General features: G+C 36.8%; 3 protein-coding genes across 3 annotated transcripts; 1 reads left to right on the top strand and 2 right to left on the bottom strand.

Annotated features, from left to right (window-relative positions):
* Nucleotides 1–8,448: 8,448 nt before the first annotated feature.
* On the top strand, nucleotides 8,449–13,144 carry CYP703A2 (cytochrome P450, family 703, subfamily A, polypeptide 2). The gene is made up of 2 exons (XM_089986899.1): nucleotides 8,449–9,375; nucleotides 12,480–13,144. Exons 1-2 carry the CDS (start codon nucleotides 8,449–8,451, stop codon nucleotides 13,119–13,121), a joined length of 1,569 nt encoding a protein of 522 aa, XP_089843025.1. The 3' UTR covers nucleotides 13,122–13,144.
* Nucleotides 13,145–38,075: 24,931 nt separating this feature from the next.
* LOC149845031 (Tetratricopeptide repeat (TPR)-like superfamily protein) lies at nucleotides 38,076–70,166 on the bottom strand. The gene is made up of 7 exons (XM_089995457.1): nucleotides 70,010–70,166; nucleotides 69,586–69,901; nucleotides 54,880–55,170; nucleotides 53,510–53,758; nucleotides 39,688–39,812; nucleotides 39,114–39,212; nucleotides 38,076–39,029 (listed from the first exon to the last, which is right to left on the bottom strand). The coding sequence occupies exons 1-7, from the start codon at nucleotides 70,057–70,059 to the stop codon at nucleotides 38,357–38,359; spliced, it is 1,803 nt and encodes a 600-aa protein (XP_089851583.1). The 5' UTR covers nucleotides 70,060–70,166; the 3' UTR covers nucleotides 38,076–38,356.
* LOC149845032 (uncharacterized) lies at nucleotides 61,732–64,872 on the bottom strand. Its single transcript, XM_089995456.1, has 2 exons — nucleotides 62,378–64,872; nucleotides 61,732–62,266 (listed from the first exon to the last, which is right to left on the bottom strand). Exons 1-2 carry the CDS (start codon nucleotides 64,140–64,142, stop codon nucleotides 61,878–61,880), a joined length of 2,154 nt encoding a protein of 717 aa, XP_089851582.1. The 5' UTR covers nucleotides 64,143–64,872; the 3' UTR covers nucleotides 61,732–61,877.
* Nucleotides 70,167–72,089: the final 1,923 nt, after the last annotated feature.

Below are 72,089 nucleotides of genomic sequence, written 5' to 3'. Positions count from 1 at the left end.
CAACCTAAATATCAATCAAATAAGTAAAGCAGAAAAGAACTAAATTACATACCAAAGTATATCCTGATGAAGTAATGGATCTTAATAATTTTCTTCTTCATCATCAAATGCACCATTAGAAGGAATACTGGGCTGAGCTAAATCCATGTTTGTTATGTTGAAATCATGCTCTCCCTCGAAGTCACACTCTTCTGGGTTTACATCCCAAAATTTGGATGTTTCTTGTCTGCGTTACAAACCCAATTTAAAAATGTTAAATACAATACAAGTATATTTAAATGAAAAACTAAGAAATAATCAAATAACTAAGAGAGCAAATTAGTACTTGTATTCATCATTGGTTCACGAAAGTAATCGAAGATTTGAATGAACATATACTAAATCCTCTGCACGCTTGCTGGTGAGTTTGTTTCTCTTCATGTTGTGGATTTGAGAATATGTGCTTCAATTTCTTTTACAACAAGATGAATTAGCAGGCTGCGATAGCAATCTTAATGCAAGACATTGGAGAAGAGGTGTTTCTGATCCAAATGTTGACCACCATGTGATAGGATCTATATTATCTTCTTCTCTTGCGGATAATGTCAGTCCATATAATCTCGAAGATGAAAATTTTTCAAACTCTTGTGTGACTTAATGTAGAAGATATGCTTCTGGTAAAAGTCTTGTCATACACATATTTTTATGTCTTGATAGCTCTGGGTCTAAATTTGGAGGGACACGACCAATACCACCAGCCCGCCACTTATTTGCATAATATTTTGGATTAAGAGAATGTGCTATGCAATGCAAATGAGTGTTGCTCTTATCCCATCTTCTGACTAAAATTGAATGAATATGATTAAAAAAATCTGAATCATCCAATGCAGGATTTTTTTCTTCATGCTTGAAAACTATAACTTGTATTTTTTCAATCATATTATCTCACATTTCACAAACTCTGTGAAGCATGGGTTCATCCTTATCAACTTCTCTTAACATTTCCCAAATAGGTTGCGTAAATTGAAGGAAGTATACCACTCTGTCCCAAAACTCATCATCAAGAATGAATTTTTTAAATTTTGAGCCTTGATATCATCAACACGATAGAATGTTCAATTTTCATCAGTCACCATGTTAATCAAAGCATTCTTCACTCTTTTAATCCTCTTTATCATCACAATGATGGACGCAAAACGTGTTTCAGCGACCTTTAACAATTTCAAATCAGAATGCCTATTAAATATAGCATTAGCACGATGGTGGTTAACAACAAAATTCCTAATGCTTTTGACATTTCTTTTTAAATCTTCAATCCATGAACATAAAGCATATGCTTGTTAATTTTCTTCTTCTTTGGGGTTGCAAATGCTCTTTAGGGTCAGATTTAAGCTGTGTGCTACACAGGGAGTCCAAAAAATATGAGGGTACTCACTCTCCAAACTCAACGCTGCACTTTTACAAATTAGAGCGTTGTCTGTAATGATTTGTACCACTTTCTGATCACTCACTTCTTTTATGACTTCTATAAACAATCCCTTCAAATACTCTGCATTTTTATATTCCTCAGATGCATCAACTGCTTTCAAGAATATTAGGCCACTAGCGAACAAGCAATGAAATTGATCAATGGACGCCTTTGAATATCTGTTCATCCATCAGACACAATAGAAACTTCATTTTGCTCCTATGAATATTTTTTAATCTCCAGCAACCTATCCACATTTGCCCTCTCTTCTGCAAGAAGTGTGCTTCGTATTTTTTCTGAACTTGGAGACAAATAACCATTCAAATTACAATTTGCCAAGGATGTTACTAAATCCTTCCAATAAGGATTTCTAGCCGCATTAAATGGGAGTGAACCAAAATAAAAATATCTCGCAACTTTTCTATCCAATTCTTCTCTTCCATATGTATTGAATGTTGCTTGTATCGTTCCTCTACCTCATATATTGACTTTTTTTTTTCAGCATCTTATTGGTGGCTTACAAATGGCACACTAACTGCACAAGAATCGGTCATTGCCTTTCTCTTCTCATATTCGTCTTGTATTTTCTTGTATTGTCTTCGCATTGCCTCATCAACTTTTCTGCATCCTGAGATGCTATATTCTGTTATCTTTAACAAATGAGCCTTCACTCTTGTGTAAGACCCAACAAAATCTCTTTCACAGAGCTTGCATCAAAATCTCTTGTTTCCACCACCTCCTTCTCCAGTTTTTGCAAGTTTATCTACATGTACCCATAGTGGCCCCACATCATCAATCCCACTGCAACTATCAGCAAAACTAGCAGCAGAACTCACATGTTGGGATGAGGATGATGCAAGTCCTTTCTCTTTATCTGTCATTTTTATCCTAAAAATACAAAAAAAAATACATTCAAAATTTTAAATCAATTATACTCGACCCCCTCCCCTGCCGAAAACAGAGGGAGCAGGGGGGGCTCAGTCCCTCCCCTGCCGACCCAACAAGAGAGCGAGACGGGGGGGCTCGACCCCTCCCATGCCGACCCAACAAGAGAGTGAGAGGGGAGGGCTCAGCCCCTCACCTGCCGACCCAACAAGAGAGCGAGAGGGGGGGCTCGGCCCCTCCCCTGCCGACATAAGAAGAGAGCGAGAGAGGGTACGCACCTGTGAAAGGAGAGGAGGAGCCTAGGAGGTGGCACTGGGGCGTCGGTAGGAGAGAGCTCGAGCTGAGCGGGAGAGGAGAGGAGAGATTAGGGTAATTTTTTTTTTGCCCTAATCCTCCTTTTCATCGGGGTTTTTTTTTAAGGCCGAAAAGTGGACTAAAATAACCCTGGGTGCGTTGACCGCACCCGGTGCAGCACCCGCGTCGCGTCGCGTCGATGCGGGTGCGGCACCTGTTTTGCCGAGTCCATGTGACTTAGGAGTGAACTTATCCTTTTTCATAATCAAATTGGTCTTTCTCATTCTACTCTAGTTATTCTTGTGACTTAGATGCTTTTAGTATTGTTATTTATTAGTAAATCAATTATGTGTGAAATGCAGTAGCTTTAGCCAATACAAAAAATTGAAATATGAATTTGACTCACAAGAGCTTGCAGTCTTCGATACGATCCTTTTGATTATATGCTCCACCATCCCAAGTAGTTAGCCTATTTTGGGCAGCCTTTGAACAATAGCATCTTAAGGATTTCGGTTGCATATAATAATTGGTGTGGAATTGAAAGCATTTCTGTGCCACATTATATGAGGCTTGGGCCTTGGCATAGTTTGTTCTTCATATAGTAGATTGATGAAGGGTGAAAGATGTTTCAAGACAATTGTGAAAACTTTTGCCGATTGCTTGTTTGAGAGAAGGATGAATACTCCATTAGAAACAATGAATGAGAATGTCCATCATGGGTACCTTTGATGGTGAGAATGCTTTTAGTCTAAACAAATTCTTGGTCATTCCAGTGTGGGCTACTGTGATGGATGAAAAAGACAATATATGCAAATTCATTTATATGCAATGCCATCTTTTTCTAGCATAAAGAAGAGCTACAATGTGCTCTGTGGAATGCCTTCTTTAAATTCAGATATAGCTAAAATTCAATTTTGTTTTCACCAGTTGCATGGATAGCTTCATGCTGCAACCATGTGGTTCATGATCTTTCTTGCCCTATGGTCAGGAGAAATGATCTTAAGCAGAACTTTTTCAAGATCTCCTAGCAAACCCCTTCTCGATGATTTTATAGATCCTGCCTGATAGTGGAATATCATAACTTAGGTGTCTGATTGGTGCCCTCTTCTTGGAGAGATTTTTTATTTCTTTGAATAAAACACATTTGATGACATCTTTTGGCCCATGAGGAGGAGGATGTCCTTGCAACTGCTACCAGGTTGGATCTTTACCAACAAATAATATTGCATTCTAATTTTGGGCTGCTGAAAACGTGCCTGTAAATCTGTACAATCTATGCTCTAATACATGGAATTTAATGATGCCAATGTGGCATCCCTCCTTGACTCACTTCCTCATTCCAGGGAAACTGCGTTATGATCAGTTATTCTTCTGGGGGGCATTGCTCCTGCATGTTACAAAGGTCCCCCACAGAATCTAGTTCTGTTGATGATTTAACTGATACATCCAAATTAAGCATAAGGAGGTTGGTTATCTGGCAAAATGAATTTTTCTTCCAAGAGTGTGAAAGGTTCTCTTTGTCCTTTCCAGGTTCATGATTGAGTTCTTCTTCATGATATGCAATGTGTTGAAGTCACCACCAATATAAAAATCAAAATAATTAGAAGCTGCAGCTGATGCAAATATGATTAGTTGTGGTTATCTCTGACATCATGATGGTTCTCCATTTTATTTCTTGACTGAAGATTTTCTTGTGATTATGATTCCTCCAGTTCTGCTTGCATGTTTGTCAATGTGATTGCCACCCCTCCAGAGTATGTTGATAGTGGCACTATAAACCATTTTCCTTTCCTCATTGAAATTTGCATCAAACAACCTTTTGTCTATGCTGTTCAGGTACAAAGGTTCGAGCACAAACCCTTCATAGTTAGCATATTTATCTTTGTTTTTTAATGAAAACAGTCTCTTATCACTTATTTGTTCCACTCTGCTCTTGGGATAATCAGTTATTAAAATTGAAGGGTAGCTAGGTGCCTTAAGTCGAATCACGGTTTGAGATAAAGGAGCTAATTGGGATATTTATGTTTTCTTGCATTGAGGAACCTTTTACTTGATAATGGAATAAAGCACATTGCATTGGGGGACCGAGCTTTTTAGTCTATTTAAAATCTTCTTGGTCTGTTCATCGGGTGCTGCTTTGCTTCTCTTCTGCACCTTTTGTCATTCCTAAGGTCGCTACAGATTCTGTTAACCATTGAGAATTTAAGCTTTTTCATGATGTGTGGTGGATGGTGCTCACCTTTTCTGCTTCATGCTTTTTATTTGCTCAAATCACTTCCTAGAACCCTCCACGTGGAAATCTTTATTTTCATTGTATAAAACAATGTAAAAATAGTGAACCCCTCATACTACATAAAAGTAGCTGGATCCCTCATTCTAGCAAATAATGACCCTTTCAAGAGTCATGACCCACTACCTCTTAAGTGTAGAGTTGTGGTGAATTTTGGTCCGAGTGTTTGGTGACAGAGTGATAAAAGACTTTTTAGCCTCCAGTTAGTGTTTCTAGGTCTACAATGGATGATCTTATCTATTGTTTATATTCATTTTGCTTAGTTCACCATCATAGTAGTGCAGTAAAACAAAAGACACAAATCCATGACCACATCCTTTCTATAAATTATGGTTGCAAATTGCTTGGATGCTGAAATTTTGAGTTTAGGGTCAACCCTCATGGCAGAACGAATCTTTGTTCAGAAAGTACAGAAATGGAGCCAAAAACATGAAACCAAGATATAGGCATCTCTAATTTTTTAGGCATTTTTTAATATAGATGAAAGGGATTTTGTAGGGAAATGGAAAAACTTGAGAGGAAGTCGGTTGCAAGAGAGGGAAGGGTGGTTAGATGAAGGTTTTGGAGGGAAGGGAAATCTCAAACAAAATTAGGAAAAACTCCTAAATTGCATGAGCCAAATCTTTAATTAGGATTTCCTAACTAGAGCCAATTCCTACTCTGGTGATCTAGAAAGGCCAAACCCAAAGAGAGTTTATTGATTGTGGCAAAAGGTACAGTGAGCTCTTGAGCCTTATTTATAGGATCTATGGGCTATGCAAAAAGACAATCATGGATCCCCTTTCAAAGTACATGATCCAACCAAGAGACTACATAGATCCAATCCAAATATCCTAGCAGATTCATGAGGTCCAACCATGGGATTTGTAACGCCAACACCTGTTGCTGTAGTGCACATGGAAAGTCTGAAGAAGAACATCTTATCCAAAGTGCAATCTATTCTAAAAGGACCACCACGCTAGGATGGGAGTTCATTGTGATGAACACATATTTGACAGCTGTATTCTACTATGACAACTCATCCCGATGGTACAAGGATTGTCAGACTTGAAATTCACTCTCTTCAAAGAGAAAAAATTCTCACATTCACATGATCTTGTGCATATTGTTTAGGATGACTGCAAATGTGAAGGCCTCTACTCTTCATTTATTCCAATGTCGACACACATAATAATAAAAGCATCCATGCTAATGCCTGTTCTCAATGAGTGAAGGTGTTTTTTTATGAAAAATTACTGTTGTTTCAGACGGATCCTTTGAAATGTGACAATTGCAGTGCAGAGTTGTACTGAGTGAAAAATGCATCGAGTGTAAGAATGAGCGGTGTACATTGGTTCGATCGATGACGTGCGGTGGTAGCATAGCACGCGGTAGGCAACGGTATCATCGTTAGTACATTGTTATATGACGACATAGACGTGGAATGTTATTTGGTTAAGCAGTACCAGCAGAACATGATCAGAGGATGTTGCCTCTGAAGATTTGGTTAAAGACCTCTCGACTTGCAGGATTATCCCACACGTAGCAGTTTGACGCATGGGGGCGCTTGTGAGTTATGACTAATTCTCCCAAGGATCACTTTAGGTGATTCAAACCGAGTATAGTGACTCAGGGTTAGGCAAGTGAATGCTTAGGTATCAACAATCGAGTTTGGGTGGTGCTCTTCGCTATAATGTTCAATCATCAACTGATCTTCAGACTGGGGGCTGCAAGGTCTTATTTTTTCAATGGAGAGGTTTTGTTGTAGCGGGCGCATAGAGTTGCAATACGCTCCATGCCATGCAAGGCTAAGGCAAGTTTGTGCCCCTTTTCGGAAAGTGATAGCTGGTATGGGATGACTATGCACTAAGTGACATAAACTAGATGAAATTCGTATTTAAAAATGTGTTTGATCAGCTTTCACTAGGCAGCTGCGCACGAGGTGGTGTGCAGGGCCAATAAAAATGATTCAGCACATGGAAAAGTGTTTGTGTGTGGCCTTTGGTTGTTAGACTGGTGAGACTCAGCAGTCTGACGTCATCGCGGGTTTGCGAAAGATTCTATGTCCGTGACAAAGTGATAGGAAGACTTACGACAGTAAGGAAGGACCGTCGCGCCACACTGACCTATTGAGAAAGTAGGCTCGTGACAAATTAGAGCAAAAAGATTTACAGAGATCTTGTTGTTTCTAGAGTGAGACATTGAAGATGACAATGATGATTTATTTTTGTTATGTAAATTTGTGCAACTAAAGTATTGTTGACTGAGTACAAAAGCAAGATGTTGACAGGGTGGTATGGGTCATTTTGTCGATAATAAGTAGAAATGTAAGATTGTTGTTCAGTTAGCTAAGGAAACGTAGATAAACCAAAAGATTCTTACTAGTTGTGTGTTAAGCTCGCAGGTGGAGTATGATGTTTGCCTTGTGCATGAAGATAATGCATGTTGAATTCGGCTGAATGAATTTGTACTTTTGGGTATGAGAGACTTAATTAATCTTTTTTATAAATTGAAAGTTGATATTTGAGTAATTCATGCATGAGCTAGGATGCATTAATTTATAATTTGATTTCTAAGATAGCTATATGAATATAATATGAACAATCATTTCTTGAAGATTAGAAATGGACATGTTAAGATTTAGCTATTTAGAATGTTTTCTTGAAGATTTTATTAAAGGGAAAAATGCTTTTGAAAACTGGATGAAAAAATTTGGGTGATTAGAATATTCTTCTTTAATATAAAATGAATTTAGAAATTTGGATAATTATGATTCACTCAATAAAAATAAATTTAAAAAATTTAGATGATTATGATTCTCTTCAAAAAAATGAAATTAAAAAATTTGGATAATTATGATCCACTCAATAAAAATGTATTTGAAAAATTCGGATAATTATGATTCACTCAAAGAAAATGTATTTAAAAAATTCGGATAATTATGAATCACTCAATGAAAATGAATTTGAAAATTCGGATGATAAACATGCTCTCAATAAAAAGCTGTGATTGGGCTCCAATCTAAACCTGGAATCAAAAGCTTATTGGATCCTTTCTCAGCTGCATCCTGTATTTATGCTAAGGTGCCATCATACAATTCCTATTTGTTTCCATGATGAATGCCAGAACACATGCTCTACCAACTCTATTGAGCAGATTGACACGATATTTTGACACACTCATCCCAAGGTGTCACAGAGATTTAACTCCAACCAGTAGACCGTTGCCAACCGAGATCACAGGCGAAGCAGATGACCATCATCCTCCAAGCTATTGATGAGATTAATTCAACAGTGTTCAAGAGGGTGGCCCACCTTTCACGGTATCCACTCCTTGAGTTATGTCATGAAAAAAGCATGCGTAGCCTACTTTAAAATCCCACACAATGTACGTTCTTCTCTTGGTGCAATTGAATAAAGAGCCCTAGGCCCATTTTAGTTTTGATCCTAAGCTAAAAGCCTAGCTTTTCTCTACTACTCAGTTAACCAAGTTGCAATCATTATAAACGTAGGGACTATTCTATCCCATTTTGATAGAAGCCATGCACTTGGAGATGGTAGTCATGCCCATGGTCACCATCGTAGTCCTGGCAGGACTTTTAGTTATGACCATAATGGCCTTGAGAAAGCCCAAAGGTCCCTTGAGGCTCCCTCCAGGTCCCCCAAGGTGGCCCATTGTAGGTAACCTTCTCCAACTTGGCTCTCTCCCACACAAGGACCTTGCATCGTTTTGCACCAAGTATGGGCCACTGGTCTACCTTAGGCTTGGCAATGTGGACGCAATTACTACCAATGACCCTGAGATAATCAAGGATATACTCTTCAAGCAGGACAACGTGTTTGCCTCCCGGCCACGCACACTCGCTGCCAAGCATCTCGCCTACAACTGCGGTGATGTTGCTCTAGCACCCATGGGGAAGCATTGGAAGCACATGAGACGTATATGCATGGAACATCTCCTTACGACGAAGCGCCTCGAATTGTTCCAGGAGCAGAGGAAACAAGAGGCCCAGTACATGGTCCATACTGTGTGGACGGAAGCCATGGCCGCCAGAAATCGGACCATAAACCTTAGGGAGGTGCTTGGTGCCTTCTCCATGAACAATGTCACCCGGATGCTGCTAGGGAAGCAGTACTTTGGTGTCAAGGCCTCTGGGCCGGAGGAAGCCTCCCAGTTCATGCACATCACTCATGAGTTGTTTTGGCTCTTGGGTGTCATCTATCTGGGGGACTACCTGCCTTTTTGGAGATGGATAGACCCTACGGGATGTGAGAAGTTGATGAGAGATGTCGAGAAAAGGATGGATGCATTCCATATGAAGATATTGGAAGAGCATAGAAGCATGAGGAAAGCGAATATTTATAAGGATGGCAATAATGAAGATGAGGAAGCCATGGATTTTGTGGACATCTTGCTGTCCTTGCCTGGTGAAGATGGGAAAGAACACATGGATGACACTGAAATCAAGGCGCTTGTTCAGGTTTAAACTCTTTAAGTCTTTGTCAATTTGACACAAGCAAACAAGTATCGTTTCGCTTTGGTCGTCACTAATGTTAGCATGATCACGGTATATATATATATATATATATATGAGTGAGTTGTAGCGACCTAATCATTTCATGCCCTAACGAAACAAAACTCACATGCACCCGTGGTGGACGCTCAAACCTTTTATTTTTTGTAAAAACAAGCTTTCAGCTGCACTTTGAAGCGCCACTAAAAGTTTTTTTTTTAAACAGGGCGGGTGGATCTCGGCCTTTTAGCTTAAAAGTGCTGCTAAAAGCCACCATTTTTTACAAAAAAAGGCACAGAGCATCCATCACGTGGGTGCGCTGAAGGCTCAACGCATGTGCATTTCATTTTCACATGAAGCAGTTACCAAATTTCATATATATATATATATATATATATATATATATATATATAAGGTTGTAATTGTTAACCGCTTTTCTAGCTAACCGAGTTTTATAAGGGCTTTTTCATGTTTTCCTTAATGTGTTCTACATGCTTAATTTTATAGGAATGCACTCTTGGATCATCCGATTCCGATAGAGAGGTAGGTTTTTATAAGGTTTCAAAAACTCTATGGTATAAGACTTTTCTAAATATTCATGGCTTAAAAAATCACATTGTTTATAAAAAAACATGATCTAAATGTTGTAAATCGGTCATGCCAAACACATTTGTACTGTCATATTTTAGCGAGAGAACCCCTTTGAAAGCTTGGTTAGTTGAGTGGTTAGCAGCTATACACACATATGTATAGTGAGAGATGGTGGTAGCTGCCTACCACTTTTCTGGCCTACCGCTAGTCTATCATGCTTTTGAAGTTTTTTTCCATATTTTCTTTAGATTTGACTATACAGCTGTGTTCTACATGTTTGATTTTATAGAAATCAACTCTTGGATTGCCTGATTTTGATATGCAATGATACTTTTATAAGATTTAAAAATTGATAGTCTAAGAATTTTATAAATATTCAAGGCTTAAGAAATCATGTTTTTTATCAAAAAAACATGAACCAAGTATCATTCCTAGCAAATCGACCATGCCAAACACATCTGCAGGGTTAGATTTGCAAAAGAATTTCTTATATATATATATAGGAAAATGGGTCTGTGCTAAACCAATTTGGTGCTAAACCGCATGCTAATGGTTTGTTTGGACTTCTTCGGTGCTTTTTTATGCAATTTCAGCCCCATAAATGTGTTGGGCATGGTCGATTTACTAAGAATCCACACTTGGATCATGTGTTTTCGATAATAAAAATGATGTTTGGAGCCTTGAAAATTTACAAAGATTTTGGACCGTTGATTTTTTGAACTTTATAAAAACCAACCAATGTGTTGGAATCAAATGCTTCAAGAGTTGATCCCTCTAAAATCAAGTACATGGATCACATCTGTACGGTCATAATTTAAAAAAAAGATAAAAAAAACCCAAAACACCCATTTAGCACGAATTTGGTTTAGCACAAACCCATTACTCTCTCTCTCTCTCTCTCTCTCTCTCTCTATATATATATATATATATATATATATATATATATATATATATATATATATATATATATATATATATATATTGTCACCAGAATATGAAAACTGAAAATATGAAAACTAATGTGTGAACCACCATTTTCATGGTTCATACTACATGCTTGGTTTTATAAGAACCTGCTATTGAATTATCCTATTTTGTTATATAAACAAGATTTTTTTAAGGCTATAAAGTCAATGACTTATCATCTTCATAAATATTTAAGCATTCAAAAATCACATTTTTTTCATCTAAAATACATGATCCAATGGTTGATTCCTAACAAATTTATCATGTCAACCACATCCACATGGTTCTATTTGCAAAAAAAAGTGATGGAAATACCCATATTTCTAGTTCTCATATTCTAAGTGACTATAGGCTAGATATTTGATACTCTGGAAGGTACTGAATTTTTTAAGTAGAAATCGCCTACTTTTCATATCTTTTAGAATTCTTTGGTATATTGAACCCTATAGATGTAATTTACCATGTTTATTCAGTGAGGAATATGTTTTGAAAAATATGATTGTGACATGTGCGCAGGTTTGTCAAAACCTTAAAAACTCAATGACTCACAATATACCGAAGTTTTCCCACTCAAAAAATCATATGTTTACCCAAAACCTAACACTAATAGCAAACCAACCTTGTCAATGCATCTATTTGGTCGGATCGAGTTGATACAACTTACAACTTTCACCAATGATTTTCAACTCCATAGTTCCTTACCTTCATTAGTACACAATATAAACTCACACACACACACACACACACACACACATATATATATATATATATATATATATATATATATATATATATATATATATATATATATATATATATATATATATATATATATATATGGTCGTCGTGTCGACCTAATCCAATCTCATGGATGGATTCAGCATAGTCCAAGGTGTCTTTTGGATCATCTGTTTTCGACAAAAAAAAAAGAAAAAAAAAATTTATGAACCGGCAAAATATCGCACATTGTGGGCTTTTGATTTTTCAAGGTTCATAAAGTTATGCTTACGTGTCATAATTGGATGATTTAATAGGCGATTCACACTAACCAAAACATGTATATAACATCTGTAAGCTTAGTTTCACTAAAAACAACACAAAAAAAGAAAAAAAACCAGGCTTGGTTTATTAAATGCATGTACACTGGAATCCATGTTAAGACTATTTTTACGTTTTTAGGAGTCAACAGGGGATCCATCATGAGCGTTTGTGGATCTGCTTATACTTTCGTTAAACCGCATGCACCTCACAAAATCTTGATCCAACACTAGAAAGAAAATGGTCAGATCAGATCCCACTGGAGGCATGTTCCAGTGATCACTTGGGCCATAGAAACCACAGAAAATTGTTGCACATGTTATTGTGAAGCCCGATTACTTTGTCAAGTACACATGCATTCATAGTCATTATCTGTATTGTATATATATGTGTGTCTATGCATGTAGGATTGTGTATGTGTATACGTATATGAATTGATAATGATCGACTATGTATTTTTATTTGTTCTTTTCTAGGATATGATTGCAGCAGCGACGGACACATCTGCAGTGACCAATGAGTGGGCCATGGCAGAGGTGATCAAGCACCCAAGGATCCTTTACAAGGTCCAAAATGAGCTTGACACAGTGGTTGGGCAGGACCGAATGGTAATGGAGACGGACCTGCCACACTTACAGTACCTCCGTTGCATAGTCCGTGAGAGCTTTCGTATGCACCCGGCTGGGCCCTTCTTGATCCCACATGAGTCAGTCAAACCAACTACGCTAGCAGGCTACGACATCCCAGCCAAGACTCGAGTCTTCATTAACACATATGCGCTAGGAAGGAACACAAATCTATGGGATGACGTCGAAGACTTTCGGCCGGAGCGGCACCTTCCAGCTGACGGCAGCCGTGTGGAGATCAGTCATGGTCTGGACTTCAAGATCTTGCCTTTCAGTGCCGGCAAGAGGAAGTGTCCCGGTGCACCACTGGGTGTGTGCTTGGTCCTGCTGGCATTGGCCCGACTGTTTCATGCCTTTGACTGGTACCCACCGGAGGGCTTGAGCGTTGACGACATAGACACTAAGGAGGTGTATGGCATGACCATGCCCAAGGCAAAGCCCTTACTGGCATGTGCCAAACCACGTCTCCCATCCCACCTATACACTTGTTAACATATATATATATATATATCCATGCATGCAGTGGCACACATATATACTCTTTCAAGGTTAATTCCCTTTAAAAATCTTGTGGCACAAATTTGGGAAAGAAAATGCTCAATTTCTGTTTCCCTAAAGGTATGTGTGTCATGGTTTTTTTTTTTTTTATTGAGAGGAAAAGTAGAACATTTTATTAATTAATAATTAAGAAGGTACAGTTAGCCGGAGGCATCGGCCTTTAACATCGAAAACAGCTTGGAACACACACACACACACAAATAATGAGCTAAGCCAGTACACCTCCCTCGGCAGACCATTTAGAAACAGCCATGAAGAAGACATCGGTCAACAAGTGCCTCGAAATTGCGCACTTGCCATACTGACAACCAGGCCATCAACAACCAACACTTCCATATGAAACACCACCGCTTGGACACCCTAAAACAATGAGCCCCAAATGGTCATGCACAAATGAGATTTCCCGTACATGCAAGCCATATAGACGCCAAGAGAAATGGAATAGTGGCAGGAAAAAAGGACCAAACCACAATAAATGGGGAGTGGACTCCTCAGCCGAACCGCATAGAGGGAGCTTGGCAGGTTATTTGGGTCATTCAGCATCCAGGTTGCTTATGTAAGCCTTGCGAAAGTGTATTTGAAGCCGTGCATATCCCATGCACATTTAGTACAGCGGAACATCTTGAAGCAGCAGAGTCGAACGGGTCGATAGTATGGGACAATACCAAAGTCTTTGGTGTATAACCGTCTATGCCAACAAGGGATGGGTGCATCGCCTTCCGGTGATGAGTGCACAAGGGTCATAGAGCCAGTTACGTGTCCTTACGAGCATCACTAATATTAGAGTGAGCATCGAGTTCTTGAGATACACCGAACGACGGGCATATTAATTTTTTACACCTGAAGGCCCTGCGGAGAATATAACCTACTCTTAAGAGCCTCCCATCAAGGTGGAGAAAACATTTTGCTCTTCAGCCAAAGCTAGTTACTAGTATAACATAGTGAAACTCCCTAGCCAAGAGGAATCACCATCACTCGACATGCACTCATCGAGCCCCTCGCAAGGGTACAAGGTTGTGCTACAAGACAGACAACAAGAGTAGACCCCATGCATACCTTAGATGCCCAAGTGAAGAATTCATAATCCTGAGTACCCCCGTATACTCCGATGTACTACTCACGAGATATAGGGGTTGTCCACTCAAGACCGCACAGTGGTGAACCAATACAAGTCAACCCTAATACCACTTGAGAATGCAATGCTTTTGTCCTCAATGGTATTCTCGAATGTATTTGCCAAAATGATCGCATCGTAGTCTTCCTCACATATGAATGTGTCAGCGAGATTTCGATCTTCACTCGGTAATTTTCAATGTGCATAGAGATATGTTATAAAATCCATAATTTTTCAGTAAACTTTTAAATAAAAATATGAGATATTTTTCCGTAATTTCATCGTATTGACCTGGAATGTGAAACAAAGAAATTTCGCAGAGCCAATTATACTTAGGATGCATGTATCATCATGGATATACACTCAAAACATTTAAAAAGCCATATCACACTCATTTGGCAAAATGAGAAAATTTTGCAGAGACAATCTTCTTAGAATTGCGTACTCACTTTTTTTCTCAAAAAATATCAACGAAACCCCAAAAATGTGCAAACTTCACATAAATATCTCACAAAAATATCTTGTGAGCCCCACACAAATATCTCACATAAATATCTCATGAAAATATCTAGATAGGTTCCATAGGAGATATATTTGTCCTTATCCCAAAAAAGGTAAGAAGAAATTGAAAAGGACATGCTTATCCCTTGGGGTGGGGTCCACACCCAATCTCTATAAATAGGCCTCCCTTTAGAAAATCATCACCCCCTCTCTCCTCTCTTTCTAGCTTTCTCTCTCTAATTTTGTTCTCTCTCCAAAAAATGACTCCCAAAAAGAGCCCTCTTTCTAGATTTTTACTCTCTCTCTAGAAGTGCTTTCTCTCTAAAAGCGCTCTTTTTTTCTATATTTTTTCATGTTTCTTCATGCCGATAAGTTCTACATACAATGCTTGTAGTTGTGACCATATCAAACGTAAGGATGTGTCGGCCATGACCTAAAAGCACCTTTATACTTGCACTAAGCCACCTCTATTAGATTTTTGGTAGGTTTGCACACCACTCTCTATTTCAAATTATATTTATTGAAATAACTATTGTGTACGGTGGGATTTTCCTTACCGTACACCTTTCTCAAACGATATCGGGTCTTAGTCCTTGGTTCACACCCTCTAGGCTACTGCAAGCTAGATTCAATGTTATGCACGTATCTTTATGACTATTTCTTAATATTTATGATGAATTATGTGCTATAGGGTCCTAGTCCTTGGTTCACGCCTTCTAGCGTAAGCTTGATTCGGTGTTCACATGCGTATGTTTACGATTACTTTTCTATTTACTATATATATATATATACATTCTTTTATACAAGTTACTTAGCCTGATGCATGATTTCATTCACCAAGCCATGCTTTACGTACTTTACTTTGTCATTGTGCTATTATGTGCAAAAACTCTCGCCTTATACTATTTACTTTACTATCGCATTGTTATATGCATAGGCTTCTGCTTTTAAAAAATATAACTACGTTGTAGTAAGCATATAAATGGTGATTGATGCCTATCGCTCAAAGTGATTCAAAAGCCTTATCACATTCAAAACATTGATTGGCGAAGAAACCACTATTGAAAATGTTAAACCTGTAATTTTTTAATATTTTTATGAAAAATAAAGGTGAATTTAAGACTAAAATATTATTTAAAATTAAGATAAGAATTAAATTATAATTCAAGCATTAATTAGGATTCAGAATAAATTTCAAGTTAAGAGTTTGTTCTAAATTAGGGTTTTGATTTTAATCAGATTTAATATGAATTTAAGTTGAACTTAAAAGACATTTGAATTTCAATATTAGCCCAATTTTAAATTAAGTGTGTATTTAAATTAGGAGTCTCATTGAATAACAATTTAAATTTTTAGAGTTTATCGAATTTGGATTTCGATTTATATTTAAATTCATAATTAGTAAATATGTCTTGAATATTATAATTAGATTTGAGTTTGATTTGAATCTAAATCAAGACTTAATTGAATGTTAATTCAAGTTTGAAATATACAATAATTTTAATTTTTGTTGAAATTGAATTTAAAATTTTAAATTGAATTTAGAGGTAATACTTGTGATTCTTTAGGATATTTTTAATGAATAAAATAATATTAATAATGAATTTTACAAGAAAGAAGTGTAAAAATATAAATTAGCCTGAGATGAATTATAAGAAATATCTTCTAAAAATTTAAAGTTGATTCGAGTTGATTTTTAACAAAATTCGTATTGAAAATTGAATTTATGAAAAAGATAGAATTTCATAAAATAATTGGTAAATTTCATCAAAATAGAGTCGACTAGAATTTTAGATGAATTTATGATAATTCGATATGTATGTAATGTAAATTCAATAAATTTGAATTTAGTTTTATGAGTTTGAAATCTAATTTATAAAAAGTAAAATAAAATATATTTAAAATGACAATGGCTCTTGTTTGAAATGCATTTTTGAGAAAATAATATTTTTAGAAAAGAATTTAAATAAGCTAGACAAAACATGATTTAAAAGATATTCACATACATTTGAATATAATTTGAGTTGCATTTAAAGACATTCAATTTAAAACTTAAATTATAGTTTTGAAAGAATTGAAATTCAAAATATCAAATTTAATTAATTAGAAAATAATTAAATAGAATGGAAAATACAATTCAATTAAATTGAATAAAGATGTAGGAGTCCATAGGTGAGCCATCCCATCCTATGTGGCACCTCCTTTTCAACTTTAAAAAGTGAAAATGAAATTTAAAGCTTTAAAACTTTAAGGTTTTAAAAGTTACCAAAAATCAAAACCAAAAGGGTAGAAGTCAAACTTACCTAAATGTGTAGGAGCCTCCCAAGAGGCAGGGGGGGGGGGGGGGAAGAGGTGGGTCCCATCCTAGAGGCTTCTAGGATGGAAAGGCTTAAACAAATAAGAAGAATGGAAGGTGACAATGAAAAAAAAAAAGAAAGAAAGAAATAATAATATTAAATAAATAAATAAAACTTGAGCTAGTCAAACTTGCTTGCCAAGCAAGCAAGTTTGACAACCTATGCAATATGGAAAGGTTGAAAACCCCCAAGGGGGGGGGGGGGGGGGGGGGGGGGGTCGACCAGCCCATATACTATACTAAAATATAATATATCATATATATAGTATAGGTTATAAAGGTAATAGATAATAAACAAAGTTATGTAATAAAAAAAACATAACAAGTCAATGGCTTGTCAAACAAGCAAGCCATGTTTTGAAAATTAGTAAGCCAAGGGGGGACACCCCATACTTATGGGCCCCATAGGCTTACTTGACCTCATACAACATATACATATACTATGTTATACATATAGTTAATGTAACTATATAATATAAGCTATAAAGTATCATATATATATATAAGCATTAGAGAAAAAAAATAAAGAGAAAGGTTATATAAAAATGGAAACTTGGGCTGGAAGTTAGGAGATTTGGAAATATTTAATAGAGCAGAAAAAGACATATTAAAGGGGCTGGGAGGGACGCATGCACCCCCCCCCCCTCTCCCCAGTTGATTTTTTTGGGTCTCTTCTCTCTCTCTCTCTTTCTCTCTCTATTTTTACTATTTTCCCCTCTTCTTCCTATTTGAGTTTTTTTTTTCTCTTTCACTAAGTAAGAGGATTCAGACCTCGTGTTCAACCTAGGCTGATCATAGGGCTGCATCCACTATACAAAAAGAGAAGAGGAGAATCGAGTATAGAAAATCTGGGTTTTTCGATTAGAAGAGACGTTTTCGTAAAAGAGGTAGGAGTTTTTATTCTCTACACATAAATCGAAACTTGTAGGCATGAGTTATTCTAATTTTTTATTATAAAAAACTCTATACCAAACCCCCCATACGAGGGATTGGCATTGGGTTTGTCAAAAAATTTAATAGAGGGTTTTCGAAAGAAAACCCCTCTCAAAAAATTAATTTTATCAAAAATCAAAAATTGAAATTGATTCCGAAAACCCCCCTCAAAAAATCATTTTTTTATCAAAAATCAGTTTTTGAACTCAATTCAATCTTTTGCTAAAGAAAGTTTTTTGTAAAAATCCAAGTTTAATTTAATTAAGGGAGTTGATTCTGATTTTTCCTAGAAGAAATCAATTTCACCCCTAAAGTAGTTGAATTACTGAAATTAAAAATGAATAGATACTATGGAATGCATGTTGTGGTTTGTCAGAAATAAAAACTGTGTTTTTTAGAAATTAGGGTAATGTTTATTGAATTCTTTTAAAGTTTTTAGTTAGAAATTGTAGTTAATGTTCATGTACATGTACTATAGTGCTTAACATGTTTTTCGTTACTTTTATCATGAAAAAATATGCATTACTATGTGTGATATTGCAAAAGTACCAAAACTATTTATGAGAAAATAGGGTTCAGAGAGACGGGTTGATTTTCTGGCCTAATAGTTGCAAAAATGAGATTTTTCTATGATAAATTATTTAAAATTAATGTGATATTATTTTTGAAGCTCTATTTGATATGTTCATGTGAAAAAAAATCAAAAATATGAATTTGAGTGACCAGTTTTGGCTCACCCGAATGCATATTTTCTATTAATGTGTATTTCTGGCCTGACACTTGACTGATAAATCATTCATATCTCCCTTGTTTGAAGAAGTTTTATGAATGATTTATTGCATTGAAAAGCTAACAAAATTTTATAACTTCTGTAAAATGTTGAGCTACATTCTGGGAATAAAGCACTGAACCATGATAGTTGAAAAAGAAAAGTACATGCGTGTACTAAACCAATCGTATCTCCCTCATCTAGAGAATTTTTTTTCAAATGGTTTGAAGCATCACAAAGCTGACAAAATTATCTGCAAACTGTGAAAATTTAAGCTCTGTTCGATGACTGTATATTTTTTTATAACCTCTATAATAGTCAGATAGAATTGAATTTTTATAATCCTAAACTAGTTCAAGACCCAATTAACACGTACTTGTGAATATCATGTGTTTTTGTGTGCTTTTGCAAGTGAACATCGTAATACATATGAACTATTAAAGATAAGTTTTCTGCAATAAATTAAATGTCAAATGTAAGGTATGTATTGAATAATGTGTTGATGCACTAGCTTGCCTTTGTGGCCTTTCGCTAATGAACGGGACAAATCGAGTCTGCCTTGTGAATGAATGCAATCGTTAATGATTCATACATGCTGATTTGATATGAATGACATGTACATGATTGATCATGCATATATTTTAATTCATGATCCATCAAAAAATTTCATTAAAAACTCATTCTTATTAGTGTTTTTTGAGAAACTGCTTGAAATTAAAAATAAAGGTAAAATCATATATTTCAAGCTCTTTCCTGCATTTTTCAGTGTTTTGTTTAGTTTAGGGCTTTTTAATTATTAGTTTAGAAATGTTTAACTAGTATTTTACTTTGTTTAGGAGTATTTTTTTATAAAACATGTTTTTAGAGGAGTATAGTTTTTAGAATTTTTAAGACTTATTTGGACTTTTTAGAAGTTTTAGTTTTAACCTAAATTGCATTATAAATAGTATTGTTTCAGCCATAGGGGGCATCTTTTCTTCTTGAGAAAATGCAGGCCTCTTTTTTCTCTTTTCTTCTCTTCCGCCTCCTCCTCGTTCTCAATCGGTTCTCCCTCATTCTCTTCCTTTCTCCCTCATTTTCTTCTTGCTTCTAACCTTTTTTTGGTGCCAGTTTTTCTTACCCTTTCTCGATGGAAGCACGTGTAGTCCAGAGAAAAGGTTGTTTCTTCTTCTCAACCCCTCCATCGGAGGCGAATTACGAGGTTTACTTCTTCTCCCTCGTTTCTTTGTAGTTTTGCATACAGTTTTTTTTTAGAATACTAAAGAACGCGATTATTGTCAGTATTATGTCTAGAATAGAATAGAGATTATTTTGTTTTTCCATAGTTAGCAGATCATTATTTGTTGTTTGCTTCATAGTTTTAATGATTTGTCACTCTAGTTTCAATCACGCTTGGCATAGAAACATCGACAGAAAAATACAATATGTGTGTTTTGTGAATCACACAGTCTGTATGTTTTCTGAATCTTGATAAGAACATCCACCATATATTGTGTGACCCGTGCATCATGGCCTTCAACTAGTAATCAATCAGAGTCGTGTTGATCAAATTGATAACTCAGGTTTTAGTGGTTTTCTTGATCACGTAATTCGGTGTGAAGTTCTAATCTAGCATCATTGCCGACCTACGCTAAATAGCACCTTTCCAAATTTAACATTTAGTGTTGTTCCCACAATCAGCAGATTTTTTATTAGATTGGTAATTCACAACCTGCTAGAACAACCTGTACTCGCAGAAAAAATAAAATCTTGGACGTTCAATAGACTGTGTGGTTCACGCATATCACTTGTAGGTCAGAATAGCATGTATCGCTGTGACGTTAATTGTGGTCTGAAATTGCATTCAGTAGAATTTAGGTATTATGTGTTGCTTAGTTAATGTGATTCAGCATGTTGTGTTTCATTAGATTGTTTTAGATAAACTTTGTTTAGTAGTGATTAGTTAATTTATTCAATTAAGCACGCTATCTTATTTAATGGTTTAGTTGGAAAGTGCATTAACCTGATTTTGACATATAGGTTCGGCTATTCATTAATTAATGCATCAAGCTTTACTTAGTTGTTCATATCAAGTTTAGTTTGATTAAGTTAATATAGTCTTTCTTAAGTGGTTTTACCTTCACGTGTTTTCAAAGTTATTTACCTAGAATTTGCTTTAGTAGTTGAATTTGATTAGATTGTTAAATAATCAATTTTAGTTCATGTTTTCTTTCTTGGTTTAGCATTAATCAATTTGTTTTAGTTTAATTCATGTTTAGTTAGGTTGTTTTTAGTTAATGCAGTTCATGCACTACAAGAAAATTGTCAATTAGCGACGGATTTTTTTCGTCACAACTTTGCGGCGGATTAGCGAGAGAAACTAATCTGTCGCTAAGTCGCAACACACGCGACAGATTTGCTGACGAAAGTTTTTTTGTCGCTACGTAGCGACGACGTTAGTGATGAAAATCTTTCATTGCTAACTGGTCATGTAAATTTATGATGGTGTTGCGATGGAATTAGGTCGTCACCAAATCCATTGCTAATTTTCTCATAAATCCCTAATCAGAGCCATTTTTTCTCTTTCCTGTTTCATCTCTCCCACCCGCCCGACGCACTCCTCCGCTGCCCGTCGCTCCCCGGTCTGCCGCCCGGCCCGTCGCCCCCCCGGTCCGCCGCCCGACGTCGACCATGTAAATCCCTCTCTTTTTTTCTGGTAGGGAGGGCGCCTGACCCTTTTATTTTTTCCGGCAGGGGGTCACCCCTCCTGCCTTGTTTGTTTTTTCCAGCAGGGGGGGCGACCCCCTGCCACGTTTTGTTTGTTCTGGCAGGGGGGCGACCCCGTGCCTCATTGTTTTATTCAGGCAGGGGGTCGCCCCCCTACTTTTTTGATAGGGGGTCACCCCCCTGACACTTTTTTCCCGACAGAGGGAGGCGACTCCCCTACCTTATTGTTTTATTCGAGTAGGGGGTCGCCCCTCTGCTTTTCCAGCAGAGGGTCTCCCCCCTGCCTCGTTTGTTTTTTCCGACAAAGGGGCAACCCTCTGCCGCATGAAGAAAATGGTAATTCATTAATATATATTGTCAATTTTATAAGTATTGTTGCAAACCTATTAACTAAAACTTTTATCATTTCACTTCGCAAGAAGCAGGAAAAGGAGGCATTGTGCCATACAAGGATGTGTTTGTTGAAACACATAAACGTAAGATCACGAGAGAGTTCGTATTAGAGAAGGCGAAAATGACAACGATATGTATTTATTGTATTAATAATCATTGTAACATACAAGTTATCATAAACATTGTAATTCTTAATTATTAATGCATATTGTAAACATTATTTTGTAGGAGGCATATGAGCAACAGATGGTAGAGCGATATGGCGATGACTCTACTCAGCATCCATCATTTGATCCTGCAGCATGGGTGATTGCAGCTGGTAAACCCAAAAATGGTCGTGTATTCGGGTTTGAGAGTAATATGAACACCTCACCAGTCGTTGCTTCCTCCAGTCACTGCTCACAGACTTCTCCCATCATCATCAGCTCCAAGCATCCTATTTTTTTTTGTGATGATGTACGTCAGATCATTAAGGACACAATGCGTGACTACTTCCATGAAACAATTGTCGACGTTCTCTGAGACGAGTTCAACAGTTTTTTACAGAACAGGGGAACTTCGATTGCAGGTGCCTCTCAGGTATGAAAGTTTCATGTGATATATTGCATGTCGTTAGATTTCATATAACTTTGATTGCCTTAACTTAGGTGCATTGAATATAATTTATTTTAGTATATTTTGTTTATCAATACTGACCTTTTATATAATATTTCAGTATAATATTTTGACTGCCTTAGAACATATATGAGCATGATAGAATCACATATACAAATTTTTTTACTACCTTAGAGCACATATGAGAATGATATCATCACATATACAGTTTTTTGCCTACCTTAGAACACATATGAGCATGAGAAAATCACATATACAATTTTTTGCCTGCCTTAGAACATATATGAGCATGATAGAATCACATATACAGTTTTTTGACTACCTTAGAGCACATATGAGCACGATAAAATCACATATACAGTTTTTTTGACTGCCTTAGAGCACATATGAGCATGATATAATCACATATACAGTTTTTTGCCTGCCTTAGAACACATATGAGCATGATAGAATCACATATAAAGTTTTTTGACTGCCTTAGAGCACATATGAGCATGATAGAATCACATATAAAAAAATTTTGACTGCCTTAGAACACATATGAGCATGATATAATCACATATTCAGTTTTTTGCCTGCCTTAGAACACATATGAGCATCATAGAATCACATATACAGTGTTTTGACTGCCTTAGAGCACATATGAGCATGGTAGAATCACATATAGAGTTTTTTTTTTACTGCCTTAGAACAATATGAGCATGATATAATCACATATACAATTTTTTGTCTGCCTTACAACACATATGAGCATGATATAATCACATATACAGTTTTTTTACTGCCTTAGAACATATATGAGCATGATAGAATCACATATACAGTTTTTTGACTACCTTAGAGCACATATGAGCATGATAAAATCACATATACAGTTTTTTTGACTGCCTTAGAGCACATATGAGCATGATATAATCATATATACAGTTTTTTGCCTGCCTTAGAACACATATGAGCATGATAGAGTCACATATAAAGTTTTTTGACTACCTTAGAGCATATATGAGCATGATAGAATCACATATAAAGTTTTTTTTACTGCCTTAGAACACATATGAGCATGATATAATCACATATTCAGTTTTTTGCATGCCTTATAACATATATGAGCATGATAGAATCACATATACAGTTTTTTGACTATCTTAGAGCACATATGAGCATGGTAGAATCACATATAGAGTTTTTTTACTGCCTTAGAACACATATGAGCATGGTAGAATCACATATACATTTTTTTGACTACCTTAGAGCACATATGAGCATGATTGAATCACATATAAGTTTTTTTTACTGTCTTAAGAACACATATGAGAATAATAGAATCACATATATAGTTTTTTTACTGCCTTAGAACATATATGAGCATGATAGAATCACATATACAGTTTTTTTATTACCTTAGAACACATATGAGGATGATGGAATCACATATAGAGTATAATTTATTTCAATATATTTTGTTTGTCAATACTAACCTTTCTTTTCTTGTGTAGGTTGTTGACGATAATCAGCGTAGTGGAGCTGAAGGGACAGATCAAGACAATGAACAAGAGGACGTACAAAATCTTGGTGATGATTAGATTCATGTGTTGAATTTGTTCTACCTTCTTTTTGTTTCAAAAATGTAAATGTTGAATTGTAAATAATTAGAACTTGCGAATTTTAAAGCAGATCAATTAATTGTTTTAGTTTCCTTTTATATGTATTTTGATGTGTGCTTTGTTTTTTATTCACAGGAAATGTAAATTGTATCACGAGAATTTTTTTCTCGATATTTAATTTTCAAATATTTTTTTAAATTTTTTTTCCTTATTTACGATGGATTAGCGATGGATATATTTGTCGCTAATTAATATTAGCACTGAATGTAGCGACGACTATAAATTCGTCTTCAAACCAAAGTCGTTGTATAGTAACGACGACCTTACGATGGATGTTGGCATTCGTTATTTCGTCGCAACTTAGCGACGGAACTGGTGACAGATACAGTCCGTCGCTACTTAGCGACAGAATGGACGACAGATATATTTCGTCACGATTTAGCGTTGAAAAATTCATGATGGAAGATATCGTCGCTAAGCTGTTTAGAGACAGATTAACAACAAATTTAGGTCATCGCTAATCCACAGGTTTCTTGTAGTGATGTTTTATTTACTTCGTAATTAGCTCAGTATTTGATTGGCTCACATTATTAGATTGATTAATTTATTTTTCATGTTTTTATTGTTCAAGATTAAGTAGTTAGTTTTATATTTGTTTTAAGTAGTTAATTGTTGCATAGCTTGTTATTTAGTTTGTTAGTTAATTTATTTGTTACACGTTAGTTTCTTTCTTGATTATATATTAGCTAGTTTGTTAGAATAGTTTGTCAGAATCTTGATTCTTGTTTTGATTGACTAATCTTAGTTTTAGAAGTACCTTTTCTCTGTTTCTGCTTTGTGTTTTGTGTTTTGTGTTTTTGTTTTGTAGAAAAGTGGTTGATTGTGTGGTGAGCCCTCAAACGAGCCCTATGAGGTCTCCTTAAAATTTTCCTTTTGAGCCCTCAGAAGAAAGGAAAACAGCTAAAGCATAGAAGGGACTAGAAGCTCAAGCACTTAAGACCCTTTTTCTTTTCTTTTTAGCTTAGGATTTATTCATTTATTCATTTTGGGTTTATAATAAGACCGCTTAATTATTCTTTCATTATTTGTTTAAGCCCTCCGCAGAGGGTCATACTCTTAGTTGATTAGTTTAATTATTTTTATTTTCAAGGCAATAAAGAGTAGATTTCTCTGAAATATAAGGTTTTCTCTCGTTGCCTGAGTTCGACCCAAACTCCACCCTAGTGTGAGCTGGTTTTTATTATTTGGTGGCTGGCTTTCACAAAACCATTTTTATCAAAAATATCTTTTTAAAATATTATTTCATAAAACATACACCAATGATGATATGAATGACTAGATGCATTTAGTTGTAAAGAAACTCTTTGTTTTATTTTGCATATATGCTTAAGTTCAAAATGAAAGAAAAGCATGTGCAATTATACTTGAAACGTATGTTTAAAAAATATGCATTCATGGGCCATGAAGAGGCTAAATCCCTAAAGTGGATTCATATGTGATTGTTGCATAAAAATTAATTAATTTAAAAAGTTTAACCATGTAACATTAAAGATTAATGCTTACAAAGAGAGGGTAAGCGGTACTAGTCTGGATTTGTGGGTATCGTATTTGAGTACGGAAGGTTGCTCCTCTCCAGTCACAAAGATAGGGGAACCCTCCACATTAGACTACAATGTGGAGGCACAAAATCTCATGGGTGAAGTCTGATGTATCAGAATGATAGTGTGGGAGCGTCTCTCGCTCTCGTTGTCCCTCACCTTGTATTGGTGAATGGTGTCCAGCCAAGCCAAAGTCATCCTGTTTGAAAATATCACCTGCACCATGGCCCTGACCTACTGGATGTGTATGTACTCTTAGGGATAAGAACTATAATATAAATTGAGTGTGTGTTTAGATAGGCATGGCATACATCATCTAAAAAAGAAAACTTAATTAAAGATAATAAATGACTCATGCATACAATCGACTCTTGCAATGGTAAGTAAATGTATTTTGAATTGTTCATGCATCTTTAATTGTTTGTAGTTCAGTGGATGTTTTATTGAGATAAATTTTGTAAATGTATGCTTGAATGCCATATTAGAAATTCATCCATATAATTTTGAGGTATTTAATCTTGGTTGGATGTGTGAAAAATCAAATTAATTTTTGTCTACTTGTTTTAATTTATGTGTTTTAAATAACTCTACCCTAATAGGACTTAATTGTCTAACTCCATTAAAATTAAATATTTTCAGGTAGCAAATGATTTCACAAGCGATGGTGGGAGGTTGCGACGGGGACCAAGCCAAGCTTTTCCTACTCCTTTGACTGTTTTGGATTGCAGGCATTTTATAATGCTCGAGACTTTGATATTACTTTAAATTTGAAAGACTGACATTATTTAAATTTAAAGTGAAATAGATAATTTATTTAATTATAGATAATTGATTTTAAATTCAATGTGTATTTGAAAAAGATGTAATCGTGAAGTAATACACCCAAGGTTTTTATCTTGTTTGAATTTTCGTTGTAATTTTATAAAATCATTTCAAAAAAAATTACATGATTTTCGAGATAGAAAATTTGGTGTGTTATAGGAAAGGTTTCAAATTTATGCAAAACTGCATTTACGTAAACATCTAAGTCACTAACGTAAAGCCTAATCAAGGCATAGGTTTTTGATAAACCATGGAAGATGCAACATACATTCAATGGTGTACATCTATCCAAAAATGAACGTAGCATTTTTCCCGTTAAGTGAGAGATGTTGCCAAAATTTTTGGCAAAATACTCACCTAAGTTTGTATAGATTACACGAGGATGTCGTCATTATTGGATCCCTGCCAGGATAGCTCATTCCATTTTCACATTCAAGGGCATTGTACTCGTAAGGGCCACTACGCCAGAGTAACTATTGTGCCTTGTTAGGGCAGTGTTCATTGCAGCTAAATACGTCTGAGTAGTCGATCAAAAGTAATACTTGATTATGCATGCCTCTGTAAACTACCATCATAAGAATAATACTAGTAAGCACAATTATGCTAGAGTTGGTTATCCACCCACAATGGTGTGAATTGCTCTTGAAGGTTGTAGGCGCCAAGTGTGATGTTTGCATGTATACAAATAAACATAACGATAGTCCCTGTCTACACAGGAATTAGCCTGTGCTTCAAAAAACTGATTGGGGTTGGGTTCATATTTTCTTTTATGCAAAATGCACTAGTTGTGTATGTGGCACTCGGCGTTCTAATAATAAAGATTATATCATCAAACCCTTTAGGACTTATACTCATCGAGGTAGATCATGATGGTATCACCTCGAGTGGCATACTTTATCTTATAAACCAAAGAGTTTAGGCGTTCTACCAGTCACTCGGAGGTTAGGAGGCCAAGTTATCCCTAAGACCTAGGGGTTGACCCCGCTACTGCAGTAGTAGGATCCATCCAAACCGGCCTAGCAAAAATTATCCTGATAAAAATCTGTCACCATGGTACAGACAAGGTCTTTCAGACCTCTGGGCACACAAACATATATAGCATAAGTAACACTCAGATGGCTTCGTTTGATGGAAAAGTTAGGTTATCCTACATACAAGGGGGTGAAATTGTAATTATTGAAACAATGCATTAGTTATAAGTACACTAACTAATGAATGAATAAATAAATGAATGAATGCATGTTAGTACTACTTATGTATCACCTTATGTAATGTACTGATCTTGGTATACTGTTGGATTGATAGTGTAAGACCCATAATTTTTTAGTAAAAATTTTGAATAAATTTGTGAGGCATTTTCATGTAAAAATAGCATATGAACCTGAAATACAAATCAAATCAATTTCTACGAACCAGTTATACTTAGGATATACGTATTCTAATCATAACACTTGTTGTTCAAACATACAAATCATATTTAACAGCAATCAATGATGTTAATTGACAGATCTGATCAAACTAGAATTTTCTGAACCTCATAATAAAATAGAAAAGCGATTAACACAAATCATCTTTTGATGTTAAATAATATTATAGCTAAAATGAACATTTTCAGAAATCAGTAACATGGAAAATCAGCATCCCATGGAGCCATACTTTCACATGCATATACTTAAATCAAAGTACCTACCTTAAATGAGAAGCTTCAAATCGATATAACGTCGGTTGGACACTAGTAGTTGGCTGCGAATCTGACTGACAATCTTCACAACTACCACGGTCTAACTATATCACAAGAGAGAGAGGCACATAGGAGAGTATGGAAAAACATGTAGGCTCTCTTAGCATTTTATAGGGAGGAAAAATAGAAGTTAGAAAATTAGTTAGTGGGGGTTTTAATTCTCAAAAGTCACCTTAGAGTAGTGGGGAGGCTGCCATTCACGCATGGCTTAACGAGAGAGAAATGGGTGGGAGTTTCAAGAAACTCCAAAAGCCTTATTTGATTGATTTTTTTCTCTCTGTTTTTTTTTCACATGTTTTATAACTCCCCCCATTCACATGAATGAGGTGTTACAGCCCACCCTTGTTAGCTATTGTAACTCTTTCATTACCCCAGCCCACCATCTGGACAAAAAAACATTTTTTTGGCTTGATTGAATTTATTATCTTTTTCTTATCTTTTTTTTTCTAACTTATTTTGAAATAACTAGTGTTACTCCCCCATTCACGTGAATGGGAGAGTGGGTTCAGCCCACCACTTCACTTAAGTGCAACCTCTAAAAAAATGTGTTTTATTATTCATTATTTATTTATTTTTTCTTTTTGGTTCAAGTGGGGTCCACTAGAGATGACGCCCCTCTTTAATGTATTAACCCTTCAATGTTGGGTGATGGGTGGTTTTTACTAACATACTTTATGTCTCTAAGTATACTCTATGTAATTATTTCATAACTATTTAATCCATTTAATTTATGTAATAATTTTATTTCTAACACTACTTTCACTTTATGTTATATCATTAAATTATGGATCCAGTTTTATATACATCGATCCACACTCATATCTAAAAACCATTTTGGATTTTGGATCTTGGGATCTAGATTCAATTTGGATCCTTTCGAGATCTAAAACCAATTACCAAAATTTGGCCCATATATATATATATATATATATATATATATATATATATATATATATATATATATATATATATATATATATATATATATATATATATATATATATATATATATTCTACTTTTGAATCTCAAAATTACCTATGAACTAGATCCAAGTACTGAATCCATTTTCCATAGATAGTGGATTTTGGATGTTTTTGATATTTGATCAAGATCCAAATCCCAGTAGTTTTGAATCCATGAAATTACATTTTTAAATTTCTTATAAACCTTTAGTTTATATTAACTTTTTATAAATTATTTTTAAATTACTTAAAATTTTCTTCAAAAATTTGTGGGTCTTACAATAACACACTATCCATAATGTATAAATAAGATATTTAACCTTGAATGTGTTACAAAAATGATAGCACATTATCCATAATGCATAAACAAGATATTTAACCATGACTGTGTTTAAAAAATGATAACACATTATCCATAATGCATAAATAAGATATTTAATATGAATGCATTTTAAAATGATAACACGCCATACGTTATGCATAAATAAGATATTTGACCATGAATGCGTTTAAAAAATGATAACACATTATCCATAATGCATAAACAAGATATTTAACCATAAATATGTTTAAAAAAAGATAACACATTATCCATAACGCATAAACAAGATATTTAACCATGAATGTGTTTCAAAATGATAACACACCATACATTATTCATATACAAGATATTTGATCATGAATGTGTTTTAAAAATGATGACACATTATCCATAATGCATAAATAAGATATTTAACCATGAACATGTTTCAATAATGATAACACACCATACGTTTTGCATAAACAAGATATTTGACTATGAATGTGTTTAAAAAATGATAACACATTATCCATAATGCATAAACAAGATGTTTTAACCATGAATGTGTTTAAAAAATGATAGCACTGTCCATAATGCATAAACAAGTTATTTAACCATGAATGTGTTTCAAAAATGATAGCACACCATACGTTATGCATAAACAAGATATTTAACCTTGAATCTGTTTAAAAAATGATAACACACTATCCATAATTTATAAATTAGCTATTTAACTATGAATGTGTTTCAAAAATGATAACACACTATACATTATACATAAACAAGTTTTTTTTAACTTGATAAAACAACATGAGCCACATATAAACCATGTTTCTAACATAATTTATGGGTCGAAATGATGAAACACCATTAGTATTGATGTACATCTCCATCGACCATGTATTTATATCAAACATAAGAGAAATCATATAGAATATATATATATATATATATATATATATATATATATATATATATATATATTTGTGGTTTCATCCATGATAATCCTTGTTCATACCCACATGCATTACAAGAATGTATGTTTGTATGGATTGAAAAAATAATACTCAAGATGCAATGGATAAAGATTACCCTACTTTTGTTTTTGATGTAGTGGTGCTTGATCTCTACCAAAAATGTATTCTCCTACTGCAACTTATGTAGGATGAAGTCCCTCTAAGGTACCTCACACTACACTTGAGTGGAGAGAAAAGAAAGAACTTCAAAAAACATTGGAGGGGAGAAAGAGAGAGAGCTCAAGACGGCCTCTCTTCTACTTTTTGAGAGGTATTTATAGGTAAGATGGGTGGTTGAGCTTATATGAAGGGAGATGGAGGGTTGAGATTGAGTCTAACATTTTCAAGGTTGGCCCTTGACCCTCTCTAATCATATGAAGACTTTCACATATTTGATAAACTATAACATGATGTTATTTCATGTTTTTCTATTTTTATTTTTATTAGGAATTGTAAAGATTCTACATTGGGATCCATGTGAGGAACATCATTGGTTCTCACCCCTCACACTCCCCAATATATAGACTATGGCAAAATACCCCCCTCCCCCTTGGTTAGGCTTAGTTGGTTGTATTCCAACTAGGTCTAACCTCTAATTACCTTTTTGAAATAATATATTTGCAAGTTTTGATTTTTTTATTATTTTTAGAAACTTCAAATTATGAAATTTTCACATTGGGTCTTATAAGAAACTCCAAATTATGAAATTTCTACTTGGAGTCTTCTAGTTGGATCTGACTTCAATTGCATCTAGTCTAAATCCAAGCTAGATCCAAACTCTAAAAGAATATTAAATTTCTATTTAATATTTTAACAAAATTCTCCTTATCTTAAATTTACAATTTAATGGATAATTCAAGAAAATCATCTACTTAATATTAATTAAGCATAGTTTATAATTTATTGTTAGTTAATCATCAAATAAATACTAATTAATCATACTTAATAATTAAATGCTTGGTATTTAATTCAACATATACTAATAAATCTTAATTAGCCAGGATAAATATTAAATCACCTAATTGATCAATGTTTTCATAGATTGAATTTGCCGCATAGAAATTCTCTTAATTTTGATTAAAATTTCAAAAAAAATTATGGAGCTTACAGAAATAGGTCTAGGTCAATGTTGTCCTTGGCAATATGATCCAAAGCAATCGGTCCAGGTCAAGGCTTACAAGCTGGTCCAAATCCACCCATAATTCAGAGATAGGGGTGGTAATCGACTTGGGTGGTTCCACGGCTGCCACCTGGTGCTGAACCACTATTCCATCTGAAACTGAGACAACATCCGGTCAGGGTCTGCCCGACAATTGTAAGGTCAAATCAGCATCCCTCAGCAACAAAGGTAAGTCTGATTCGACATTCCGCTTAGCTGATTCAACATTTAGCTCAAGCGAGCCCATATCCACTGCATTCAAGTGGGCACCTAGCTTATCCAGGTTAGCAGATCTTGAGGCCAGCTGATGCAGGGCGGCATCACGAACCAGGTCGATTGTGCCGAGTTTGCATTGTCAACATCCAGTTGGGCGGGATCAGCGTCATCAGCTTCTAGCTTCTCCTGATCAGCGTCAGTAGTGTTCCCTCAGGAAGCAGATTAGGTCACGTTGAACATGAGCTTGTCAACATCATGGTCGTCTGTTTGCATTTTGGATGAATGCCAAGTAGCATATAACTATTCTGTTGACTTTTTGACTTTTCAAAATACAAAACAGACAGCCACAATGTTGGCATGAGCAAAAAAGCTCATGCTCAGCATGACCTGATTTGATCGAACCAACCACTAGAGCTGAGTTCCGGCCGGCAGAAGCCTGAGAAAGTAGTTGGAGAGGGGAAGGCGGTGGTGAGACATGTTGTTGCGAATCACGCATAGGATCGTCCTTCATGATGGATGAGTCTCGTTTGTTCTCAGACTACACTGCGGATGTGTTGGGTTATGTTGGGTCCGGAAGGTTGTTGTAGCAATTCTAGCCGACCAGGATGGCATCCTCGATGGATCCGACATTTTTAGAAGGATGCCTTTGAGCCTCGATAGCCTCAATCCGGCGTTGGTATGCAAGCAGCAAACCGACATACACGCTGGGTAGAGGGATGGCGGGGGACAAGGTCTCCACCCCTGCCCCCATCTCAAAAAATTTTCCTCCATCCCATCACGAGTTTTGATTTTAACATTCATCCCCGTTATATGTCCTCCCTGCCCGACCCACTGTCATCCCAAAGTATTTTAGTTATTTTACTAACAGGGATTGGGAATGAGGCAGGGGTGGGACGGGGGGCGGGAGAAAGTGTATGTCCATCCCAGCCTCCATCCCCACACAAGTTTTGATTTTAACCTTCATCCCTGCCTCCATTCTTGTTTCATGTCCATCCCTGGCCCAAACGGGGAAAGGCGGGGTGGGGCCTCATTTTCCTCCGATCCACAACCATCGGCATGGTGTGAGAAGTGCTGCTCGGATGTCTATCAATGCTCCAGTGACATTGCAATCACCTTCGAATGTTTCAGTATTTGCAAGAGGTGCAAATCCGGTCCCCATAATATTGCTTGGCGGCGGGAGCCAGCATTCTCTTCTTCACTGAACACTTGACCTTCTTGAACTTATACACACTCCAACCTTCCTAGTCTAGTGTTGCTCCATTCTCAGTGGTGGCTGTAACGCCTCAAAATTTCAAAAAAAAAAAGTTAAGAGATTTTTTTTTTAAAATAACGAAAACAATATTTTTTTTTAGGTTAAATATTTTGGATGGGTTAGAGTACAATCAATCATCATAGCTGAAATAAAATGTGTTCACTATTAAAATTTAATTTAGTTTCAATAATTTAAAATTTACATTAGAGTTTTTCAATCCAAAATAACAAAATTGTTTTTTCAAAACAATCTCAAAAAAAAAAGAAAAGACTAGCTCTCGACGTCACACAAGTATTTTACATTCGCTCTGCAGTTGCACATCATAATTTATGTGAAAGATCATAAAATAGGTCAGACTCATGAAAGCCTGATAAGAATTATCAATACAAGTAAAATAAAACCAATATACATGAGACATACTATCGTGCATTCAAACAAGAAAACATTTATTTCAAGTAAATCAAAACCAATATACATGATCATATTTCAATAAACTCACGCATTGATCTAAATAATTATCCATTTAAATATGCATATCATCATATTTCATCATGAGAGTATCATTGATAAACAATTAAAATCTTATGCATGAACAGTTAAGGATGCATGTACTTACCATTGTGGAACAAACAACCATTTATGCATGAGTAGCTTAATTATCTTTAATTAAATTTTTTTTTTAATAATTCATGTCATGACTAACTAAATGCATAATTAATTTAAGTTGTCACTTCTAAGCCCTATGGGTATGACACATGCATTAATGTGAATCAAGGTTATGGCGCAGGTATGGTATTCATATAATTTGTAGATTTGGACCTTGTCGGGCACCTTTCATGAGTCCTATGGGTGAGGGATGACCGTATCAGGAGAGCACTCCCAACATCGTCATCATGATGTATCAATTTTTCACTCATAAGTTTCTAACCATCCACCCCGTGGTATGTTGTAGAGGTTTTTCCTATCTTCATAGTTGGAGAAGAGCAACCCTCCGTGCTCAAAAATAATATTCATGAAGCCAATATGTACCGCTTACCCTTTCCTTGTAAGCATCAATAGTTTAGTGTCACATAGTTAACCTTTTTAATTCATTGGGTCCATGCATTTCACAATATAAATCTAATTAAAGATTCAGGCCTATTTCGGGCTCATAGATGTACAATTTTAAATGTCAATTAATAATCATACATCATTACATATTTTTACGATTTAAATTTTAGGATTTGTTCATCAATAAGCATTGGTCATATACAATTAAATGCATTCATATACATTCTCATTCAATGCGCATTTCATTCAATTTGATAGCAATTTGCAATAAAAACCAATATGTGCAACAAGCACCTTATTTAATTTGTGCCCCTATTTGGTCACTCAACGCCCCCATAAAATCTGTGTTCGAATTGTATTTATAATGTCAATCATTCCACAACAAATCAAATTCAAAAATCGATAATGTATTGTGTTCATTGTTGTCTCGGTCCTTAGTTGATTCGGGGCTGGCTAGGCCCCCAAACTAACCTTCTATTACAATTATCACAGTACTGTGTACATTTTGCATACAGAGCTAAATTTTTGACAAAATTTAAAAAAAAATTGTCAGCTTTCTGATGCCATAAATCACTCGTAAAAATTCTTTCGAATGAGGAACATACGACCAGTTTAGTGTTCGCTTATATTTTTTTGTTCTGACTATCACTGTTATGTGCACAATCCCCACTACGGAATTTGATCAGTCCCCCTTGCTTTACTATCCAGTCCGATCCACGAAGGGTTTTTGTTTGAAACCCTTCGTGCATCTGTTTTGGGCTAATCAGCTATGTCTGATTTGCCTGTATCCAGCTAAAACACATGAAACTTTTCATCTTAGCATTTTCTTTGGCCTTGAACACAAATAAAAAAAAAAACTATTCACACGCATAGGTGTGTATACATATTAGATCTGATATGTATACAGAGCATATTGTATACAGTCTGAATTCAATGCTATTCTCATAATTGATTCGAGTGAGAATCGAGTCCTAGAAGGGGCTTTCGATTTTGACAACTGTTTATATGATAAATATGATATAACCAACATTGAATCCTCATAGAAGAGGTTTGATATAGGATTTTACCTATTCAGCATCGTAATAAACTCGTGCGTATGAGTTATAATCTACGGGTAAATAATAGAACCCTTATCTTTTTTGATGAATTGGTAAGCACGAACGCTGGAAAGATCAAATTGGTAGCATGATCTGCATTCTCCTTTTTGTATTATGGTTTCTCCCCATTGCTCAGCCTTGACTAGATGTGTGGTCTGGTCTTCCTTGCTTCGTAAAAGAGGAGAAAATTCAAGAAAGAAGAAGACGAAGAGAAAGGAAAGGGAGGAAGAGGGAGATAGAGAGGAATGACAGAGAAGAAAGCAAAAAGGAAAATAGGGGGGTTGTGACCTCCCAATTCTTTTATACTCTCTCCTCCCGTTCTCTTAACTCTTTCATAAATGCTGAGATTAAGTCTCATCCCTTAAAAGATCTTTTTCTTTTCTTTTTCTCCCTAGGCATCCACTTATATTTATATATATTAGTTTTTTTCTACTTAGCTAGCTATAGGTTTATAGTTTAGGCTGCGTTTTTTTTTCATATGATATGCAAGCTATGCCAAGCAAAAAGGGGTCTACATAGACTGGACGTCACCCTCTTTTGTTTAGCTACTTTCTAAATTCCAAATACAAGCTATCATAGCTTGCTTGTTTGACAAGAAATTAACTTTGCCAATTTTTTAGTTTATTTTTTTTTCTTCCATACTTGCAACATTTTATGTTTTTTTTTCTTTGTTTGTCAGCCCATCCTAAAGAAGCTTGTAAGATGGAATGCCCCCTCCCCATTGGGAGGGTTTTAATTTATGGAAACTTTGGACTTAGTTACCCTATTTTAATTTTTGAAAAGTTTTAAAATTTCTCGTGTTTTTAAACTTTTAAGAAGTTTGAATTTAACTTGAGGTGTCACATAGGATGGGCCCCATAGGGGGATGCCCCACCTATGCACCTCTACCAAATTATGAATTTTAGTTAAATCCAAAAATTTTATTCAATACAAAAATTAATTTACTAATTAACACTATTGTGTATTTTAGATTTTAAATTCATAAAATTAAATTCAAATTTATTGAAATTATATTACATACATATTAAATTATTCTAAAAAAAATTTGAACTCATATTTGATTTTATTTAGACAAAATTTATTAGTCTTTTTATTAAATTTTATTTTTTTCATAAATTTAATTTTGAGCACAAATTTCACTAAAATCAACTTTAATTATTTATAAGATATTTCTTATCATTCATCTTAGGCTAATTTGTATTTGTATACTTCTTTCTCATAAAATTCATCATTAATATTATTTTATTCATTAAAAATATCCCAAAAAATCGCATGTATTATATCCAAATTCAATTTAAATTCTAAGTTAAATTTCAACAAAGATTCAAATTATCATAGAATTTAAACTTGAATTGACATTCAATTAAATCTTAATTTAGATTCAAATCTAATTATAATATTCAAGACATATTTATTAAATTTGAATTAAATCCAAATCCGATCTCAATTCAAATTCTCATATCGAAATTCAAATTCGATAAAACTCCAAATTTAAATGCACACGTAATTCAAATTTTGATTAAATTGAAACTCAAATTAAATTTCAATTAAGTTCAATTTAAATCCAAATTAAATATGATTAAAAATAAAAAATCCTGATTCAGAATAAATTGTCAACTTAAAATTTATTTTTAATCTAAATTAAAGCTGAATTACAATTAATTCTCGTCTTAAGTTTGAATAATATTTTAATATTAAATTTGCTTTTATTTCTCATAAAAATATCAAAATTTTGCTGGTTTCAAAGTGGCTCTTATAACAGTGAATAAATGGGGGTGGCAATGGTCGTGATCACAATGGCACAGGTGAAGCAACATGGAAAGGTTGTTCAGGGTTGCACATTTGGGACACCACCAGCCCGATGAATCTAGGTGTAACCAGTTGGCAGCCTGCATCATTCTTAGGATAGCGTCATTTTGCATGGTAGGGATTACAGCAGCAGGTCGTTGCCCACCAGACTTCCGTGAGAGAGCCTCGCGCTGGCTGAGACTCGGGTGGATGAAGAAATGACACTCATCCTGGCTATTGGAGTCCCCCAGTTTGCACATATCGTACCAATGTAGGCAACCATGCCTCTTTGAAAGCTCGCAGGTCCATCTTCAATAAGTGGTCTGTGAGGGAGCCAATGGATAACAGGTTGATGTCTCTTGATTGATGCCAATGGAGGCCCCCCACCGTGGCCTCAAGATCGTCGATGGTCTCGTGCTTGAAGAGCCACAGCCGGACCCTCCTACATGCAGATCGGCTCCATCATACGTTGTGCTCGCCTTCCATCCTAGCGATGTCATGCACAGTTGCAGTAAGTGCAGACATCACGCCCTCCTTTAAAACATCGGCGTAGGTTAGGTTAGGTTAGAACCTTCTCCAGAGGCATGATTCTTCTGTGCACCCACAGAAAGATAAACCGTGATCTGCCCACATTCCAAACGTACCTGCCGGTGGAGTTTTGGAAGCTCGGAGTCTGAAGATTTTCGACCCTTAGAATTACTGTCTCGACTGTTTCTGCCTCACTCGCACAGTCTCGTCCTCTCACCATGCCTTTCTCTCACTTTCTTTTCCTCTCGTGGCTCCTCCCCGCCTTTGAAAAGTTCTGTTTCTCTTTTAGTTAGACTAGCCTTTACTTTCTTTTGTTTTAGCATTTAATTTTAGTCAGGCTTTTGTTTTAGTTCATTAGTTCGTTGATTTGGCTGATCAATATGAAACCCTTGGTTGGGGATGGTTTTTACAGTATTCTCAATCATTCATAGGCCACAAACTGGCCAACATGTTACTTAGGACTTGTTTTTGGATAATGAAGGAAAACCAGCCATGCAGAGCCTATTGGAGGGATTCTCGATCTCAACTGTCCCTTTGCCAATCGCCGCCCCTTAACCGTCTTCTTTTGCTTGGTACTATCGGGATAGCAATCAGGATAAAATGCTTTGATCCCATTCTATCATTCAATAAATCTCGCATGAAGATCATCATCTGGAATCATCATAATCATTACCATTATCATCGCTACATTCAAAGGTCTGGCTGAGCGTTTCTTGATACCGACTGGCATCATCAGCGGTCACATGAGCTCCATTTTGTGCTTCATCCATATTTGACAATTGCAGGATTGTGTTACTACTTTTCAGAGATGCATTCAAGAAAGATAACTGCATTTCATCGTCATCGCTATCTTGGTCATCATCTACTCGGAGAGGTCCATTGAGCCTTCTTTCTTTTCCTTGATTCTGAATGGTATGTCCAACAAGCTCCTTTGCTTCCTCTTGTTCTTCAACCGTCTTGGCCAATGACAGAAGGATATTCTTTGCTTTCTGATCTGCTTTATATCCAGATGTCTCCATTTCCTTGAACCAGAAGACACCACTGCCAAAATCAGCATTCTTTGCATGGGCATCCATCAGAATTGTGAAGATGGTCTGGTTAGGTTTGATTCCTTTCATCCGCATCTCCTCGTATATACTCATCAATTTCTCCATATTATTCATCTTTGCATATCCTTTCATAAGTGTCCCATATGTCACAACATTAGGAGTAAGACCATCTCGTTTCAAACGTGCAAAAAATTTCTCTGCACCTTCCGTGTCAGATGCATTAAAGTATGCTAGCAACATGGTAGTATACGAGCACAAATCAGGATAGTACCTGAAAAATCCAGGATTGGATCAATGAATAACCAGGAAATATGTAGACTTATAAGATCCTTGTAGATGAAAACAGAAGACATACCTGTCTCTTGTCATGCTCTTGAACACTGTTCTAGCTTCCTCCACCATCCCAGATATTGCAAATGCATCAAGCAGGATATTATAAGCTTTTCGTGTTGGCCTGAAAATTCAGAAGGTTCAGAATGTGTTCTCAAATGAAAACTTTAGTAAATATGCAATTTTAACTATTCATGATTCTCTTCACGTGCAAAAAGCATGCTAACAGGTTTACAAAGCTTCAAACTGCCATGAAAGATGGCAAAAATACAAGCGTTGTGCAATTTTTTATTTTCTCGAGACCTTTTCTTGATCAAACATACCACCACCTCGGAATAATAAAAGATTTTTTTTTGTGTTAAGATTTTGATATAAATCAAGTCAAATATGTGTCTGCAGGAAAGAGTATGAAAGCTTCAATGTTGAAGTGAGTATGATTCTATGCCACTGGAAGTAAAGAAGCTTTAAGTTCCGAACAGGAGATTAGCCAGAGCAAGTGAAAATCATGTTGTGCTCAAGTTAAAACGACAGAGTTGAAAGTATCCAAAGAAGATGAGAAAGAGAGACTCAATTTCAAACAAAAGTTAGTGTCAACACACCTAACACCTGCATCTAGCATCTCCTCAAAAACTGCCAGTGCTTCATCCTCCCTTCTAGCTTTTCCGTAAGCATTGATCAACAGCGAGTAGCTCATGACGTCAGGTCTGAACCCAGCTCTTTGCATCTAAAAAAGAATTCAATTCATCATTTCTACAATAACAGCTAGCGATAAGATTTACAAGATTGAAAAGAAAAAATGGAACTTTATTCAAAAAATTTATTTATTCAACCAAAAAGCAAGCCTGAAAAAACAAAAATCTACGCTACTGAAGAAAAGTTCAAAACTATTAACTTTCTTCCCGCTTCTATGTAAACATCAAGATGTAGCAACACCCTCAGTTCCAAGGAAAATGTGCATTTGACATAGATGAATTACTTACTATTTCTTATGATTTAGTTTTATCCTTAGTCAGCAAGAAGCAATAGATGTTAAACATGCTTAACTTCATGTTACCAATATCAACACTTGCACAACATTGGGAGTAGAACTTCCTGGGAGACCTTTAAAATAATTCATTTATTCAAAGAAAATCTTGGCAATTTAGAGGGAGAGAAGGAGATCAATTGAACTCACCAGTAAAAACTTTAAAGCACAAGAAAATATCTTGCTCATTTAAAGTTTTTTTTTTGGATAATCCAAGGGAAAAAAACCCTAATCACTGACTTCACATTGGCTGGCCTGTGGTTGGTAAAACCGTTGAGGTCCCCCCTCCCCGGCCCACCGGCAAGTACACCCAACTTCGACCTTGCAGCAAGGGACGCAGCCCATGGGTTTCAAACTTGTGATGTCCTGTCAACTTGGTAACATTCGTAAGTCACACCTACCATATAAGCGAAGCCCTTGCTCATTTAAGGTTATTGCCATATTTTCCCAAGAATTTCATAATACTCATAGTTTCACAATTTTTATGCCCCACATATTCCATTTTTCAATTATTTACCACATCTCTCTCTGTATATATATACACACATTTCTAAAAGACATCGTTGCACGTATTTTTTTGCTTAATCTTAGCCTGTAGATGTGTTCATTAGTGCTTATTCACTAAAAAACATGCTTTGGATCGAATCAATTTGTTGAGAAACCTTGATTTTTATTTTAATAAGTTTTGGTGCAATATGAGCCGTTGATTTCTGGTTGCTCTAAATATGCATCTAAATACAAAAAACACCTAACCTAATACATGTTTTCTATCAAGTTAACTATAGAGAATACATCTATGAGTTTGGATTAAGCAAACACTCAAAACTTTATCCTTTGAAGCCGTTTAGGACAGTATAGGAGATAAGACTGTTTAGGAGCCTCTCTCTCTCTCTCTCTCTCTCTCTCTCTCTCTCTCTCTCTCTCTCTCTCTCTCTCTCTCTATCTATCTATATATATATATATATATATATATATATGAGGAATGTATTTGTTAGGACCCAACAAAAGTCTGTTACTAGTTTGTTTGTTTTTTTGCTGAAACTGAACCTATGTAAACAAACCTGCAACTATGGTTTCTTGCAGGGTCCTAATTGGGGTCCTAATGAAATGTGTGTATGTGTGTGTTTACTAATGTCTACTGTATGTACAATCTAGCTGAAAAATCATAGGTGCAAGCTGTATCCACTGAATCTGACCTCATGGATGTGTTCAGCATGGTTTATTTGTTAGGTATCACTCTTTGGATCATCTTTTTTCGATGTAGAAGCATGATTATTTGAGTCATGAAATTTTAGTACATTGTAAGCCATTGATTTTTCAAGCCCTTAAAGACCAACTTACATGTTGCAGAATTATGATGCAAAACCTATTTTCTACTAAAGAAACTATGTAGATCAAATCTATGGCATTAGATTAACAAAAAATGTAAAATTGTGAAAAAGAGTGTTTTCTCCTAGATTTCATGTACAAATAACTGTAGCATATAAATATAAGCTCAAGTGACATAAGCAAGCGTATACACTATGATTTCCGGTAGTGGAGATGCTAGAAACTGGCAGGTTTGCAACAACTCAAAAGGCAACCAGTACTCCCTTTTCAGGTGTTTGTTTTATGTAAATGTCCTGTACAAACGGGTGAGTCAATTTTTGACATGGTTTAACCAAATAAAATCTACCCTTCTAACTGACAGCATTGTAGGTGGATTGATCAAAAAGCAATAGGGTGGCACTGGCCTACTATGCCACCTGGGTACGGGTACGGGTACGGGTATGGAGGGTATGACACGGCCATATATATATATATATATATATATATATATATATATATATATATATATATATATACAAAATAAAGTGAATATAATCTAAATATATATGCTATATCTAAAATATATATTATATACTGAAAATATAAAGTTATAAACTGAAAATATAATTGTAAATTGAATACAAACTTGTATGTACAGAGTGTAAAATGGTGTGTCCAGGTGTCGACCTGTGTTGACACAGGGACACGCATGTCGACACAGGTACGGAGGGCAAAATGGAGTGTCCGTGTGACATAGCTGGCCTAATTTCAAACTGATCTGATGTCGGATGGTGTCAGTGTCACAGAAGGGTAGAATGTCTCACAGGCATCAGGCATTATCATCAACATCACACGCACACACACACATGGAAAATATTAGCTACCTGTGTTGGTACAGTTTCTTAGTGTTTCATGAACTTTTTGTGGGTCACAGATATGATTTACGCAGTTTACTTAGTAAAATACATTCAATTGTCTTGTATAAACACGTCTTTTAAGAGCCTCAAAAATTAATTGTCCATAAAGTATCAAAACTTTATGATTAAATATATTTAAAATTTGAAACTACACAATCCGAAGTGTGATTGCCAACAAACATACCATGTCAAACTTATCTGAGGGTTCCCTTTGATCAAATAACACCAGCACCTACAATTTTTTGCTAAATAGTTTTGTACAATCAGGTATCAAATTATCCCATATATGTTCTCTTCAGTACTACTACTAATAATTCCATACTAGTTTAAAGCAGTCTTAAAATCAATTTCCCACAATGCACAAAATTCTTACAGCAATAAAATCAATTTTTACACCAAAACAACTATATGAAATGTGTGCTTAGTGAACAAAACATGCGAACATACCTACAAGGTCTGAGTACTTAGTGAACAAAACATGCAAACATACCTACAAGGTTTGAGTAAATAATACCCGCAACTTTTGACTTTCTACTAGGCACACACACACATATACACATGGCAAACATACCTAAAAGGCCTGCAACTTTTAACTTTCTACTAGGAGCACACACACACACACACACACACACACACACACACACACACACACACACACACACACGCGCTCATATACCTGTGATAATGCATGAGATTTTCCCTTGAAAATTAAGAGTACCGGAGCTTTGTGTTCAAATTCAGGACTTAGATGTGATTCAGAGCCCAAGATCCAATAAAATTGGGTCCATATTTGAGCTTTTCTGAAAAGTACCTTTTTACGTACAAATTTTTCTGCAACTAAATATTTCTTTCAAAAGAATGAGTTTTTTCATCTGATAATTTAAAAAATATAAAGTTTTGTTTTTCAAATATTTAATTGAAAAATGTGTTTTAAATGGAGTTCTACTAACTATGGAATCTTGTGATTGGCTTGCAAAAGTCACTAGCAAACTTGATCACAAGGATGGTCATGGTGCCTGAGCCACCTTCTTAGGATCTAGGATGGCCAGAGCCAAGCTTTGGCCATGCACGTTGATGGGGCTACAAGGTGACAAAACAGCATGTGGCTCATTCACTGGCCAGAAGATCTAGCCTCAAATAGGCAGGGTCAGACCAACCCCACTCATGTCTTTCCCTTTTGAAAAAGGGCCAAGCTTGTGGGTAGCCCATGGCCCGGCTTGGCCTCAAGCCCAACCAGTTGAGGGGCTGGTTTTAACTAGGGTCGGCAAATCTAGAAAAGCAGTGTTCAGTATCAGTATCGGCCCTGAATCGTTAGGCCAACGATTCAATTGTATTGGCCGATACCGACACTCAAGTGAATTGTTCTGTATTGGCCAAAAAATAATAAACAAAACATTACATGTCAATCAGAACGTGACACATGTTAAAACCATTAAAGAAATATTAAAAAATTAATTTTCAGTATTTTTATATTTATTAAAAATTAGCTGATTCAAGGCTGATGTGTATCGATTTTCTGCCGATACGATACCTATCGGCCGATACTGACAACATTGTTTTAGATCTGGTGCCTTTGGGTGTTGTGTCCTGAAAGAAAGAACCAAGGAAGAAGTTGACAGCAGCCAAGAAGAGGACTACCCAATTAGGGTATTTCTACTTTCTTAGATTTAAATCTGATGTCTTCTCATATTTTAAAGAATTTCACATGATAATCAAAAATCAATTTCACAGCAATATTTTCATTTTCTGATCCGATTCAGGAGGAGAATACATTCCAATGAATTTCAAAATTATTTAAAACAAAATGAAATTTTGTACCAAAGATCTTGTCAAAAAACACCATAACAAAATTGTTTAGCGAAAAGAAAACATAAGCACATCATTGAAACAACTAGAACTTTGTTTATTTCAAAAAATGTTTCACAAAAATTTTGGGTTGAAGCCATACGTATCTCCATTTATTTGAAAAATAGGATGCCTTCTTCTTTAGAAGACATTTCACCCCTAGAAAAATTATTAAATGTTACTCCTTATTTTAAACGGTTAAAAGTCTTTAGATGTAAATGTTTTGTTCTTTTAAAGGAAATGATAAACTATCACCTAAAGCTTTGCAGGGTGTCTTTCTTGGTTACGGTGAAAACCAAAAAGGATACAGATGTAATGATATAAAAAATGATAAATTATATATTTCAAGAAATGTCACTTTTTGAAAGAAAAAATGGATTTAAAAAGGAAAAGTCTAAGGAGGAAGGAAGTAGAATATTTAGTTTTATTTGATCTTTTGCCTAAGAAAGGTGATGGTCGTTAGCTCAAATGATTGGGATGATAATGATGTTTATAATGATTCCTTTCATAATGTGAATTCAAATAATGAATCCTAATGCGGATCCAAAATTTGAAGACTCGGATCCAGATCCATTGCCCTAAGTACCTGATGCTGACCCTAGATTGGGTGACCCAGATCCAAGTCTATTGCACCCAATACTTGATAAGGATTCATTTGGTGCTGCCTCAAATCCAAGCTCTAAACACCATCCAGTTGTGGGGCCGCTCATCAGGATGCCACATCATCAGGGCAGCCAAGTTGGACCAGCGAGACCCGCTCCAAAGGTGCCACCGCGTTGCAACCTTGAAAGAACAAATCTGGACCCGAATCCGATGATGCGGACTAAACCGGACCCGGATACACCAAAGACTAGTTGGCCCTTGTGGGGCCCGCCTAGGGAGGTCAACCTCTCCACTTTAAAGGGCCTGCATGGATCTGTAGGGGTGTTTATAGAGGAGATTAGGTGTTATCTAGGCCCAAGCTAGGTGTTAGCTCTTAAATGTATGTGGAATCCTAAGGGGGTCACCTACGCTTATCGTATTTTTAGCCTTATATTTATTGAAATTTGTAAGTTGTGTAGAGGTGTTATTAGCATCCCTTGTGCCTATATATAGAGGCTCATTTGTACATGAATGAATGAAGAATGAAATAGAATTGAGTTGCTCTCTCTCTCTCTCTCTCTCTCTCTCTCTCTCTCTCTCTCTCTCTCTCTCTATTCTTGTTTTCTAGTATTGAGAACCAGACCTTCCCTAGGTCATGGAGCTCAAGGACTAGGATGATGCACAATCCAAGTACAAAAGGCATGGTGAACTTGGTGTGTTCGGTGGCTAAGCCAACTCACCTGGTGAATCCAGACCATGGTTGCCAGTTGAGGAAGCGGGAGCGGGAAGCGATACGGGAAGCGGGAGCGGGAAGCGATACGGGAAGCGGGAGCGGGAAGCGAGGCACTTTCAAAATTTTAGGAAGCGGGGAAGCGTGGGACCACTTAGGAGCGATTCGGGAAGCGTCTCGGAAGCGACCTAGGAAGCGTCTCGGAAGCGAGGGGGAAGCGAAAAAAATAAAAATAAAAAATAAAAAATACAAAAAAATTGAAAAAACAGGGGAAGCGAGGGGGAAGCGTGGGGGAAGCGAGGGGGAAGCGTGGGGGAAGCGTTGGGGAAGCGTGGGGGAAGCGCGCTTCCCATTAAAGGGAAGTGCGTCCCCCATTAAAGGGAAACGCGTCCCCCATTAAAGGGAAGCGCGCTTCCCAAAAAAGGGGGACGCTTCCCCCCACGCTTCGGAAGCGCGACGTTTCGCGCTTCCGAAGCGCGCTTCGGGGAAGCGCGCTTCCCCTTTTAGCTAGGCGCTTCCGGTAACTCTGATCCAGACGCCCTGCAGACCCTCACCCCTGCCCAAGCCATGGACCTAGCCTATTTACACCCTAGTAAGTCAAACCAATCCTTATCCTAAGCCCAGACCCTTCCTTGAACTCGCCTAATCTGTCTAAACCAGTTTGGCCACGTTTCTGTTGTTGTGAACTGCAAAAACTGGTCTGACTTGCAAACCCCATATCTCTCTGTCCAGAACGAGTTTAGCTCTGAAATTTGAACCGTAGCTTCACCAACATGTCCTTAGCCTACCCTTCAAAAATCAGAATATATCTCTATAACATTCAGGAGATCTAATTTTTTTAGTGCAGTAGTTCTGTCCAGTGCAAAACCCAAACCCTAACGCCTGTTCTCAAACCTATATCTCTCAAACCTAGTGGAGTTAGGCCCTGAAATTTTAACAAGACCTTTCCTCATGTGTCTAGTAGCTTGACCTAAAAACCAGCCTTTTCTGTGCAGCTGTTTGTGAGAAATAAATTTTCTCCTGAACTCTATCAAAACCCAACAAAACCAGACCTTGTCTTGACCATGGTTGTCAGTCGAAGAAGCGGGAAGCGAGGCACTTTCAAAATTTTAGGAAGCGAAAAGTGTGGGACGACTTAGAAGTGAATCACGAACCGTCTCGGAAGCGACCTAGGAAGCAAACCGGAAGCGACCTAGGAAGCGAGGGGGAAACGAAAAAAGAATAAAAACTAAAAATAAAAAAAGGGAAGCGAGGGAGCACACTTTCCAAAAAAAGGACGCTTACCCACGCATTTCGAAAGTGCGACGTTTCGCACTTCCAAAACACGTATCAGGGAAGCGTGCTTCCCCTACTGTATAGGCTCTTTCGGTAACTCTGGTCTTGACTGAGTTTGCCTACCTAACCTAACAGACCAAACCCAACCCAACCCTGTGGACCCAGGAATGCACCAAATTGGTATCAGTGCAAGGGTCCTATGTCTCCTTAGAAAAACCAAGTCTAAATTCCCCAAATGAACTCGAAATCTATCAACTCAATCACCAAGAAGATCAACTCCAAATGTGGTGTTGTTGGAAACTCATTGGCCAGTTTCCAAACCATGTTGAATCTGCTATAACTGATATAAATCAATGTCCAGACCACACGGCAGCATCTCCAACCTGATGTCCATAACGGAAATAGCCTTGAAAAGTGCATCAAAGCAGCATGTGAATCAGCTCCATTACCGTAACCCGTGGACAAAACCAGCAAAAACGAACTTGCCATTGTTCTTGAGGTGAATGCAGTTCCTGAAGGACTATTCGAGGTCCCGACGAATGGAGCAGCAAAGAAAGTGATGTCCAGCCTTATTTCTCTTAAAAGACCTGAATCATCGTTCCAATGTAATGAGCTTTGTAGTCAATAAATTGGACTATGTAGTTTTGCGCAAAAGAATGCCAAAAAATGTCGAGCAAGTTATCGAACCCCCCACACTAGTTGCTAGGTTTTTTCGTGCTTGTATGACCAACCGAAAGCATGAAGTTTGTGCGCCTTTAACGTGCCTGGGCATGGTGCGGTGAAGCCCTAACATGAGTTTTCCCTTGCTCGTTATGGGCTGGACCCGAAACCCGTGTTAGGCGGTGGTCCATGCGATGGACGAAACATAAGAGGTAGGAACACCCACTCCCTAGCATGCAAGAGTGGGGATGATGCACTCCACACCAACACTATGAACTGCAGCACTTATGTGCGTGTATATAACTAGGTACCTTACCTAGAGACACCTGAGTTGGACTCGGTGAAGGTGCAGGACTGCAACAACTATCTGGGCAACCCCATATGTTTCCCCAGTTGTGCACTGCACACAAGTATCTCATTTTTTGCTGTGTGCATTCACAGCAGCACCAACTCAGCAAAACAACACCTTTCGTTACGGTGTCTAGAAGAAATTGGAAGGATCGCACTTGCTGGAGGATTAGTATAAAGGATTGTGCATAGGAATGTGCTTGAGCCTCTCATGAATGGGAAGTTGATTTGATTATATACGGGCTCACTTCTTGCTGGTACTATTTTGTGGGCCAGCCTCGGTACCTCGCACAATGGATGGCTTGAGTTCAAATCTCAATGAAAGCCTCAACTCCTTGCCAACAAGTTTTGAATTTGCCCCAGATGGGAAGGGGCTCATAGTGTTTGGATTAAACCCATTCATTGTTTTTTATCCCGGTGGAAATCATAAATGGATCAACCATCGATGGAGTGAGCTTTCCCCTCTCACAAGTGCAGATGATTCGTGTGTGTTGAAAGGAAGTACGAGTGCCACATGGTGTTCAAGGCTGGAAGACAGTCTAAAAACAACTATGAAGGTATGCGCCAACTTTCGTGTTCGACGATGCTCTTTGGAACGGAACCTTGCCTAGCAGGCTAGGCAATTTTCAAGGGGGATGGGATGATGCGGATCCAAAATTTATCTAAATCCATTGCCCCAAGTACCTCATGTTGACCCTAGTTTGGGTGACCCAGATCCAAGTACATTGCACCCAATACTTGATGAGGATCCATTTGGTGTTGTCGCAGATCCAAGCTCCAAGTGCCATCCAGCTGTGGGACCCTTCATCAGGATGCCACATCATCAAGGCAAACAAGTTGGACCAAATATAGACCCGAATTTGATGATGCAGACTGATCCGGACCTGGATCCACCAAAGACCGGTTGGCCCTTGTGGGGCCTGCCCAGGGAAGTCAACCTCCCCAATTTAAAGGGCCTGGATGGATGTGTAAGCGTGTTTATGGGGGTGCTTAGGTGTTTTATAGGCCCAAGGTAGGTGTTACCTCTTAAATGTATAGGGAATCCTAAGGGGTCACCTAGGCTTATCGTATTTTTAGCCTTATATTTATTGAAACTTGTAAGTTGTGTAGAGGTGTCATTAGCCTCCTTTGTGCCTATATATAGAGGTTCATTTATACATGAATGAATGAATGAAGAATGAAATAGAATTGAGTTGCTCTCAATCCCTCTCTCAAAAATTCTCTCTTTAGAAAAGGCCTCACTCCCTCTAAGTCTCTCTCTCGCTTTCTCTCTCTACCAGCCCCTAGGCCATCTTTCTTGTCTCTCTCTGGTATTGAGAACCAAAACTTTCCTAGGTCGTGGAGCTCAAGGACTAGGATTTTGTCGAGTCCAAGTACAAAAGGCATGGTGAACTTGGTGTGTTTGGCAGCTAAGCTAACTCACCTGGTGAATCCACACGCCCTGCAGACCGTCAGACCTGCCCAAGCCATGGACCTAGCCTATCTACAACCTAATAAGTCAAACCAACCTTATCCTAAGCCCAGACCCTTCCTTTAACCCCGCCTAACCCATGTGAACCCAGTTTGACACATGTTTTTGTTATTGTGAACTGCAGAAAGTGGTCTGACTTGCAGACCTCATATCTCCCTGTCCAGAACAAGTTAAGGTCTGAAATTTGAATCATAACTTCCCCAACGTATCCATAGTCTACCCTCCAAAAACAAAATTTATCTCCATACCATCCGGGAGATCTGATTTTTTAGTGCAGCCTGTAAGAGCCAAAACGCAGTCCTATCCAGTCCAAAACCCAAACCCTAATGCTTGTTCCCGAACCTATATCTCTCGAGTCTAGTGGAGTTAGGCCCTAAAATTTTAACAGGAGCTTCCCTCATGTATCTAGTAGCTTGAACTAAAAAATCAGTTTTTTTGTTCAGCCGCTTGTGAGAAATAAATTTTCTCTTGAACTTCGTTAGAACCCAACAAAACCAGACCTTGTCTTGATTGAGTTAGCCTACGTAACCTAACCCAATCCAACCTCGTGGGCTGAGGAACGCAACAAATCCTCACATGAGCTTTGTGTCTACACCGAGTGAGATAATAGGGATCATCCATGTTCCTTAGAGAAGTAGTCTCAACTCTCAAGAACAAGCTATAGATGAATACAATCCTAAGATATCCCAAAGGATATTCTAAACCACCAAGTAGGTTTGTATCCTATGAATCTTTTTCTCCAAATTATAAAACATGAGTAATGGCATTCACTTCTACTATAAAGAATCCAACTATAGTGAAGCCAAAGGCCAATACCAGTGGATAGAAGAACATAGAGCCAAGACATGGTAAATAGTGAACTCACCCTTAGGAAAAAAGACCATAGGGTGTAGAAGGGTGTTTAAGGTCAAAACTAAAAGTGATGGATCCCTAGAGAGGTCTAAGGCTAGATTTATTGCAAAAAAAATATTTACAGAAATATGGTATTGATTATGAAGAAACTTGTGTTCTTGTTGCTAGGATGATGAGTGTTAGGACCCTTATTGTCGTTGCTTTTATCAAACAGTGGTTTATCTACCAAATAGATGTTAAAAATAAATTTTTTAATAGTGATCTTATTGAAGAAGTCTACATGAATCCTCCTCCGGGGCTTGACAATGAAAAACGTAAAGTGCTTCAGCTTAGGAAAGCCTTGTATGGTTTAAAACATGCTCCTATGGCATAGTATGATCGCTTTAACAAAGTCATGTTAAATCTTAAATTTACTCTTGTTATATTGACACTGCTCCTTTTCTTAGAAATGCAGGAACATGTATAGTTATTTTATTATTATATGTTGATGATATGATTATCACTAAAAGTGATAAAAAGATAATTGACGATATTAAAAATATTCTTAAAGAAAGTTTTGATATGTCTGACCATGGTTTTCTGAGATACTTTTTAGAATTGAAGTTGTGTACTCCCTAAGAGGATACATCGTGTCTCAAATGAAATTGGCTTCTGATATTATTGTTACATCGGGATTGTCGTAATTGTCAGATGATAAGGTGGTTGACACTCCGAAGGTTATCAATGCTAAAATGAGAGTGAATGACGGATCCTTATTGGAAGACCATTATCCCTATCAATAATTGATTATCTCTCTTATATATTTGTCCATCACTTGTTGTTGCGGCCACTACCCGCATCCCCAGGATCTATGTCGTGGTACATCTTAGTGGTTTGCGAGTTACAGAAAAAATAGGGTTAAACGGCTAAATCGGGTAAGTCAAAATTGGGCTCGATACGTGAATCGAGAATGAACTCCGATCCATATATGAAAAGACCTGGTTTAGGGCTTCTAGAGGGACCTAGGGACGTGTGTTGGAGTTTAATATAGGTACTAGGGGTCAGAGAGGTCAGGCTGGATTGTTGGGGAGGCTGATAAGGTTAAACGGGCAAAACTATACGTTCTACCGAATTGACATAGTGAGGTTTTGGTATTTTAGGTCCCGAATGTAGGTAGGGTCTTAGATAAAACTAGGATCAGTTCTAGGGGTTGTGTAGCAAGTTTAGAGAGGTCCAAAAGGGGTCTACACGTTCAGGTGTGGTCATGGTATGTACAAGAGATTAGAAAAGGCAAAACAGTCAGCAGAACCGGATCGCACTCCTCCTTTGAATGCGGTCTTGGTCTAGATGGCTTAGGCGGCTTTAGAGAAGGTTAGAGACTAATCGTATAGTATGATAGGAGTCCATAGAGTGTATAAATACTTAGGACAAAGTTGCAAGGATGACTGATAAACAAAATCAAGGCGGACAAGACTTAGCTTCCACAAGTAAGAAGGTGCTCTGCTGCAAGCCTACAACTGCAAGACAAGGATACAAGAAGGGCTTTGGCCCTTGGAAGGGATGAAAGACAAGTCTAAGGAGGCATGGCCTCACGTGAATCACAGAGACAAGAGGGAGAAACGTAAGGGAGGAGAGAGAAAAGAAGGGAAGAGAGACGTCTAGAGAGAATGGAGAGAAGGAGAGGTTCTAAGAAAACTTCAAATTTATTCTATATCTTTGTCGTGTTCAGGGATGCACTCAATCAGTCGAGAGCTCGACTCTTCTACTATGCATAATGGTGCTTCCTCACTGAGCACAAGGGCGTCGTGCTCCGCAGGCATGGTACTGCGAGAATCTTAGTTGTTGTCCTCAGGGTGGCAGCCATATGATACGGAATAGTTGAGTTGCTAGTCTGAATGGACCTACAACTGGTCCATGGTGCGTTGTTGGGGCATTGGCGACGGCTACGCTAGGAAAGGAATTACCTCTAGTAGTAGTTTTGCTGGTGGGATAGTCAACTCCCGAACAGTGATGTAGGGACAAGGGCCTCCAAAGGCCACTGCCGCAAGTGGCCTACAACGGAGCTATGTGTGCAGGAACTGTGGACACGCATTGTGCCAAGTCTCTGGTGTTCATGCATATATACTCAGTCGTTGCAACGGTCAATTCCTGCAAGGGTACTGCGCCATAGGAAAGAGTGGGGAGATCTGTGATCACTCGCCTCCATTCGGATTTGTACCATTCGAACACACGCAACTGTGATTCAAAATGCTGGTCACCTCATTTGCTCTCCTTCCTTTGAAGGATGTGCATCACTTTGACTTCCATATAATTCAATTGATTGAGTTGAAGTAGAGATCACAGCCCCAATAGTATGATATCTGGATCCACCAAATGTCATGCTAAAGCATCAAGTGGGATGGTGTGGAAAACTTTCTGTTAGATGCAGAGAATAGGGTTACTATTCGACGAATAAAAACTGAAATAAAAACAAAGTCGAACCAAGGAATTAAAATCGATAGAGATACTGACATCAGCAATAAATGTCATGTTAATCCTTTTTTTAAGCCTAGACTTCTGGCTCGATATGACAGAAAACCAGATCTAGGTAAGCTCCTTTTTTTATGATCAACCTTTTTTTATAGGTCACAACTTGCCCTTTTTTTTTTGCTGATATCAGAAAGAAATGAAAATCTGAGAAGAAAAGCACGATCAGACCTGGTCTGAACCAGATCTGATAAAGAAAAGAAGTGTAGATGGATGAAGATCTGATAAGAAGAAAACACGATCCGATCTGGTCTAAACCAGATCTAATAAAGAGAAGAAGTGCAGATAGATGAAGATCTGTAGATAGAAGCAGAAGATATTTAGGAGGTAGGAGAAACTTAACTGAATCAATAAAATGCAGTCTTTGATTTGACAGGGACTTAATCTCGTCCTTTTGATACCATTTTAGATCTGGTGCCTCTTGGTTTTGTGTCCTGCAAGAAAGAACCAAGGAAGAAGAAGACAGCAGCCAAGAAGAGGATGACACAATTAGGGTAGGCGCCCCTCAATGCCATATTAAATATAGTTTTCATGTACAAAAATACCCCTGTTAAGAATACATTAACCTCCCACATGTCCTATCTAACTTGAATGACAAAAAAAAACCTACAATACAATACAAGGGACATATGTTACACTACAAAGAAAATACATGGATCATGGATAGATCTTGATCAGATCCATATTCTTAACAACTTGTTCATACTTATCAACTTGCCCACGCCATTGTAACTCTCAACTAAGCCATGGGTCAAGTTAGGTTGACCCACTGACTCTGATGTGAGGTCCATGCATTTTGTCATGCTCAACCATGAGCATGGGATCAAAGATGCACAAGAATCTTTTGTATTACACACACTTGGGAAGAAAAGGTAAAAAGAAAGAGCTTGACATGATATTGCACCTGATCATAGATGCTTGAAACCTCCTTGTAATTAGTCTCAAATGACATTAAGCTATTAAATGTAACTGTAGATTGAGGCACTCCTCTAGCAACCATCTGTCCCAGTAGCTTCCGAGCTTGGTCATAGTTCCCTAATTTTCCATACATATAAATCATCATATGAAACATTTTCTGGTCTGGCTTAAATGGAGATTTCTCATCATCCAAAATAGCTTGAAAAATAGATTCAGCTTCTTTATATTTATCTCCCTGCAAAATACAAAACAAAAGGAAATTAGTAGAGATGGGAATAGGAATTTTTTATGCTAGATAACTTTTATGTGCAAAAAACACCTTAGGTGCCAACATTATACTTCAAAAAAATAATTGGGTAGGACGCTGACCACATATCTATTTGAAGAACAATGTTTCTAGTGTGACTTAGGGCATGTTTGATGGTGCAGAAAAATAGGCTGCCACGACTATTTTTGCCTCTTTTGTGGGGTCCACCACCTCACATTATGGAAATTATTCTCCTTGTTTTTCTGTGAGGCTGGAGACCTTTTATCCAGGAAACAGGGATAAATAATTGGACCCCAAGCACTCCAACTATTTTTTCCCACCTTTTCCACCAGGAAAGATAGCCAGCTGCCGATTTCTTGGCAGAGTCAAACACAATCTCATAAGCAACAGTTTGCATCCCCTTCCACCTCAACCCCACCAACAACAAAAGGAAAAAAAGAAAGAGAGTGAAGGAGGGCCAGGGTGGGGCCATCATGGCAGAAATATGACATAGAAGGATCCAGACTCAAAATGTGTCCACTTATCCACATGGATCCTGCAAGGTGTACCCCAAGGTTGACAGTTCCATACCATGCATAATGGCATTAACATAATAAAACACTAACACCCACATTGGCAATGCAAAACATTTTGCCATGTCCATGAATCTATTTATTTTATCCATAAGATCATTCTTGATCTGCTTGCTAACTACTATTTTTCTTTTCATAATATGTCCGTTGCATGTCATGTATGAAACTTTTATTGACTTGGTATACTTAAGACTATGGAGACTCAAATGCTCATAGATGATATCAGAGAATACATGGTATCAATAATTCAAATAATTAAGTATAAAAGTCCATCCTTGTCTTTTCAGAAAACTACTGTCTTCTGTGTCTCATGTCCCTCTTTGTGTGAGAGCTTATAATTATTCCACAATGTTGACTTATCTAGCTAACTGGATGTCAGTGTATAAACTACCAATCAAGAGCTCAAATTTCAGATTTTGATAATGTGAAGAAACCAATATGCACCCAGAAGAATTGTGGATGAAAATGGATATTGCTAACAGTAAAATCACAATAAACGACATAAAGACAGGTTACCTGAACAAAGATCTTAAGAATTATTTGATATGTCATTGCTGAAGGTTCAGGTCCATTTAACTGCATCCTGCGAAATATTGCCTCAGCCTTGTTGTACTGACCTGATTTCCCATATGCTTCCATCAAAGCTGTATGACACATCACATTCAGTGCATAACCATTCTCATTCATATATTTGAACAATAACTCTGCTTTGTTGAATTCTCCTTGCTTTCCATAAGCTGTCATAAGCATAAGAAAATCCATCTCACTGAAATCCCACCAGTGCTGGTATCTGAGCCATTCAAGTAACTGATAGCCAAAAGTTAATGCATGAAAAAGCAACAGAAGCACTGCATAAATATAATTGTCCTCCAAAAAGCTTATTGAGGTGCAAAGAAAAAAAGTTTCAGGCCATAGCACAGTAATCAACTAAGAAATTGCATTGATCATAGACAGAAAGACATTCCCTTGCCTTTTTTTAGTCCCTTTGCTCCTTTTTAGTTTGTAAAAAGTATAAACAAACTCAAAGTTGATTAATACAACAGTTAAAAGAGATCTAATTTATATAATTAGCAAATTCATCTGGTCTCTGGTCAAATGATGCACTAATCTATTCATTTGCAGAAGTTGGACTCACATTTTCTAAGGTCAATATTGGTTACTTTAGAACTCCATAAACTTAATAAACAGGAAAATTAATGAATGAGTTGAATTTTGTGAACACAAATCTCTGATAGAACAATAGGGCATCTTTCTATATAGCACTCTCTTTGAAACATGTTTAGGGAACAAAAGAATTGAAGCAAAGCATGGACCACAAGAAATTTGCTTAAGAAAGATATGATACCATAAAATTGAAGAAAACAAGAAAATATAGTCTTTTAGCAGATAGAATAATGATTTCCAATCAGCACTTCAAAACTCATGAGCCTCCTAATTCAATTTGTATGCCATTTACAGAAACAAGTTAATGGAGAAGTTTCTCCTCAGTATCCTGAAGGTCTTCCACCAAAATTCTGTGCCAATAGTCTTCTGGTTCTCACAGATGACTGTATCTGATGTGGCATATTGGCACTCAAAACAGAACAAGATGGAGCGAAACCCACCCTCAATCTTAAGTGATGCAGGATACTGTCACCATGGAAGGAGATTTGGAAAGCATTTCTGTTATGCAGACCATTTCAAGATAAAAGGAAACTGAGGCTTTGCAAAAGGAAACCTGAAGGGTATCAACCATTGAAAAAGGATGTTGAGTGGATTGAAGCATTACTAAATTATTAGAAATTAACAGGGAATTGATCATCACTAATATTCAGCATCAGTAGAGGGAATTTGAATGAACTATCCAAACGTATTTCATTAGTTTTAGGTTATTATAAATTTTTCCTTATAAAAGTCAGCTCCTTGTCAAAATACAAAATTACATGGTGGACAGAAATGCCCTCAAATTAGAAAAACTAACAAAGAATGCAAATTCCCTGTTAATAATGAAAATGAAAAAAATACCGCTACTCCATAAACAAACAGACATATAGTAGGAACATAGTCCAGTATCATTCTTGTCAAATTTTCGGCAAGGTTTTTCTTGGAAGCTTTTTCAAAATTTGGTTTTTCTAGGGAAAATCTTAAGTTCAAAAAATTAAAAAATATAAAGAAGAATAAAAGAAATAAGAAATAATAGGTTTGGCATCCATTTCTTGCTAAAATATAAAGAAACAAGTAGAAAGGTTCTAAAACTACAAAAAAATTAAAACAAAATAAAACTCATACGCTCAAAATATATAAAAATAATAAAGTTTTTCAAAATCTTGTGAAACTATCATGATAATGTGTTTTGGTGATATTTTGAAAATATTGCAAAATTTTGATTTTTTTTTTTGCTTACCTTGAAATACCAATAATATCACAATATTTTCAAAATATCATTGATGTCAGTGACTATGAGTAAGAACCAATATGCACATATTTTTCATACTCTCCAAACTTGAGATGATGCAAGTGGAACCATGTGAGTTTGGAGATGAAATAGTAAATTGAGGTGTAAATTGACTCTTTGTGAAGAGGTTCACAATCTGCTATAAAGAGATTATTTTATCTAGATATGCTCGCCAAGTAAAATGACAATCGATCTCAACGTGTTTGGTGAACCCATGAAACTCTAAATTTTTGGTAATATTTATGGGACTTTGATTGTCTTAGTGAAGAGAAGTACCTTCTAATTTTGACATCTATATTTCAAGAAGCCAATGAAGTCATAAGTTGTTGTTGTTGTTGTTGTTTGTATCATGGCCCTACATTTTGCTTCAGTTGTAGAGAATGCAATGTCTTGTTATTTTTTGCTATTAGATGAAATCAAAGTCACAAGAAATATAAAAAAGCCAGAGATAGAATATCTAAATCTAGTGGATCCTTCAAAGTCAAAGACAAACAATATGCTCTCAATTCAAGTGGGGATGATGATAGAATCAAGGCATAATGCACAGTGTACCAAACACGTAAACAATGCTAACTTGCTAAGTACTGCTGACATAAATGGATTGTGGTGGACTCACAAACTCTCACTGCATATATGACATAGCTGACATTGTTCTACATATAATCAAATATATTAAGCCCCCCACAGATTGATGATATACTGTAGGATCACTCATTCATTATCCATCAGTTGTTTGAAGAATGCAATTAGCCCAAATGGGTCATGTCATCAGCTAGTCATACATGAACCACCAAATAAGTTGTGCAGTTATGATGAGACAACAAGCGCCTTATCTCGGAATATGTAAGTTGCATCCTAAAATATACAGTAACACTTTCAAATCCTTCATTTCAAACAAGTTGGCTGGTCCATGCTTAACATTTTATATTGTTTGTGTGTCATCCCTTGTAATGATTATGTCATCAACATATAACAATGCATAGCATCCTCTAGTAGATACAAATACAAAGAGTGTTTGATCATGATAGGTTTACCTAAAACCAAGTAGCTTGACAGCCAACCTAAATTTCTCAAGTCAAGCTTAAGGTACTTGTTTGAGTCTATATAGCACCCTGAAGTCTACGTGCTTTTTTTTTATATTTCTCCATTCAAAAATGTATTCTTAATATCCACCTAGTAGTCATGTGTCACGGGTACAAATGTCTTTGATAGTAACCTATAATTTCAAGGCATTTTCTCAGCAAGGGTATTTCTCAGAGAGATTTTCAATAGTTGAAAAATCTCGAGAAAAAACTGGGAGTTTTAAAATACAAAAATATGAAAAAAATAATAAATATAAGAAAGTAATAGGTATTCTAGGAAAAACATAAGGAAATAACTTTAAAAAGCTTTTAAACTAAGAAAAAGAAACTCAAAAAATACAAAACTTGGGCTTAAAATATAAAATAAGAATTTTTTCAAAAATATCGCTATATTATAGCGATATTTTTTGTTTGTGGCAATATTTTGCCGATATAATCGGCTGACCTTGATTTGCCAATAATATCGCAATATTTTTAAAATATGGTGACACTAGTTTCAATGAAGTATTCAAAGGCATTTCATTAGTTTTGAGGTTATTATGAGTTTTCTCTTACAAGGGTTGACTCCTTGATATAATGCAACATTACACAATGGATAGGCATTATAGAAATGCCCTTACACAACATGATTCATGATAAAATTAAAAAGACTATCAAAGGACAGAAATAGCCTTGTTAATAATGAAATTATACAAAAAGAATCAATAAAGACACATTTTCAGAACTGATAGCCTTATCAGTTTCTCTTGTAGATCTTAAAAGACAAGAGAAGCATAACCAATGCTAGTGCAGGCAAAACTAAAAGGTTCACCTACTACTAAACCCAATGTTTCAAATTTTCAATGTGTAATCTAGTACTCAAGCTGAATACATTGGAAAGTACTTGGCCCACTGGATGCACTAGCATACTGGGGTACACAGATGGTGGGGCCTAGGGTACTACGATAGTGTTCAGCCAAAGGGGGACCAATCATTGGGTCCCTCACTGGCCAAGCACCATCCTATGGGTGGTGGGCCCCAAGATGGGACATGTGGTGCCTTGCTAATGCAAAGTACAAGGCCTCGATTACTCAATTTACTCTCCAATGGTTCTGCATCAATATCAAAAGAGAACAAAGATTCGTAGGACAAGGTTACCTCATAAATGAATTTTTCAAGAACATAATAGAATTTTAATGCCTCTGTATGGAATGTACATGAGAATGAACACACACGCAGGGAAAAATTGCTCCTCCTAACTCTTGCTTAGGGGATGTTGGTTGCTTAGAAAGGTGCAGACAATCCTGGTTTTCAATGTTTTGAGGTATATTTTGTGGGAGTCACACACATTGAGTTTTTAAGCCCTTTAAAAGCATGCTTTTGTGTTGTAAAAGAACAATCCAAAAGCCAATTCCCAGTAAAAAACAAACCATATAGATCAGATAGGTAAGGTCAGATTTTAAAATAAAAGAGAGAGAGAGAGAGATGAAAAAAATGGAAACTAGCACCTTTTGCACCCTCCTTAAGTTAGTAGGAACAATTTATAGCTGGCTTGATTAATAAAGGTTAGTTTATTATGCTATCATATTGTTGGACTTGGAATTTCCCAACGCATTCATAATCAAAACTTAAATATTGAAGTTATAGATTCTGCTGCGTTGAGTGGATATGAACAACCAATGCACTAGCTACCTGCAATTAAATATACATGTCACGAATAAAAGAAAAGTGAAGCTTTTGGTGGATGGAGATCCTACAAATGCTTCATTCAAGGAAGGGTGAGACCCAGGAAGGACAATAGCCAAGGGCCCTGATGCCAGTTGGATCTTAAACCTACATGCCAATGCTCATGATTTTGATAGCTGTACCAGTGATATGGAGAACATCTCCCAAAAAGTCATAAATTGCTGATTGTAACCTATAACAGAGAGATGAATACTATGCAAAAAAACACTCAATGCCTTTTCTTTTTTCTTTGAAGTATTCATAATTTAACATTTTAAAGATTCGGTCAAATGTGATAGGTGGACCAGTAGAGTTGCACTATCTTTAACAACAGGGTCTGATGTCGAATCTCCATAGAGGGGATATGTCACAGCTTGGTTATCAAAAATAGAAAGGAGACCAGATTTCTTCCTATGAGAATACTGTAATTTCTTTTTATTTTAAAAAATCGAGTGATATAAATGGGGAAAAAGAAAAGAAAAATAGATGTGGATATAAATATCTTTTATAATCCCCATATCTTTCACCTAAAGTTTTTCCACATTGTTCCTATGAAATTTAAAAAGGCTAGAAGAAAGGCTGCTTATTAAGAAAGTTCTATATTGGTAATATATGTTAGCAGGGCAGGTACACGAACCGAGCAGCTTGTGACTCGGCTCGGTTTGGCTCATCACAAACTCATTTGTGATCTGTTCGTATAGCTGGAAAGTCAAGCCATGAGCAGCTCATTTAGCTTAAACTATTCAAGCCCAAACACAGGGTGTTTGACTCGGCTTAGAAGAGCTCATATATATATATATATATATATATATATATATATATATATATATATATATATATATATATATATATATATATATATATATATATATATATATATATATATATATATATATATATATATATATATATATATATTGTTGAAGTCGGATAGGGTTTCAAGTAAACCAGAAAAGAGAGAGAGAGAGAGAGAAAGGAAAAATCGTTAAAATCTCATTAGGTCTAATCTCACTTAAATAGAGAGATTAGACAGAAATAACTTATTTACAATAATGTACCTGACCTATTAAATAGTTACCAAACTGCCCTTAATGCATATGCCTATATACGGTGACTGCTTCAGAACACTCTCCCTCAAGCTGGAGCATATATATCAATAATGCTCAGCTTGTCACAACATTTTGAAAAAATTGAACTAACTAGGGGTTTAGTGAGGACATCAGCAATTTGGTTCTCTAAAGGTATGTGTTTGGTACAAATATACTTAGTCTGAACCAGAGTTGCCAGTCGAGGAAGCGGGAGCGGGAAGCGATACGGGAAGCGGAAGCGGGAAGCGAGGCACTTTCAAAAATTTAGGAAGCGGGAAGCGTGGGACCACTTAGGAGCGAACCGGGAAGCGTCTCGGAAGCGACATAGGAAGCGTCTCGGAAGCGACATAGGAAGCGAACCGGAAGCGACCTAAGAAACTATAAATTTCTAAATTATAAATTATAAGCTACAATGCTCTAAACTCTAAGTCTAACCTTAAAATTAACATAATCCACTACTTCACTTCATCATGCAAGATTCAAAATAAAAGTATACCAAAAAAATATTATAAGACCATGACAAAAAAGTAACATAAAAGTTTTTAAGTTGGACAACTCCAACTACATCATAAAAAAAAAATAATAATTCAAGAGTTCATTAATCTGTCATCTTTCTCTTCCCCTTCAAGTCAGCAATAGATCGCGAACTTTCTGCATCATCACGTGCATCTTGTCCTCCACGTCCATGTCTTCTGCTCCTTCCTTCATTTCCTATAATGAATACGTTAAAAAGTTAAAATGTTCAAAAACCATAATTTAAAATATAAAAAACACAATATCAACATACCTTGCCTAGGTCTCCGGCTAAAGAAACGATCAATCCGACCATGAGGAACTGATGGTCGCTCTTGTATATCTGCAGTTCTACTAGCTCTGATGGATTGATTTGTATCCTCTTGAACTTCATTTGTACGTATAATTATTGGAGGTAATGGAGCTCTTGGTTGTGCATCTTTATGTTTGGATTTGGAAATAGTGCTTGATTGTTGTGCACTATCATCCAAATCTCTCCATCGCATATCCTCTAATCTCAACGTATTTTCTTCTACAATAGGAAGTTCTGGATTGATATCCCATTTTCGACTAGGCCCTTCTTTATAGCGATTGTTGCACCTTTTATAACAAGAATATAAAATATGAATGCTAATAAACAATCAATGATAAAAAAAGAGAAAAAAAAATACCAAAACAAAAGTACAACACAGTTTAATTATACCTGTCAATCAATCGAAGATTGGAATGAATATACACTAAGGTATCAGCACGATCTTCATTGAGCCTATTTCTTTTAACATTGTGAATGTAACTATAGGTGCTCCACACTCTTTCTGCAGAAGATGTGCTAATAGGTTGAGATAAAACCTTAATGGCTAATGCTCTCAACTCCGGTGTATCACCACCATAAAAACGCCACCAATTAAGCACTGACATTGTAGGATTCAGTGCATCTATTCGTGCTGCATTTCGGCTAAATCTTCCACTTCTTGATGAAAAAGCCATAAGTTGTGACCTATAAAGTGTAGATAACTCTTCATTTCCAGAAGATATGACTTCAAGCGCAAGCATTGCACCGTCTAAGATATCATTATCCTTTTCTGCAAAAAAAAATGTTTAGTAACTATAACAAGAGAAATGCAAATGAAATAATAAAATAATTAAATCATTTAACTTTAAACTTTATTAAATAGATAGAATTAATTTTTTACCAGGAGAAACTCGTTTGACCCCTCCTGCTGCTGGGATTTTGAGATACTCCGACTCGTAATATTTTGGAGTAAGCATGTGGGCTAGACTATGGAGAGGCACATTCATTCTGTCCCATCTATTTGAGACAATCTTATGAATCTTTTCATATAAATCTGGTTGTCCTTTTAGATTGTCTTTGATTTCCCCCAACATGTTGTCCATGCCTTCATACACTTCACCAATTATAGGGCCTTCCTGATCACAAAATTTAATCATCTTGTAGATGGGTTTTGTAATCAATAATGCTAAACGTACAGAATCCCAATATTCTTCATCAAGAACAGTTGTTTCTGTTGTAAAAGCCCTTTTTTTCATAATTTCATCTGTGCATGATTGCTTCCAATCACTCCATCTATCTGAAATTACTGTGAGCCTTAAGCTCTCCCTCACATCAAGCAAGCGTTTCAAAGTAGTATAATGTGAAGCAAACCTTGTTTTTGCAATCTTTATTAATTCTAATTTTTCATTGCTTCTAAAGATTGCTAGTGCTTTTGAATGATTTGTGATATACTTCACAATTTCTTTACTCTGCAAATATGTTTCTCCCAACCAATGAAACTCATGTGCCAAATCCTTGAAGATCAAATTAAGTGTGTGCACAACACAAGGTGACCAAAAAATATACTTGTACGTTTGTTTTAATTCTTCACCTGCTAACTTGCAATTTGCTGCATTGTCTGTAATCACTTGCACTACATTAGAAGGCCCCACAAGTTTAAATCCCGTCTTCAAAAACTCGGCAATGTTTGCAGCTGACTGTTGCACATTAGAAAAATCGCTTGCATATAAGAACATCGAACCAAAACAGTTTGAGGCAAGTATATTTATCAAGTGTTTGTTCTTGATATTTGTCCAACCGTCTGAGACAATGGAAACTCCAAACTCCTCAAACTTTTCTCGAAATTCATTTAACTCCCTGTGAACACACTCTTTCTCACTGTCAAGCAACGTTGTTCGCGCTTTTTCATATGATGGGGGTTTATATCCGGGCACTTTACTAACTGCAGATATCATCTCTTCCCAATATGGTGATCGAAGCACATTGAAAGGTATGCCATTTGCACACAAAAATCTGATAATTTTGTGATCTACATCATCTCTTTCTACCTTTTTAAAGGTATCACGAATATCAACTGTTTTTTGGCTTCCACTAGATGATGTAGTCATACTAATAGGCTTCTTCGGAGTATCAATTCTTGATCTCCTCAACTCAAATGCACTTGATGAAACCTCCACTCGACGAACTTGCCTCTTAATTTTTTTTGCCAATTCTGCATTTTTTGCAACTTCAGGGCAAAAGGCAATCCCAACACTTTGTCCCTTTGGAGATCCCATGAGATGTGCAAAAACTCGAGTATATGACCCATGATAAATATTTTTGCAGTGCCTGCACATAAAAACTTGGGTTCCACCTTGCTTTCCTTGCCCACTCTTCTTTTGTTTCAATACATGGCGCCATAGCACTGTTGTTTTATGCATGCTAGGCGGTTCATCATCTTGGTCATCTTCAAAATAGTAGTCATCCAAGTCATATTCTTCTTCATCTTCCTCATCAAAAAAATTTTCGTTTCGGTCCTCAAACTGATATGGACAAGCAGAAGATCTCTTCTCGCCCTTCCCAACACCACTAGATGATTCATGCTCCAAATTGTACAAAGAATCGTCATCGTCATCAGAATTATCGTGATCATAGCTTGAGATGGTCATTAATGAAGCAAAGAACATGCAAATATATCTGCATCATAAAAGTATCAGAATCAACCTAAAACACTTAAAAAAAGCTATTATTAACAGTAAATAATGGAGAGTGAAGAACACAAAGCATGGGGATGTAAACAAAAGACTAAGCTAAAAAAGGGGGGGAAATTACGTGCAATCTGACTATCACTGAACTAAATACTCAAACAGGCACTTCAAGTTCTAATAAGAAACAAGCAACATAAATAACTGAGAATATAGAGAGAGAGAATAGTTTGATTGAACTGCTAAATCAGATCAAGAACATATAAATCCAGTTTTCTTTCAGGACTCCACTAAAGTTCAATACCCGACTCATTGGGAAATTCTCCAAGTACCCATCAACTTAATTTTGCACAAATGGAGAACATTAAAGTGCTACCAGCCTTGGCAAACATTGATCTCTGAGACAATAGACTTAGAACTGAGGTTCTAAATCATTACGGTTATCTTCTTCATGATAATGTTCATTTACTATTTGTACCAGCTCACATCCTCCAGCAGCTCTCAGCCTCTCACTGTACGTCGGACTGAAGAAATAGCTTTTAAAATGTGGGAACAGCACACTCAAATGCTCTCCAATAAAACAATAATATTGCATATTATACCCGTTATACACCAATTAGCAAAAAAATTATTCATCAGTGTAGAATAGTTAAGATCATTAAAACCATCAACAATATCATGTTATCTCTAATGATACTTCCACCCCATCCGGTGCACTGATTTTCTTTGCCAACTGATGAAGTATAAAATGAACTTCCACATACACTATCACCATCATATCATAAACAACTGAAGAGTTAAATAAGAAGCTACAACACATAATGGCCAATGCAAATTAACAATCCAGCAGCCAGCTATATCAGAAAAGTTTTGTGACGAATGCATACCATCTGTTTAGATAAGAAGTTAATATTACATTTCTTACGCTATCAATAGACTAGTATCATGGAGACAATAAAAAACAACCCACTGCTTCATGCAGAATGAATAAAAAAAACGGCTGCGATAATGAATCAGAAACTAAAAAAACTACAAACAAACCCTTGATCTACAGGAACAAAAAAACCCTTGATAGTTATGAGAAATAGACGAGTCAAAAACCACAGTGGTTGTCAACATCGTCTGAAAAAAGGGAGAAAGGGGGGAGGACATAGGGCCACCCTCTGTCCCTATCGCCCACTGTGAGGAAAAGAGGGGGCGGAAGATAGAGGGTGTTCCTCTGTCTCCACCCGGCACCAGCACCAGCACCATGAAGAAAATAGTCATTGCCTCAATTTTCCATATTTTTTTGTTTTTATTTTTATTATTTTTTTCTTTTGACCACACTCGGTTTGGGTCACACCCAGATCAAGTTGGTCTGGGTGCAAACCCGCCAGACCTGGACTGAGTGGCCTTGGTCGACTCAGTCTGGTTCAGAGTCTTCAGAGTTCAGACCCACACCAAGTTGGTCAGTGGTCTTTAAATGGCTAAGACAAAGGTCATGACCTCTGTCCGTGGACTCTCTCTTCCTCTCTCATGGCTGCTGGTGGCTGAGGCAAGGGCACCCCCCATGTTTCGCACTTCTTCTTCATGGTGCTGGTGCTGGTGCCGGGTGGAGACAGAGGAACCCTGATATACACCCTGAAAAAAAAACCCTGCGATAGATCTACACCGAGAGTGTTGCTGACTGGAGGGGAGCTCGCACGACAGAGAGATAGAGAGAGTGACAGAGCGTGAGAGAGGGGGATAGCGTACCTGAAGGTGAACATCTTCATCTTCGGAAGTCGGTGGAGGCCACCGGAATTTTTTGAGGTCGCCGGAACTCGGAGCTCGCCGAAAACTCGAGAGAGACTGAGAGAGAGAGAGAGGAGTCGGAACGCGTGAAAAAACAAAACCCTAAGCCCCTTTTGATTTTATTTTTTCACGGGTTTTATAAAATACCCATTTTAACCTCGGTAAAAAATATATTCATGTTTAAAAAAAAAAATTTAAGGGCAAACACGACCTTTCCATAATAGCGTCCCCCTTTAAAGGGGTACGCGTCCCCCTTTAAAGGGATACGCGTACCCCTTTAAAGGGGGACGCGCTTCCCTTTAAAGGGGTACACGTACCACTTTAAAGAGGTACGCGTACCCCTTTAAAGAGGTACGCGTACCCCTTTAAAGGGGGACGCGCTTCCCTTTAAAGGGGGACGTGCTTCCTCAATTGAACCTGCGCTTCCCCTCGCGTTTCGGAAGCGCTGCGTTTCGCGCTTCCGAAACGCGTCCCGGGGAAGCGCGCTTCCCCTATTCTATAGGCGTTTCCGGTAACTCTGGTCTGAACCAGGCCACGTACATAGTGACAATCCACCTCAATATGCTTTGTTTGTTAATGAAACACTGGGTTATTAGCAATATAAGTAGCAACTCTATTATCACATATCATCTTCATAGGTAATGAGACTTTCACTTGGAGATCAGTCAACACAGATTTAATCCACATCATCTCTGCAGCAGTTTGAGTCATAGCCCGATACTCTGACTCAACGCTCGACCTGGCAACAACAATTTGTTTCTTACTTCTCCAAGTAACCAGATTCTCTCAAACAAACACACAGAATCCAGATGTCGACTTTCTATCAACAAGAGACCCTGCATAATCTGCATTTGAATGGGCAGTAACATCCAAAGAAGGATTTTGTTTACACCATAGTCCTTTACCAGGGGAGAACTTTAGATATTTGAGAATCATCATTGCAGCCTCCCAGTGAGCCTTTGTAGGTTTGTCCATAAACTGACTTATCTTGCTCAGGGCTAAAGATATGTCAGGTCTGGTCACAGTCACATATAATAGCTTGCCAACCAAGGAGCGATAACGGCTACTGTCCACATACTCTGATTTTTCATCAAACAGATGAGCCTTAGGATCTATAGGAATCCTTGCAGGTTTAGCACCTAACATCATTGTCTCCTTCAGCAGGTCCAAGACATATTTCGTTGTGACAGAACCAAACCTTACTCCTTGCAACCTCTATACCTAAGAAATATCGGAGTGGTCCCAAATCCTTAGTCACAAAGTATTTCTGAAGATGGGACTTTGTCTCAGAGATGTCTTTTTCACTGCTTCCTGTGACTATAATGTCTCAGAGTATCGGGCTAGAGTTTTCTCTCCTTGCTGCAATTGATAGATCTCTTGTTCTACTTGAAGAATACGACTTACATTAGTTTCTTGAGAGTATCTTGCAAATTATCCCACATTTGTTTTGCGGTGGTGTAATAAATAAGTCCGTCAGCTATGTGAGGTTGCACACTATTCATAATCCAGGACATGACGATATCATTGTCCTCTTCCCATGTAGCATACTTTTCAGTTGTCTTTAGGCTCATTTTTTAACAAAATATGTTTTCTAAGATGCCCTGAGACAGACATCATGAACATACGAGACCATCTAGCATAGTTAGTCTAATCGAGCTTTACCGATGATCCATATGAAAAGGGATTTGCAAAGACTTTATAATCAGCCACTATTTCGGTCTTCATGTCTGACTTCTGCGTTTCAACCATGGGATAAGATAATGGGACTGTTTCAAAACGTAGGTACGACCACACACAAACACAACCTACTGAAAACTCGAATCTGATGTGCACACCAACTACCAACTATGAAACCGACTATACCAGATTTTAATCACACTAATAAAATCTGATATACACGACCATCAATTGTAACACGTTGTTCAAATCCGAAACTTGCATATCTAACTCGTATTGAACCTTACCTAAACTATCCACCTCACAAAAAAACTGCGACAAGCTGCATACCACGACCACACGCCCAATTTCATATCTGAATAATACGGATCAGATCTGATCTAATACACAGTTGCAACCTTAGAAGCTACCAAGATCGTGACGCGACTGGTTCATGACGGAAGCTGCAGGCTTCTTTGATGTCCACACTACCACCATCGACACGATCTGAAGTCAGATCCAAAACAATTTGGTCGCCATAAGGAGGACGTGATCCAGACTGCAGTTTGGGTCTGACGTCAAATTGAAAACAGGTGTCTCCCTGCTCCAACACGCACAACGATCTCTGTTGTAGACGTTGTCAACGATCGTTATAGACACACAACGATCTCTACTCCTACAGTGGTTGTAGGTGCTGTCAACGATTGTTGTAGATCTGATCTGTGTTTCTGCTGGAGGAGGAAGATGGGACGATCAGATCAGACGCCCCAGCTACGTCCTGCTTTGATACCATGTTGAAGTCGGCTAGGGTTTCAAGTAAACCAAAAAGAGAGAGAAAGGAAAAATCGTTAAAATCTCATTAGGTCTAATCTCACTTAAATAGAGAGATTAGACAGAAATAACTTATTTACAATAATGCACCTGACCTATTAAATAGTTACCAATATGCCCTTAATGCATATGCCTATATAGGGTCTCTCTCTCTCTCTCTCTCTCTCTCTCTCTCTCTCTCTCTCTCTCTCTCTCTCTCTCTCTCTCTCTCTCTCTCTCTCTATATATATATATATATATATATATATATATATATATATATATATATATATATATATATATATATATATATATATATATTAAGTGCAATATAATATATAAAACAAAGAATGCATAAAATATATTTACAAAGGGAAGATGCATAGAAAATATATATGTAAAATATAAACTATTGTGTAATATAATATATATATATATATATATTAAGCGTAATATATATATATATATATATTAAGTGTAATATATAAAAAATATATATTCTATGTATAAATAACATGGAATGTTTTTACACGAGCCAGCTCATGTTTGGCTCATCTCATTTAGGGACGAGCTGAGCTCAAGCTAGGCTCGGCTAAACATAAACACAAGCCGAGCACGAACATGCCGTGATCGGTTCATTCAGCTCGTTTTACCAGCCCTACATGTTAGGCACAGTGACAAACCAAAGATAAGGTCTCAGAATCATTAATCGTGTTTTAAGATCATTTCAAGATTTAAAATTGCTGTTACAAAGCCCTTCTTGTGAAACAATTCTTCGAGAAATCACCAGTCCTCCTTCTCAGTTGTTTTGTTTCCTCAATCAAAATAATTCTCCTATACAAGTTTAATTCCTATTAAGAGGCACACTTTGCATTAAAAGCTTAATCTCTAACATACTTGGGTTTCTACAGAAGTAGGAAACACGTTGTTCAGGTTATGGTTCATGAATTAAGTTGTAGGGTTTCACTCCATAACTTCAAATGACTAACAACCCCGCGCCGTCAATTTTTATGGTCTCCCATATTTCCCCAAAAACCAATCTACCAATAGCTCAAGTAATTTCTTTCATAAAAACAGAATCCATAATCACCAATAATTGATTGGTATACTATATAAAACAATTAACTAGTACAAGAAATGGGAATCACAAAAGAGCAAAATGAGAGAGAGAGAGAGAGAGGAATACCTCGCAAACAACGTCCCATTTCTTCATCTGCTTGAACCTCACAACCGTGCCCAGAACCAGGCCTCTAGTGAGATCCTGTCCGTTGATCCTCTGTCTTCGGAGGACCGAGACTGCTGATCCAGACTCCTCTATCTCGCTCATCAGTCTTCTCCAATTCTTCTGCTCCAATTCGTCCTCTTTGTCCCTGAACACCTCGACCTTCTTCGTCCTCCTCCGCATGAACTTCCTTGGCGCCAGAATCGAAAGGCAGACCACGTCCCTCCTCCTCTCGATCTTAGTCGTCGAAAGCGTCGGTTTAACAAAAACCTTCGTTTTGCTGCAGAGAAGAAGCAAACGGCCAAAAAATCCATAGGCAAATCGAAACACGTTCGTCCGAACTAACCAAACGCTTAAAAAGAACCAGAGAGAGAGAGAGAGAGGTAACCTTAGATTGGCCGAGAATGAAAGAATTGAGTGCAACTGAATCATCTCCATCTCTCTTTCTCGCTAATGAAAAGAAGAGAAACCCCAGCCGTGATTTATCTCACCGCATTTTGAGAATAAGTAACGATGAGGAAGAAGCAGAGCAGTACCAGAGGTTACAGAAGGCGGTATTTTTTTGCCTTATCGACTCCTCCCCAAAAGCCCCGCAATTGTGAGCCGTCAGATTGGCGCGTGGGAACAGCGATCGGGATTTTTTTCTTTTCTTGGTAACCGTGCTGTCTGCACGGGTGGAAGGCGAAGTTCTAATGGGCATTTGGTGTTCAGTACGAGTGTAACAAACTTCAGGAACCCTTTTGTATATGCAAAACTCATGAAGTTTGTTAGATATATAGTTGTGTTCCTCGAGTATCACAAACTCCCACTTAAAAAAAAGAGGTTCGCATTTTTTTTTAGGATCTCATCAAGCACTCAAAACATTATGTTATTTATGTTTTCTTTGTTTTTTGTAAAATGGTAAATACCTTATTAAAACCATATATTTTATACCAAAATTGCAAGCAACAGTGTGAACCTTCTTTTTCCTTTCTTTAAACCCTCACTTAAATATATGTTGGCAGATATTTTTTTGTTGTCATTACGAAGCATGCAAAAACAAGTTTTGTGAACCACCTCATGATAGTGACTTTGCAAATACTTTAGTAATATTGCATATATATGGTACCTATAGAATGTGATTTTCATGTTTATGGTTTGTCGTGGTATAAAAAGCGATTAGTTGCACCCCGTGGCTATTTTCGCATTTTCTAGGGTTTCTTTGTAGTTAGAGTATCATCCTCTTATGTGGACTCCCAAAACATATAAGAGGGAAAGGGTCCTCAAGTTACCTTTTTTTTCTTTTTTTCTCTCATAGATATTTAGAAACCCATCCCCATATGGTCTCTCCCATAAGGTGTGGGAGAGAAGGGTTCCAAAACTTACCCCAAACAAGACCCCCCCCCCCCGCCCTTACTTAAGTAAGTCTCATATATATTAGCTTAATGTTGACCTTGGAAATCCTTAGTTAGTTAAGGTTCCAAATTACAAAGTGAATTAACTTAGGAAAATCCTATTCCATGAGGATTTCTTTTAATTTAGCTAATTATGACAATTTTCTACCTTAGTCAACAAGAAGAGAAAACATGTGTTATTCGGAGAATGTCTCCATGTTTTAAATTATGGAAATTTTGAATCTCAAATCCATATCATGAATCTCATTTAAATGCTAAATTCTTTTATGGCTAGTTGACTTACCTTTTTTTCCTTTTTGACTTTACTTCCATTAGAGAAAACGTGTATTTTTTAAATTAGCTAAAGTTTGTCCAAAAAAAAGAAATGTATAACATCAAATTACATAAAAAGTGTGTGTGCCATTTCAACTTACTAAAATTCTCTTCTTTCAAAAAATCATGTGTGGTGGGATTTAAACTCAAGTTATTTCCCCAAAGAAGCTACGAACACATCCACTACAGTAACTTCTCTTTTTATTGTAATTTATGTCTACATAAATCTTTTTGTATGCATTCCGGTTTTCTAATGAATCTCGAATCTTGATTGGATCACATAATATTTTGGATCTTCTAAAAATCTAATCAAATCCTCAACTAGATTTTGGATCCATCCAAGATCCGGATTCACTTACCATATCCAAATTTAAATACTGAATCTATATGACCTTATTCAGATCCAATATCCATTTGGATCAAATTCATTCTATTTAATAGCATATCTATTCTGAAGAAAATTTCTTTTTATTTATTTCAATAATTGTCGAAATTTTACAGGTTCTACATCCTTTCCTCCTTAAAAGGAATTTCATCCTCGAAATTCGTTACACAGACTAACCAAATAAACTGAGGTTTCTTCTCTTTCAAGGGTTCTAATCAACTTAAACTTAATGTCCAAAAGACTTCGAACAAAACTTAGCAATATGCCCTGGTTGCCCACATTTGAAACACTTGCCAGTATAGAGAGGGCAAATTCTGAAGGGATGATTCTCATTGCACCGTTGACAAATTTGTTGGACATTTGGTTGTTGTGATTAC

The sequence above is a fragment of the Nuphar pumila genome, chromosome 2 (genome assembly GCF_984573655.1).
Source record: "Nuphar pumila chromosome 2, dmNupPumi1.hap1.1, whole genome shotgun sequence".
In the NCBI taxonomy this organism is placed as follows: Eukaryota; Viridiplantae; Streptophyta; class Magnoliopsida; order Nymphaeales; family Nymphaeaceae; genus Nuphar; species Nuphar pumila.
The sequence above is the reverse complement of the archived record's forward strand: the minus strand, read 5'-3'. Positions and strand labels throughout refer to the sequence as shown.

What these genes read in the sequence shown, in the direction of transcription:
- LOC149845031 (XM_089995457.1), bottom strand. Translation starts at nt 70,059, where the DNA reads ATGGAGATGATTCAGTTGCACTCAATTCTTTCATTCTCGGCCAATCTA. An exon ending in AATGGGACGTTGTTTGCGAG is followed by an intron (nt 55,171 to 69,585) that starts GTATTCCTCTCT and finishes TTTGGCTATCAG; the next exon opens with TTACTTGAATGGCTCAGATA. An exon ending in TTTCAAGCATCTATGATCAG is followed by an intron (nt 39,813 to 53,509) that starts GTGCAATATCAT and finishes ATTCTTTTTTAG; the next exon opens with ATGCAAAGAGCTGGGTTCAG.
- LOC149845032 (XM_089995456.1), bottom strand. Translation starts at nt 64,142, where the DNA reads ATGTTCTTTGCTTCATTAATGACCATCTCAAGCTATGATCACGATAAT. An exon ending in GGTCAAACGAGTTTCTCCTG is followed by an intron (nt 62,267 to 62,377) that starts GTAAAAAATTAA and finishes TTTTTTTTGCAG; the next exon opens with AAAAGGATAATGATATCTTA.
- CYP703A2 (XM_089986899.1), top strand. Translation starts at nt 8,449, where the DNA reads ATGGTAGTCATGCCCATGGTCACCATCGTAGTCCTGGCAGGACTTTTA. An exon ending in AAATCAAGGCGCTTGTTCAG is followed by an intron (nt 9,376 to 12,479) that starts GTTTAAACTCTT and finishes GTTCTTTTCTAG; the next exon opens with GATATGATTGCAGCAGCGAC.